Here is a 72,089-nt window from a genome sequence, read left to right as displayed (position 1 = left end):
TCAGAAAGCATTCACCTCAGATGCAATTCTCTAAAACCAGATTGGTAGCTAGGGTCATTGATTCTCTGAATGTCAATTAAGAGTCTCCTGTTGGTGACTTCAGTGCTGGCTCAATGGGCCAATAAATAGAGTTGTCACTGTGGTAGAAATGGAGGCCATGCACTAGTCAACAGCAAGGGATCTGTCTTACCAAGGTTGATCTAGCTACACCCACTGCTAGCAGGAGAGACAAATACTGAGCCCTGTGCTGTGCAGCGCTTAGCTGCTCAGTCATGTCCGACTCTTTGTGACCCCACGTACTGTAACCCACCAGGCTCCTCTGTCCATGGGGATTCTCCAGGCAAGAATACTGGAGTGGCTTGCCATGCCCTTCTGCAGGGAATCTTCCCAACCCAGGGATCAAACCTGCATCTCTTATGTCTCCTGCATTGGCAGGCAGGTTCTTTACCACTAGCGCCATGTGCTAAAGAAGTATAATTACTAAAATTTCTCACTTGGTGAACTGAAATGAAGTCGCTCAGTCGTGTCCGACTCTTTGTGACCCCATGGACTATAACCCACCAGGCTCCTCTGTCCATGGGGATTCTCCAGGCAAGAATACTGGAGTGGCTTGCCATGCCCTTCTGCAGGGAATCTTCCCAACCCAGGGATCAAACCTGCATCTCTTATGTCTCCTGCATTGGCAGGCAGGTTCTTTACCACTAGCGCCATGTGCTAAAGAAGTATAATTACTAAAATTTCTCACTTGGTGAACTGAAATGAAGTCGCTCAGTCGTGTCCGACTCTTTGTGACCCCATGGACTATAACCCACCAGGCTCCTCTGTCCATGGGGATTCTCCAGGCAAGAATACTGGAGTGGCTTGCCATGCCCTTCTGCAGGGAATTTTCCCAACCCAGGGATCAAACCTGCATCTCTTATGTCTCCTGCATTGGCAGGCAGGTTCTTTACCACTAGCGCCACATGCTAAAGAAGTATAATTACTAAAATTTCTCACTTGGTGAACTGAAGTGAGGTCGCTCAGTCATGTCCGACTCTTTGCGACCCCATGGACTGTAGCCTACCAGGCTCCTCTCTCCATGGGATTTTCCAGGCAATAGTACTGGAGTGGATTGCCATTTCCTTCTCCAGGGGATCTTCCCAACCCAGGGATCGAACCCGGGTTTCCTGCATGGTAGACAGACACTTTGCCATCTGAGCCACCAGGTGAACTGAAAAGTGATGCAAATGGAAAGGGGTAAATATCCCAGTCATTTGAGAAGCAGGAAGAAAGAATCTTTATAAAGACTACAGCTATCTCTGAGCATAATTTATGCTGTTAATAGAGTAAACAAATTAGCGGCCTACATAAGGCAAAGTATGAGCAAATATTTTCTTTGGTGGTATTTGAAGAATCTCTCATTTCCTCAAGCCAGATGACAGAGCTAAAGATTGGACACATAATTAATTGCAAGAGTATTTGAACTTAAGAGGAGGCTAATTTGGGGGGGGCAATATTAAGTCTTCTATACCAAAGTCAGGGACTTGCTAGTGTAACTGGGCTATCTGGGTAGACTTAAGTTCCCCGAAGTCTCCAATTATACCAAACTCTGGTGTAATTTCAGAAGTGGTCCACTTACTTTGTGATGTGATAGTAGCTTCTGGTTTGATTAAAACCTTCACAGATGATTTATAAGGCAATGCTTTTCTCTCTCAGCATCTGCTCCAATCTTTTCTACTAGCCACCAGCCAATTAAATAAAATCATATCTAAATGTGACCCATCTGGAAAGCAATAGTACTTCCAAGAGAGTTGAAAGATCATACACCAAAAGTTCTGCAGCATTTGACTAACATGCAAAACTGGCAAGAACTGGGAAAGTTTGCATGGGAATAAATCTCTGATGGTGCAGAATGTAGATGGACAAAATATAAAGCTGGGTTAGGGGGATTTTATCAGTATGGGGGAATTCTAAATATCACCTAAAACCTCCCTCAAGTGTCTTGTTAAGGGCCCTGGGAAACTGTTCTAACATCCTTCTGGGATGATGGATTGTAAAAGACTACAAACCTGATTAAGTCGGTATGGATACCAAAGCTTCCATGGTAAAACATGAACATTTGGAACAAGGGCCTGAAGAAATAGACATGCTGAAATGGACTTACTGTATAAAACCAATGTACCAGAAATGGAGGTTGCTCTTCAAGAGGGCTGGGGGACAGTTTTGTTTGCAGAGTGATAAGGAATATGCTGATAACTGTGAGTACTAGTACTTTTGAGAAATCCAGTACTGGCTGTCCTCCATAATCAATTGTATTTAACCTCTTCCCCTTTTGAATTGCAATAGCATTTGATTATGTATTGTTTATGGAAACTTAACTAAATCAAGCATATTATTATCTGTGTGTTTTTGTTTTTGTTTTTCCTTTACTTATCCTCCCATTTCCTCCTGTTTGATTCTGAGCATGTAGCACTATGCCTGTTACATGCTTGGGTGCATGCATACTAAATCGCTTCAGTCACCTCCGACTCTTTGTAACCCTATGGACCCTAGACCCCAGGCTCCTCTCTCCATGGGATTCTCTAGGCAGAAATACTGGAGTGGGTTGCCATGCTCTCCTCCAAGGGATCTTTCTGACTCAGGGATCGAACCCTCATCTCTTAGGTCTTGTACATTGGCAGGTGGGTTCTTTACCACTAGTGCTACCTGGGAAGCCCACCTGTTAGATAGTAATTATTACAGGGGAACCTGGCAGGGCTACTGTCCATAGGGTCACAAAGAGTTGGACATGACTGAAGCAACTGGGCATGAGCACATTAAACATATTCTGGTTAAATTTTCAACATGAAGTCAGTTTGTATCACCTAAAACACCAAACATAGAATCTTCCTAGAAGTCCATCAGCAGATGGATGGATAAGAAAGCTGTGGTACATATACACAATGGAGTATTATTCAGCCATTAAAAAGAATACATTTGAATCAGTTCTAATGAGGTGGATGAAACTGGAGCCTGTTATACAGAGTGAAGTAAGCCAGAAAGAAAAACACCAATACAGTATACTAACACATATATATGGAATTTAGAAAGATGGTAACAATAACCCTGTATACGAAACAGCAAAAGAGACACTGATGTATAGAACAGTCTTTTGGACTCTGTGGGAGAGGGAGAGGGTGGGATGATTTGGGAGAATGGCATTGAAACATGTATAATATCATATATGAAACGAGTCACCAGTTCAGGTTCGATGCACGATACTGGATGCTTGGGGCTGGTGCACTGGGAAGACCCAGAGGGATGGTATGGTGAGGGAGGAGGGAGGAGGGTTCAGGATGGGGAGCACATGTATACCTGTGGTGGATTCATTTTGCTATATGGCAAAACCAATACAATATTGTAAAGTTAAAAAATAAAATAAAATTTTAAAAAAGAACAATAAATGTGAGAGGACACAAAAAAATAAAGTAAAATAAAATATCGAAAAAAAAAGAAAATAGTAAACACTCAGTAAATCATCGTTAGAATAAACAGAGGTTGCACTACCAAATTAATTGTCCTAAAATATTATTATCATAATATTAGTGCTCTATACAATTGTGTAGAACAGTTTCTATTAAGTTGGAGAATAAAATTAAACTCTCTTGTTTCATAATCAGAGCTTTCAAACATCTGTTCTTAACTTTTGTATCTGTTCCCAAACATATCTAGGCTTTTAATTTTTTTTTTTACTTCTACTCCAAATTAACCTTGTGCTTGAACGAGACAGTTTTTTCACTCTACCCTCAAACATTCTCTGAATATTCTCTGCACTTTTTCCTGTCTTACATTTTGTGCATACTTTTGTGCATACCTTTATAACTGGTATCCAACCAGCTTAAAAAAAATTGGCAGGGGATAAATAATTAACACAATACTTACTTTATGCCTTGCAGCAAGTAAATTCATCCCTGTGATTCTCCAGCATGTGTGTGTGTGTGTGTGTGTGTGTTCCAAAGAGCAGGGGATGAGGGCATGGTCAATAATTCTCATAGCATTTTACAGACATCAACTTTTTTCTTCCTTTTATTTCTTCTTGCTTTCTTGAACTTGAGCTGCCAAAATGCTCCCCTGCTTCACTGTTCCATCATTGGTTAAAATACACAAGAGCCACTAAAGACCTGACATGCTCTGTCTCCATCATCTGTACTTTTATTTACTGGCATTCATTGCCCAAGTAAAGCTCTCTGATTCTAATGTTCTGCATGGAAACAATCAACTTTAAAATTCATAAATTAGAAAATAGAATTAAAGGATAAAAAAAAGTATTATTTCTGCTGGATATCTATATAATGAAGACATCATGTGATTTAAGAAACTTGTCCTGATCATCATCCTTAAAAAATAAGCAGTGGGTTTGTTAGAGCAGTTAATTTCAATAAAGCTTAATACATTAGACAAATAATGTCACACAAAACTATAATTCAGAACTAGAAGCTCTATGGGGGCCCAGTCCAATCACTAGGGTTTTTTAATCTAAATACATTTAGTCTCATACTTTTATCAGGAACTCATCATCTTCCTTTCCTGTTGCTACCTCCCATCCATCTGGCTGTTTGTCATTTCCAATAATAGTTTTGGCTGATCTTTGGTAACTGCTGTTGCAGTGACCTTGCTTCCAATCATCCATCATGATACAGCCTAAGTCCAATATCTTCAGGTATTATTTATCTAACTTGCAAATAACATTGACAAAGGGCTTCACCTTGACCAAATTTTAGCCACACTTGTCTGAATCCTCTCCTCAATTGGGCCTCAACATTTTTACTCCCTCGTTCATATTTGCATTGTCCAATTTTAGCCAGAATCTGGTTAAATTGGTTTTAGTCAAACTTCCCCATCTTCAGTATCTGCTAACCCTTGATATCCAACCAATTCCTTCATCATTCCACAGACAATATCTGATTACTCTGGTGTGCCTTCCTCAAGAATTATGTTAGGTCACCTCAGTAAAGAAATACTTTTTAGTAATTTTTCATTTACTGACCTCTGCTCCTTGGTTATAAATCCCCAATTTTCTTGTATTCAGAATTGAGCCTATTATGTACTGAGGTCTGTTTTCCCTCTTGCAAATCCTGAATAAAATCCATTTTTGCCTCCTTAACTACTACTATTCAGCTCTGGTTTTCTTCGACAGAATGTACTGTCTGAAGTTCTGAAATCTGGTACTAGCAATCATCTTTTCTCATCTTCTATTTTTTTTTTTTTTCCTTTTCAAGTGCATCCTTGAGTCCTCTTAAAAGTGGATTGTATGCCTTAACACAAGTAAGCGATAATTAATAATTTTCCCATTGATTGGTTGGTGAAGGTTCTCCATTTCTTCTAAAACCAACATATCTCTCAGGAGAATTGACTGCCAATTATTGTGCCTTTGGTTTTCAAACATCTTTGTAAAGGCCTTCAAGAGCTTCCTTCTACTATCAGTATTACTGCTGTTGTTAACAATAGCTGTATTATTAATTATACCAGAATTTAATAGTGGCAAAGTAAATATCAGCACTATACTAAGAACTCTACATGTTTTTTTTTTCCTTTAATATTCCAATAACTCTATTAGTTTGCTATTCTTATGCCATTTACAGTACACTGCTTTATAATAACTGTGCAATATGGAGACAGGGAGGAAGGGAGAGAGACAGAGATATTTGCATTAAAATAGCCCTGTTGACTACATGTTCATGTTTTTATTTTCTATTTTATTAGCATAAAGCTACACTATCCTAATTGTTTATTTCCTTGCATGTATATTCTGCATTGTGTTTAGAGGAGAAATAAATCACTTCTCATAACAAAAACTATAGGAGCTATTTTTTTTTTTTTCCTTTCTTCATGCCTTCCTTTCCTCCTTCCTCCCACACTCCCTCCTTTCATACTTCCTCTCTTCCTTCTTTGTTTTCCTGCTTTTGGGGGGAAAACATATCACCCCATTACTCAGGGGGAAAAAAAAAGATTACTTGAGTCAAATTTGAAGATTATATAATTTTTCAGGATTATTTTTAATCACAGTCAGTTGAGACTTTTTTTTCTGTTTTATTTGGCATAAAACTCTACACAGGAACTTTAAAAAAAAAAAAAAAAAAACAGTGTAACAAAAAGCTCATGAGAATTTACATTATTTTTTTCAGATGCGACATCCAAAAACCTATTTCCTACATTCTTGACAAGTTAGTTTGCACATATCCAATTTTAGATATTGTTCATCAGCCAGTTTAGTATGAGAGGAGGCTGAGATACTTACATGCAATAAAAAATATTTTTGCCAGATGTGCCCTGATTGACCAAAAAAGTAACATTACATTTGAAAAAATATATATGATAGACTATATTCAAAGATTTGGAATCCTCACCCATATTTCTCTTAGAAAAATATATCGCTACTAATTATTATTCTTTAATGTAGAAGTCTAGAGTTATGACACCATTTCCTATAATTTGCAGAACTAATATACAGTTATATCACATGAGGACATAATCCATGTATTAAAATTAGAAACAATTTACTATTCATGGGAAATTATCTAATAATAGTAAGAGAAATAAGTCTCAGTTCCATGCTTTATTGATATGGAAATGTATTTAACATGCAAACAAATAAAAATGAGAAATTGAAATAAGGAGTATATTATAATAAGGAAAACATAATACTGCATTACCATTTTTTCTGCCTACAATTCAATTTATTCTATTTAAACTTATAAAATGAAAGAATAAATAATTCATCACAGTATTAATCATCAGTGATTTCATCAAGTACATTGACTTTGAGGCAGAAACTGAGAAAACCTATAGCTCAAAAGACAAATAACACATTAAATGTAATTTCTTTCTTTTTTTTTTAATTTAATACCCATTGGTGGAGTAAGTGTAAGAATAAAAATACAAACACACACACACACAGTTTGGAGTAATGTCTGGCTTCTAATCAGCATTTTGCCTCTCTTAGGCTCATTTCTCTATAATCAGGCCATAAACCTCCAAAATCCAATTACTCCAAACATCACATGAGGAGGTACCTGCCATGTACCAAAAGGTTTTGACACTGAGTGGGATAACTGTTGTGAAATATTTGATATCTTTGTAAGAAAAATGGTGTAAATCACGATGAAAATATTAATGACTAATGCTTATGAGATTTTTCCTAGATACAATAGAACAAAATTCTGTATGCTTATTTATATATGCTCACCCAATTGTCACAATAAACTCATGAGGTAATTACTAAGATTATTTTTTCCATTTTAAAAATGATATAACTTAGTCCTGGAGAAGTTAAGTAACTTTCCCAAAATCACATATAAATAAGAGAGTCTGAAATCTAAACCCTGGCAGTCAACCTTTAAAGCCTATTCTTTTAAATTATGGAACACTGTCCCTTAATAACTATAATTGGCTAAAGTATTCATAAATGTAATATGAAATTACCATCTCCAAATAAATTTTGTTTAAAATAAAATTTAAAACACATTTAAAAACAAAAATTTAAAATATATTATTGCCAAACAAATATCATTAGTTTATATGCTCAAAGGTTGAAGCAAATATCATAGTCTGTCAGAGCCCAGTTATCAATTTATAAGAAAATCAGACAAAATTATCTAACTATACCTGCTGCTTGGTAATGGAGTTACATTCAATATTAGCCTAGCCCTAATTTATGTGAAGTAAGTTATGACCCATCCATAGTGTAATTACATACGCAGACACACACACACACACATAAATACACATGGTGAAATTCAGCTATTAAAATCTTGCTCTGAGCATTATCATCACCTTCCTTGGATGTAGTAAATTTAAATCTGGCCTATGAACCAATCATTCATTATTATACAAACACTTTTAGGAAATAAAATAAACAACAATCCCTAACATAATTTTTTAAAGTTGCTCTGGGTTGTATACCAAAACCAGATAGGTATAGTACAAGAAAAGGAATATTAAAGATCAAAGAATATTATAGGTAAATATGGATACAAAAAGTCTAATTAGCTATTAGCAAACCACATCAATGTGTTAAGATGTAAATATGAACTTTACTTCATTCTTAAGTAAAGTTTATCCTAATAAAACAAATGTAATTTATCTTAGAATAATATTTGTGTGTCTGTAATTTATTATTAAGGGGTGAAAAAAGCAACATAATTAATGCACAAAATAATTTTATTTATCACCCATTTGTTATAAAATTCTTAGCACACTAAGAATAAACCCTATATTCTTAACCTCATAAAGGGCATCTAATAAAAATTTGCTGAAAAGACTATTCTAAATAAAAATAATAATAAAAATTAAGTTTTTGTGCTGGTTTTAAGAAATTATCATAAACTGAGGTTACTTAGAGCAACAGATATCTATTCTCTCACAGCTCTGGCAGCCAGAAGTCTGAAATCTTTATTTCTAGACTGAAATCATGGTTTCAAAAAGACCATGCTTCCTCCAGAGGCACTTACCTCTTCTAACTTTTCAAGGCTGTTGCCATTCCCTTACTTGTGGAAGCTTCATCAATCACTTTGCCTTCTCCTCATCAGTGTGTCAAATTCCTCTCTCCCTCTTTTGTAGAAGGAAATGTATTTATGGCCCACATTGATAATATAGGATTATCTCTCCATCTCAATGTCCATAATTTAATCATATTTGCAAAGAGCATCTTTTGCCATATAACTCACAGTATACTAACACATATATATGGAATTTAGAAAGTTGGTAACATTAACCCGGTGTACGAGACAGCAAAAGAGACACTGATGTATAGAACAGTCTTATGGACTCTGTGGGAGAGGGAGAGGGTGGGAAGATTTGGGAGAATGGCATTGAAACATGTAAAATATCATGTAAGAAATGAGTTGCCAGTCCAGGTTCGACGCACGATACTGCATGCTTGGGGCTAGTGCACTGGAATGACCCAGAAGGATGGTATGGGGAGGGAGGAGGGAGGAGGGTTCAGGATGGGGAACACATGTATACCTGTGGTGGATTCATTTTGATATTTGGCAAAACTAATACAATTATGTAAAGTTTAAAAATAAAATAAAATTAAAAATAAAATAAAAATATGAATCTAAAGACATATATTTTTTAGATTGAGTTTTATTAAATGTTTGGATTAAGAAAAATATGCAAAAAGCAATTACAAATTTCAAGACAAGAATTGAGCAGTTAAAAAATAATAATAACAACAACAATATACTCCCTAATCTTCCCAATAGCTCTCTTCTGTTCTCTGGGGAAAGATGACCTTGCCTGACAATATATTATTTTCTTGTCATGTCCCTATTCTGTCTATAAACATCTTCCATATTGTACAACCTGTTGCAGCTCTTATCTATTTGCTAGGTGGAATGCTGTTTGATTCATAAATCAATGAACAAAGTCAAAAAGATATTTTAATCTGCTCCATCAAATGTTGATTTGACGATAGTGGTGGGAACAAAGGAAACTTCCGGCATTTCAGAAATGAGAAATGCAGGTATGTACTTGAAAACCTTTTTAATTTCCCTTAATTGACAAATTATCAATACAGAGATTGAAACAGACAACAAAAACTGCCCCCCAAAACAAAGCTTGTGCCATAGAGCTTCATAGGTGATTTCTACCAAACATTAAAAGACTATATGATACTTATTCTTAAACTATTCTAAAAAATTGAAGAGAAGGGAACTCAGTCTAATTTTATAAGGCCAAGATCACCCTGATACCGAAACCAGACAAAGACAACACACAAAAAAATAAATTTACAGGCCAATGTACCTGGTGAATATAGATGCAAAAAATATCAAAATATTAGCTAGGCAATTACAAAAATACATTAAAAAGGTCATACACCATGAAGAGGTGAGACTTACTGCAGGGATGCAAAGATGGTTTAATATCTACAAATTGATCAGTGTGATACACAGCATTGACAAGATGAAAGCAAAAAATTATATAGTTATCTCAATACATGCTGAAAAAAGCATTTCACAAGGTTCAATATCTATTTATAATAATCATTCTTAGTAAAATGGATAGAGAAAAAACATACTTCAGAATAATAAAGATCATATATGACACACAGTATACTTAACATTGAAAAACTTGAGGCTACCCCTGTAAGATTAGGAACAAGACTAAGGTGCCCACACTCATCACTCATTTAACCTAATATGGGAAGTTCTAGGCAGAACAGGTAGGTCAGAAAAAAGACATCCAAATTGGAAAGGAAGAACTAAACTGTTACTACTGCACACGACCTGATTTTATACATAGAAAATCCTAGACTTCACCAAAAATACTATTAAAAATAAATACAGTAAAGTGGCAGGATACCAAATCATCACATAAAAATCTGTAGTGTTTCTACATGCTAACAATGAGCTAGCAGAAAGAGAAATTAAGAAAACAATTCCATTCACAATCACAACAAAAAGAACAAAAATACACAGTAATAAATTTAATCAAAGGAATGAAGTACTTGTGCACTGAAAACTATGACATTCATTCTTAAAAGGAATGGAACAGGCTTGTGGGCACAGTGGGGGAAAGACAGGATGGGATGAATTAAGAGAGTAGCACTGAAATGTATACACTACCATATGTAAAATAGATAGCTAGTAGATAAGGCAGTGGCACCCCACTCCAGTACTCTTGCCTGGAAAAGGCAGTGGCACCCCACTCCAGTACTCTTGCCTGGAAAATCCCATGGACGGAGGAGCCTGGTAGGCTGCAGTCCATATGTCGCTAAGAGTTAGACACAACTGAATGACTTCACTTTCACGTTTCACTTTCATGCATTGGAGAAGGAAATGGCAACCCACTCCAGTGTTCTTGCCTGGAGAATCCCAGGGATGGCGGAGCCTGGTGGGCCGCCGTCTGTGGGGTGGCACAGAGTTGGACATGACTGAAGAGACTTAGCAGCAGCAGCAGGAAGTCACTGTATAACACAGGAAGCTCAACCTGGTGCTCTGTGACAACCTAGAGGAGTAGGATGGGGATAGGGTGGGAGAGAGGTTCAAGAGGGAGGGGATATATGTATAATTGTGGCTGATTCACAGGTTTCCTTGATAGCTCAGTGTTAAAGAATCTGGCCTCCAATGCAGGCGAAAGGGGCTCCATCCCTGGGTCAGGAAGATCCCCTTGAGAAGGAAATGCCAACTCACTCCAGAATTTTCTCCTGGGAAATTCCAAGGACAGAGGAGCCTGATGGTTTATAATCCATGGAGTCACAGAAGAGTTGGACATGGCTTCGTGCTTAAACAGCAGCAACAACATGGCTGATTCACACTGTTGTAAGGCAGAAACCAAAAACAAAATTGTAAAGCAATATTTCTCCAACTAAAGGAAATAATAAAAAAAAAAATAAAAAGACATGTAAGAAGACATATTTAAATGAAAAGTTAGTCCATGATAACAGATGGAAAGAATTAACATTGTTACAATGTCCATATTAGGTAAATCAATACACAAATTCAATGCAATCCCTGTTTAAATCCCAAGTCCAGTTTTCACAGAAAGAGAACAAGAAATTCTAAAATTTTAAGAAATCCCAAAAGATACCAAGTGGCCAAAGAAATCCTGAGAGAAAAGAATATAGCTAGAAGCATCATATTCCCTGATGTCAAACTACTTTACAAAGTTATAGTAATTAAAAAGGTCATAGTATTGGAAGGAAAACAAATACATAGATCAAAGGAAAAGAATCAAGAGCCCATAAGTAAAGCCACAAATACATGAACAAATATTTTACAGAAAAGAATCAAAATACATATAGTGGGGAATGAATAGTCTCTTCAATAAAGGGCATTGGAAAACCCAGAGGAAGCTCATGCAGAAAAATCAAATTAGATCACAATCTCATATCATACATAAAAATAATCTCAATGTGGAAAGTCAGACTTGAAGCCATTAAACTCCTAGAAGATAACAGAGGCAGTATGTTCTTTGGTATTGGTCTTACCAATATCTTTCTAGACATGCTCCTCAAGCAGGAGAAATAAAAGCAAAAATAAACAAATAGGAGTACATCAGATTAAATGCTTCTACACAGCAAAAGAAAGCAGAAGCAAAATGAAAAGATACCCTACTAAATGGGAGAAAATGTTTGCAAATCATGTATCTGACAAGGTGTTAAAATTCAAAATATAGAAAGAATGCATACAACTCAACAAAAGAAATAAACAACTTGATTAAAAATTGGACAGAGGAGCTGAGTAGATATTTTTCCAAACACATACGGATAGCCAATAGGCACATGAAAAGATTATTACTATTAAACATTAATGATTATTAAAAAAATATATAAATCAAAACCAAAATGAGGTATCAGCTCACATCTCTTAGAATGGCTATTATCAAAAGGTCAAGAAATAACAAGTTTTAGAAAAAAAGAAAAGAGATTGTCTTTTCTCCATTGTATATTCTTATCTCCTTTGTCAAAGATAAGGTGTCCATAGGTGGGTGGATCTATCTCTGGGCTTTCTATTTTGTTCCATTGATCTATATTTCTGTCTTTGTGCCAATACCATACTGTCTTGATGACTGTGACTTTGTACTAGAGCCTGAAGTCAGGCAGGTTGATTTCTCCAGTTCCATTCTTCTTTCTCAAGATTGCTTTGGCTATTCAAGGGTTTTTTGTATTTCCATACAAATTGTGAAATTATTTGTTCTAGCTCTGTGAAAAATACCATTGGTAGCTTGATAGGGATTGCATCGAATCTATAGATTGCTTTGGGCAGAATACTCATTTTCACTATATTGATTCTTTCAATCCATGAACAAGGTATATTTCTCCGTCTATTATTGTCCTCTTTGATTTCCTTCATGAGTGTTTTATAGTGTTCTATATATAGGTCTTTTATTTCTTTAGGTAGACATATTCCTAAGTATTTTATTCTTTTCATTGCAATGGTGAATGGAATTTTTTCCTTAATTTCTCTTTCTATTTTCTCATTATTAATGCATAGGAATGCAAGGGATTCCTGTGTGTTGATTTTGTATCCTGCAACTTTACTATGTTCATTGATTAGCTGTAGTAATTTTCTGATGGAGTCTCTTTAACAAGCGGTGCTGGGAAAACTGGTCAACCACTTGTAAAAGAATGAAACTAGAACACTTTCTAACATCATACACAAAAATAAACTCAAAATGGATTATAGATCCATTCTGGTCTAAATGTAAGACCAGAAACTATAAAACTCCTAGAGGAGAACATAGGCAAAACACTTTCCGACATAAATCACAGCAGGATCCTCTATGACCACCTCCCAGAATATTGGAAATAAGAGCAAAAATAAACAAATGGGACCTAAGTAAAATTAAAAGCTTCTGCACAACAAAGGAAACTATAAGCAAGGTGAAAAGACAGCCTTAAGAATGGGAGAAAATAATAGCAAATGAACGTGAACGTGAAGTTGCTCAGTTGTGTCTGACTCTTTGCGACCCCATGGACTGTAGACTCTCAGGCTCCTCTGTCCATGGGATTTTCCAGGCAATAGTACTGGAGTGGATTGCCATTTCCTTCTCCAAGGGATCTTCCCAACTCAGGGATCAAGTCCGGGTTTCCCGCATTGTAGACAGACGTTTTACTGTCTTAGCCACCAAGCAACTGACAAAGGATTAATCAAAAATACACAAGCAACTCCTGCAGCTCAATTCCAGAAAAATAAATGACCCAATCAAAAAATGAGCCAAAGAATTAAACAGAAATTTCTCCAAAGAAGACATACAGATGGCTAACAAACACATGAAAAGATGCTCAACATCATTCATTATCAGAGAAATGCAAATCAAAACCACAATGAGGTACCATTTCACGCCAGTCAGAATGGCTGCGATCCAAAAGTCTACAAGCAATAAATGCTGGAAAGGGTGTGGAGAAAAGGGAACCCTCTTACACTGTTGGTGGGAATGCAAACTAGTACAGCCACTATGGAGAACAGTGTGGAGATTCCTTAAAAACCTAGAAATAGAACTGCCTTATGATCCAGCAACCCCACTGCTGGGCATACACACTGAGGAAACCAGAATTGAAAGAGACACGAGTACTCCCATGTTCATCGCAGCACTGTTTATAATAGCCAGGACATGGAAGCAACCTAGATGTCTATCAGCAGACGAATGGATAAGACAGCTGTGGTACATATACACAATGGAGTATTACTCGGCCATTAAAAAGACTACATTTGAATCAGTTCTAATGAGGTGGATGAAACTGGAGCCTATTATACAGAATGAATTAAGCCAGAAAGAAAACACCAATATAGTATACTAACACAATTATATGGAATTTAGAAAGATGGTAATGATAACACTGTATGCAAGACAGCAAAAGAGACACAGATGTATAGAACAGTCTTTTGGACTCCATGGGAGATGGAGAGGGTGGGATGATTTGGGAGAATGGCATTGAAATATGTATAATATCTTATGTGAAATGAATCGCCAGTCCAGGTTCGATGCATGATGCAGGATGCTCGGGGCTGGTGCACTGGGATGACCCAGAGGGATGGTATGGAGAGAGAGGTGGGAGCGGGATTCAGGATGGGGAACACATGTACACCCGTGGTGGATTCATGTTGATATATAGCAAAACCAATACAATATTGTAAAGTAATTAGCCTCCAATTAAAATAAATAAATTTATATTAAAAAAGAAAAAAAGAAAAATCTCATGTACTGTTTGTGGGAATGTAAACTGGTGTAGCCATTATGAAAAATAGCATGCAGATGTGGAGATTTCCCCCCAAATTAAGAATAGATCTACCATATGATTCAGCTATTCCATTTCTGTGTATTTCTCCAAATAATACAAAAACATTAATTTGAAGAAATATATGCACCTCTATCTTTCCTGAAATATTATTTATAATAGCCGAAATATGGAAAAAACTGAAGTGCCCATCAGGCTTCCCTGGTGGCTCAGATATTAAAGAATCTGCCTGCAATGTGGGAGACCTGAGTTTGATCCCTGGTTTGGGAAGTTTCCCTGGAGGAGGGCATGGCAACCCACTCTAGCATTTTTGCCTGGAGAATGCCCATGAGCAGAGGAGCCTGGTGTGCTATGTACAGTCCATAGGGTCACAAAGAGTTGGACACAACAAAGTGACTAAGCATAGCATTGTAAGTGCCCATTAATCAATGAATAAATGGGTATAGAAGATTCAGTATATGTTTATATATATGTAATATATATATATATGTAATATATATCTATATACACACACACACACAAGCATATGCATGTACATATACAATGAGCAGTACATAATGCACAGGAGTAAAAAAGAAGATGAAATTTTGCCATTTAAACAGCTTGGATGGACTAGGAATATTTGAGTGAGACAGAGGAGGACAAATATGATTTTATTTATACATGCTATATATATATATATATAAAACCAAAATCAAATCAAACAAAAGCAAATCAACAGACACAAAGACAAAGCAGTGGTTATCAGAGGGAAAGGGGCAGAGGGAGAGGTAAAATGGATAAAAGAGATGAAGTGTATGGTAATAAATGGAAAGCAAATTTTTTATGGTAAGCATTCTGTAGTGTACACAGAGACAGAAATGCAGTATTATGCATATGAAATATGTAGTTTTTAATCCATTGTAAAAGAATGAAACTGGACCACTTTCTAACACCATACACAAAAATAAACTCAAAATGGATTAAAGATCTAAACGTAAGACCAGAAACTATAAAACTCCTAGAGGAGAACATAGGCAAAACACTCTCCGACATACATCACAGCAGGATCCTCTATGACCCACCTCCCAGAATATTGGAAATAAAAGCAAAAATAAACAAATGGGACCTAATTAACTTTAAAAGCTTCTGCACATCAAAGGAAACTATTAGCAAGGTGAAAAGACAGCCTTCAGAATGGGAGAAAATAATAGCAAATGAAGCAACCGACAAACAACTAATCTCAAAAATATACAAGCAACTCCTACAGCTCAACTCCAGAAAAATAAACGACCCAATCAAAAAATGGGCCAAAGAACTAAATAGACATTTCTCCAAAAAAGACATACAGATGGCTAACAAACACATGAAAAGATGCTCAACATCACTCATTATCAGAGAAATGCAAATCAAAACCACTATGAGGTACCATTTCACACCAGTCAGAATGGCTGCGATCCAAAAGTCTACAAATAATAAATGCTGGAGAGGGTGTGGAGAAAAGGGAACCCTCTTACACTGTTGGTGGGAATGCAAACTAGTACAGCCACTATGGAGAACAGTGTGGAGATTCCTTAAAAAACTGGAAATAGAACTGCCTTATGATCCAGCAACCCCACTGCTGGGCATACACACTGAGGAAACCAGAAGGGAAAGAGACACGTGTACCCCAATGTTCATCGCAGCACTGTTTATAATAGCCAAGACATGGAAGCAACCTAGATGTCCATCAGCAGATGAATGGATAAGAAAGCAGTGGTACATATACACAATGGAGTATTACTCAGCCATTAAAAAGAATACATTTGAATCAGTTCTAATGAGGTGGATGAAACTGGAGCCTATTATACAGAGTGAAGTAAGCCAGAAGGAAAAACATAAATACAGTATACTAACGCATATATATGGAATTTAGAAAGATGGTAACAATAACCCGGTGTACTAGACAGCAAAAGAGACACTGATGTATAGAACAGTCTTATGGACTCTGTGGGAGAGGGAGAGGGTGGGAAGATTTGGGAGAATGGCAATGAAACATGTAAAATATCATGTAGGAAACAAGTTGCCAGTCCAGGTTCGATGCACGATGCTGGATGCTTGGGGCTGGTGCACTGGGACGGCCCAGAGGGATGGTATGGGGAGGGAGGAGGGAGGAGGGAGGAGGGTTCGGGATGGGGAACACATGTATACCTGTGGCGGATTCATTTTGATATTTGGCAAAACTAATACAATTATGTAAAGTTTAAAAATAAAATAAAATTGGAAGAATAAAAAAAAATAAGAAATATGTAGTTTTATAAATCAATGTTACCTCAAAAAAATAAATTAAAAACGAAAGAAAAGTAAGTGTCAGTAAAGATTTTATACAATTAAGATTCTACTGCTAGCACAGAATCTTTTGAACGTTATATAACAATAACCTATTTATTTAATAGAATTTAAAGATTCTAATCTTTGTTAACCTTGTTTTACATTTAATATTCCAATGAACAAATGATAGGAGAAATAATTCAGGAAATTTAACTTGGTCAACACATATTTATTGAGCATGTACTATGTCCAAAACACTCTGCTTACCTTTAGGTTCAGTTCAGTTCAGTTCAGTCGCTCAGTCCTCTCCGACTCTGTGACTCCATGGACTGCAGCATGCCAAGCTTCCCTGTCCATCGCCAACTCCCGGAGCTTACTCAAACTCATGTCCATTGAGTCAGTGATGCCATCCAACCATCTCATCCTCCATTATCCCCATCTCCTTCCACCTTCAATCTTTCCAAGCAATAGAGTCTTTTCCAACAAGTCAGTTCTTCACATCAGGTGGCCAAAGTTTTGGAGTTTCAGCATCAGTCTTTCCAATGAATAATTAGGACTGATTTCCTTTAGGATGGACTGGTTGGATCTCCTTGCTGTCCAAGGGACTCTCAAGAGTCTTCTCCAACACCACAGTTCAAAAGCATCAATTCGTTGGCATTCAGCTTTCTTTATAGTCCAGTTCTCAATCTATACATGACTACAGAAAAAACCATAGCTTTGACTGTACTGACCTTTGTTGGCAAAGTAATGTCTCTGCTTTTTAATATGCTGTCTAGGTTGGTCATAACTTTTCTTCCAAGGAGCAAGCGTCTTTTAATTTCATGCCTGCAATCACAATCTGTAATGATTTTGGAGCCCCCCAAAATAAAGTTAACCTCTAGGTATTCAATAGCAAAATAGATGACCCTGCCTTCAAACTGCTAGATCATTAAGCTGTGTTTCAAAGACTGACAGAATATCATTCCTCTTGTTAGGTCATTAACCACCGAAGCAGAATTGCTCCCTAAAAGGCACTTTTGAGCTGTTTGCCTGAAACATTTCAAAGAAGACTTCACAAGGGAGCTCTCTAAGCTGCCTTGAGAGCTTATTTTATACCTGGGTAGATCTCACAGTAAGGATGCTTTCAAGATGCTGAGTCTAACCTTCTGTATACCAGCTCTTCTGAAGAGATTACTATCTAAAGAAGTTGCATTGAAATGCACATATGTTACATTATTATAGCAATCAATCGCTACTTTAATGTTGGTTTTATGTATTGAAAAATGTTAACATTTAAAGCAATAAATGAAATACAAACTCTACAATCAGCTTTATTTATTTTGGTTAACGCTGTGCCTAGAAAAGTACCTAGCTTGATAAATATCTATTGAAGGAATGAAATAAGGACAGAAAAATACTGCCCAACTTATTACAATAGAAGCTATTAAAAACAAATAAAAGTGAATTATGTATATTAAGGCCACATGAATAACATTGAAAATACAGAATGACCTCTGGTATGTGGAAGTAAGGGGGAAAAAAAAGAATCATTGGAGAGATTGGACTGGAACTGATTCTAGAGGAGCCTGTTAGATTGAAACTGTTAGTGGAAAGGCATTTCAACAAGAAAAAAATAGCATGAGAAATGATGAAAAAGAAGTAAAGCAAAGACTTATTCAAGAATAGATAATTTAGTCTGCAGAGGTAGAGGCTTCATCAAAGTAATCATGAGAAAGTAACATTGACAAGAAAGGTAAAGAGTAATAAGCAAGATGGTAAGTATGTTAGGATTTTGAAGAGTTCCTGAAAAAATTAGATTTTACATTAAAAACCTTATAGCCAATATCCTGAGCACCTGATTTCCATTTAATAAGTATGTGACTTGTCTTATCAATTTAAATTGTAAATTTTTCTGTTCTTTTTTTTAAAAGCAAGTCTATATACCCCATGCACTTTAGAGGTGATAATTTCACATTGATATCCTGACTTTTTGGATCCAGTGTTCATGAAATCATCATTCATTTACTTATTTATTAACCAAATATTTACTGAAAGACTGCACTGTGCCTGGAACCACTCTAAAATCTAGAACATTTTCACCAAATAAAGATAGTTACTAAGGGACTGTAAGTGGTCTTGGACCATGGCCAAATTTGTACAACTTACACAAGGTTTAGATGCTCTAAAGACAGATGACTGGTCAAAGAAGCTAATATTTTAGCCCTAATAACATCTTAATAACATCACAACTCCACAATTAATCCAAAAGAGGCAATATTGAATAGTTTACTATTTAAATTAAATATTTGATAATGTGCTTATAATGAAACATTTGAATAAAAAGAGGAATTTATACCTCATATGATTGATAAGCTATAAACAGCTACTAGATTTTTGACTGTTTATAGCCTATCATTTTAGGTCTAAATTCCTCTTCTTCATCAAGCTTTTCAATCTAGTATAACCTAATATTAATTATCTCTCCAACAAGATTAGTTTTAAGTTATTTCCATAGAAGTCAGGGAACACAAATCATGTCATAAACTTGTGAGTGCTGAAGATGGGGGCTGCCCTAGGAAATCTAGGGCACTAAGTCCTTAGATGATAGGCTATACAAACCATCCAGCCACTTCTCAGCTCAGCACCCTCTGAGGCAGAAAGAAGTTGGCTCCACTTAAATAAGTTAAAAATAGACTAACCAGCAGTTAAAATTTTCAAGACAGCAAAATGCAGTGAGCACAAGGTTTATTCTTTGAACTTCAAAACTTTGCTTCATTGAGTCTGATAATGATGCATGACATGAAGAACGTTAGCTATACTCTAGTCTCACATTACCTGGGTTTTACTTAGTCATCAGTGTAATTTATCTAAGGGCAACTTGCCACTATTTAAAAAAAAAAAATCTCAGCTTGAATCCTTCTAGCTTACACAGCAGGAGTCTTCTAGAAATTTTGCCACTGGTAAGGAAATGCTTATTTATGGAATCAGGGATCCTTGTTAACATTTGACTACAGTTGCTTGTATGCAGGAAACTTTTATTTTATAATTTCTGTTGCCAGGCTCATGTATTTTGCAGGAGGCTAAAATATTTGCTGAATCTAGTTTTGTCCCTAAATCCAGGGACTGGACTAAATCAGAACGAAATAATTTTATTTTAAATAAAATTCATTTCTCATTGATTTAAAAGTACTAGGTGCTTTGTGTGTGTGTAAGAGGGATTTGTAAGTAACAGTTATAACTAAACCCTATTACAATGAGTTCTCTAAGGAATACGGTTTATGAGGATGCCCATGATGGAACAGGGGAAGCCTGTTAATCATATTCAAGTAAATTTCAGGCTGTCTAGATTTTTTTTTCTTACTAAATTGACAAGCAAGAGTATATAAACACATACTATGAGTAATAATACTTATTTGTAACTACATATGAATAAAAAGTAAAGCAAATTCAAGTATCAACTAATAGCATCTCTATTTAAAACTCCATGACCAGCACTATGTGGATTACTCTCATATATTTGTAATAAGTGTTCCAGATTTTCCATAATTCATGATGGATAAGGATAGACAAGAAATAGATTGAGCTGCCCCCACTTCATAATAGATGCACAGAAAACAGCAGCCTTGATCAGTGAAGAACAGAAAGTAAAGGTAGAGGATATATCACTGTTACTGTTGTTTAGTCGCTAAGTAATGTTTGATTCTTTTCCGATCCCATGGACTGTAGCCTACCAGCTCCTTTCTCCACGGGATTTCCGAGGCAAGAATACTGGAATGGATTGGCATTCGTTCTCCAGGGGATCTTCCCAACCCATGGATCAAACCCACGTATCCTCTATTGGCAGGAGGATTATCATTGAGCCACCAGGAAACCCCAAGGATGTATTAGCAACAGTTATACAAGAGTTGTAAATATAAGAGAACTGGACTGAGAATAGACCAATTCACTGCTTCTAAGTTTATTATCCCCCCCTTTTTTATACATCCATAATCCATTCATTCATCAATTAAGTTTTAAGTATTAAAAGTTTTGAACCAAATACTATTTCTAACAAAGGAGCTCACAATTTAGTAAAACACAAAATTATCTAAACAGATAAATCACAACATAACTCAGGAGTTACTATTATAATTTTAACAGAAATATAGTGTTTTGGAAGTTAGAGAGAGCCTCTCTGTAGATGGGCTTATAGCATGGGATTTATAGCATGCCAGAGATGGACTTCAGAGAAGGCAATGGCACCCCACTCCAGTACTCTTGCCTGGAAAATCCCATAGACAGAGGAGCCTGGTAGGCTGTGGTCCATTGGGCCGCGAAGAGTTGGACATGACTGAGCGATTTCACTTTCACTTTTCACTTTAATGCATTGAAGAAAGAAATGGCAACCCACTCCAGTGTTCTTGCCTGGAGAATCCCAGGGACGATGGAGCCTGGTGGGCTGCCATCTATGGGGTCGCACAGAGTCGGACATGACTGAAGTGACTTAGCAGCAACATTAGTTTTCCAGGATAAGAAGAAAGGAAAGACATTCTAGGTAATCGTGTATCTGTGTTCAGTCGCTTTAGTCGCACCCAACCCTTTGTGACCCTATGAACTGTAGCCCACCAGGCTCTTCTGTCCATGGGATTCTCCAAGCAAGAATACTGGAATGAGTTTTCATGCCATTTTCCAGGGGATTCCAGGAATCAAACTTGCATCTGCTGTGTCCTGCATTGCAGGCAGACTCTACCCATTGATCCACCTAGAAAGCCCCTAGGTGATCATAGCAACATATCAAAAGGCTCAAAGTTGCAAATTTAAAACAACAATATCTCTGATTATTCATGTAAAGATGAAAAGGTAAAGAGGAAGTTAGATGCCTAGAGAGCATTGATAAGAGATACTTATGGCTGAATTTTGTGTACCTGAAAATACATATGTAAAGGATGTCATAGGTGAAGAGTCAATAAGCCTGAAATTTTACATGAGTTACTCTCCATTGAAAGGCCTGAAATTTTTTATGCTTGTGAGTATAATATTCCTGCATGGTGCAGCATCCAGTACACAGTGATCAGCTTAACTTGGAAATCACACTCACTGAAATAAAATTATCTTCAATCAATTGCTGCTCCATATTGATGCATGCTCACCATGGCCAATGAATGGACTTTTCTTTCAAATAATTCTTAGAACCTCTAAAAATTTACCATTGAATACCTAGGACCATTTTGTCAAGATTGTTATTTCCATGGTCTCCATCTCTTCTCCATTTGATTTGTATAGCCTTCTGGAGTGTTTCTTTCTTTCTTTTTTTTTTATTTTTTTTATTTTTAAACTTTACATAATTGTATTAGTTTTGCCAAATATCAAAATGAATCCATCACAGGTATACATGTGCTCCCCATCCTGAACCCTCCTTCTTCTTTTTTTTTTCACCTTAATTGCTATCAATAATATGAGCCATACTGAGGACAGGACAATTCCACACCAAAATTCTGACTCAAGTATGAAGCAAAAACCCCTGTTTCTTTAGTTCACTATAGTTAATACACCTGAGATATGCTAAACCAAAACAAAATAGAAACATAAAACTATATAAAAAAAAAAAAACTATAAAAATGAAAAAAAAAATAGTATTACTATCTAATTTTTTTTCACTGTCAATTTCTAATAGTGTATTCTTCAATTATTGCCTCTAATTATTCACTTCCCAACAGTATACAAACAAGTTTGATTAAATAAGTCATTTCTCTTAATGAACTTTTCTTTAAAAAATTCAATGGTTACTGCTCAGTCCTCTTTCAAATGAAGCTTGGTATCACTGAATACTGGGGAAGATTTCATTTTTTATTATCTTTTCCCTCATCTTCATTATGTTCAGCAGGAAATCTCAAACTGAGTGATGAGTTTTATAATCTATTGTGTATTTGTTTTTGTTTTTTTTTTTTAAATAAATTCAGGTCCCCAAAATGTTAACCAATTTACTCATTTGTTCAACCCTACAACACATGAACAGCATGAAAAGACAAAAAGATATGACACAGAAAGATGAACTCCTCAGGTCAGTAGATACCCAATATGCTACTGGAGAAGAGCGGACAAATAATTCCAGAAAGAATGAAGAGGTGGAGCTAAAGCAAAAATAACACACCAGTTGTGGATGTGACTGTGATAGAAGTTAAGTCCAATGCTGTAAAAGGAATAATGCATAGGAACCTAGAATGTTAGGTCCATGTATCAAGGCAAATTAAAAGTGGTCAGACAGGAGATGGTAAGAGTGAACATTGACATTTTAGCAATCAGTGAACTAAAATGCACTGGAATGGGCATATTTAATTCAGATGACCAGAATGTCTACTACTGTGGGCAAGAATCCCTTAGAAAAAATGGAGGCGTGCTCATAGCCAACAAAAGAGTCCAAAGTGAAATACTTGAGTGCAATCTCAGAAATGACAGATGATCATCAGATGTTCATTTCTGAGGCAAATCATTCAATATCACAGTAATCCAAGCCTATGCCCAAACTAGTAATGCTGAAAAAGCTGAAATTGAACAGATGTATGAAGGTGTACAAGACCTTCTAGAACTAACATCCAAAAAAGGTGTCCTCTTCATTATAGGGGACCACAATGCAAATGTAGGAAATCAAGAGATATCTGGAGTAAAAGGCAAATTTGGCCTTGTAGTACAAAATGAAGCAAGACAAAGGCTAACAGAGTTTTGCCAAGAGAATGCACAGATCATAGCAAACACCCTCTTCCACAATGCTAAAGACAAATCTACACACCCACATCACCAGGTGGTCAATGCTGAAATCAGATTGACTATATTCTTTGCAGCTGAAGATGGAGAAGCTCTAAACAATCAGCAAAAAAAAAAAAAAAAGACTGGGAACAGACTGTGGCTCATATCATGAACTCCTTATTGCTAAATTCAGACTTGAAGAAAGTAGGGAAAACCACTAGTTCATTCAGGTGTGACATAAATCAAATCCCTTATGATTACACAGTGGAAGTGACAAATATATTCAAGGGATTAGATCTGATGTCAGAGTGCCTGAAAAACTATGGATGGGGGTTCATCACATTGTACAGAAGCCAGTGATCAAGACCATTCTCAAGAGAAAGAAATGCAAAAGGGCAAAATGTTTGTTTGAGAAGGCCTTACAAATAGCTGAGAAATGAAGAAAAGAGAAAGGCAAGGGAGAAAATGAAAGATATGCCCCTTTGAATGCACAGTTAGAAAGAAGAGCAAGGAGAGATAAGAAAATCTTCCTCAGTGATGTAGAGGAAAACAATAAAATGAGAAAGGCTAGAGATCTCTTCCGGAGAAGGCGATGGCACCCCATTCCAGTACTCTTGCCTGGAAAATCCCATGGATGGAGGAGCCTGGTGGGCTGCAGTCCGTGGGGTAGTGAAGAGTCAGACATGACTGAGCGACTTTCCTTTCACTTTTCACTTTCATGCATTGGAGAAAGAAATGGCAACCCACTCCAGTGTTCTTGCCTGGAGAATCCCAGGGATGGGATCACACAGAGTCAGACATGACTGAAGTGACTTAGCAGCAGCAACAGCAGCAGAGATCTCTTCAAGAAGATTAGAGATACCAAGGGAACATTTCATGCAAAAATGGGCACAATAAAAGACAGATATGGTAAGGACCTAACAGAAGCAGAAGATATTAAGAAGAGATGGTACACAATAGAGTATTACTCAGCCATTAAAAAACAAACAAACAAACAAACAAACATTTGAATCGGTTCTAATGAAGTGGATGAAACTGGAGCCTATTATACAGAGTGAAGTAAGCCAGAAAGAAAAACACCAATACAGCATACTAACGCACATATATGGAATTTAGAAAGATGGTAACGATAACCCTGTATGTGAGACAGCAAAAGAGACACAGATGTATAGAACAGTCTTTTGGACTCTGTGGGAGAGGGTGAGGGTGGGGTGATTTGGGAGAATGGCATTGAAACATGTATAATATCATATGTGAAAGGAATCGCCAGTCCAGGTTAGATGAGTGATACAGGGTGCTCGGGGCTGGTGCACTGGGATGACCCAGAGGGATAAGATGGGGATGGAGGTGAGAGAGGGGTTCAGGATGGGGGACATGTGTACACCTGTGGCAGATTCATGTTGATGTATGGCAAAACCAATATAATATTGTAAAGTAATTATCCTCCAATTAAAATAAATAAATTTATTTTTTAAAAGAAGAAGAGATGGCAAGAATACCCCCAAAGAACTATACAAAAAAGAACTTCATGATCTAGATAACCATGATAGTGTGATCACTCACATAGAGCTAGATATCCTGGAATGCAAAGTCAAGTGTGCTTAGAAAGCATCACTGTGAACAAATCTAGTGGAGGTGATGAAATTCCAGTTGAGCTATTTCAAATGCTAAAAGATGATGCTGTCAAAGTGCTGCACCCAATATGCCAGCAAATCTGGAAAACTCAGCAGTGGTCACAGGAATGGAAAAGGTCAGTTTTCATTTCAATCCTAAAGAGGGGAAATGCCAAAGAATGTTCAACCTGCCACAAGACAGCATTCATCTCACACACTAGCAAGGTAATGCTCAAAATTCTCCAAGCCAAGCTTCAACAGCATCTGAACCATGAACTTGCAGATGTTCAAAAAGGATTTAGAAATGGCAGAAGAACTAGAGATCAAATTGCCAAAATCCACTGAATCATAGAAAAAGCAGGAGAATTCCAGACAAACATATACTTCTGATCTATTGATTATGCCAAAGCCTTGACTGTGTGGATCACAACAAACTGCGGAAAATTCTCAAAGCGATGGGATTACCATATCACCTTACCTGCCTCCTGAGAAATCTGTATGCAGGTCAGAAGTAACAGTTAGAACTAAAGAAGGAACAACAGACTGTTCCAAATTGTGAAAGGAGTACGTCAAGGCTGCATAATGTCACCATGCTTATTTAGCTTATATGCAAAGTACATCATGAGAAACGCTGGGCTGGATGAAGCACAAGCTGGAATCAAGACTGCCAGAGAAATATCAATAACCTCAGATATGCAGATAACACCACCCTTATGACAGAAAATGAAGAGGAACTAAAAGGAACCTCTTGATGAAAGTGAAAGAGGAGAGTGAAAAAGCTGGCTTAAAACTCAACATTCAAACAATTAAGATCACGGCATCCAGTCTCATCACTCCAGGGGAAATAGATGGAGAATAATGGACACAGTGACAGACTTTATTTTCTTGGGCTTCAAAATTACCACAGATGGTGACTGTAGCCATGAAATTAAAAGACACTTGCTTCTTGGAAGAAAAGCTATGACCAACCTGGACAGCATATTAAAAAGAAGAGACATTACTTTGCCAGCAAAGGTCCATCTAGTCAAAGCTGTGGGTCTTCCAGTAGTCATGTATGGATGCTAAATTTGGACCATAAAGCTGAGTACCAAAGAATTGATACTTTTGAACTGTGGTGTTGGAGAAGACTCTTGAGAATCCTTTGGACAGCAAGGAGATTGAACCAGTCAGTTCTAAAGGAAATCAGTCCTGAATATTCAATGGAAGAATGATTGCTAAAGCTGAAGCTCCAATATTTTGGCCACCTGATGTGAAGAACTGACTCATTGGAAAAGACCATGATGCTGGGAAAGATTGAAGGCAGGAGGAGATTGGGACTACAGAGGATGAGATGGTTGGATGGCATCACCAACTCGATGGACATGAGTTTGAGCAAGCTCCAGGAGTTGGAGATGGACAGGGAAACCTGGCATGCTGCAGTCCATGGGGTCTCAAAGAGTCGGACAGGACTTAGTGACTGAACTGAACTGAACAGACAGTAAAAACTTTTAGGTAAAAGGAAATTCCTAAAAGAGTCTTTATTTTATACATTCTTTGATATATACATAATGATCTTTTTCAATTTTGGTAAGGTAATACACTGATAGTAGTGGTTTATTCACAGTGACTTTTAATATTTTATTATTTTGTCTGCTGTTCAGTTGCTCAGTTTTGTCCAGCTTTTTGTGACCCTATGGACTGCAGCATGCCAGGCATCCCTGCCCTCCACTACCTCCTGGAACTTTCTCAAACTCATGTCCATTCATTTGGTGAAGTCATCCAACCATCTCTTCCTCTGTCACCCCCTTATATACCTGCCTTCAAATTTTCCAGCATCAGGGTCTTTTCCAATGAATCAGCTCTTCCCATCAGGTAGCCAAAGTATAGGAGCTTCAGCTTCAGTATCAGTCCTTCCAGTGAATATTCAGGATTGATTTCCTTTAGGATTGACTGGTTTGATCTTGTTGTAGTCCAAGGGACTCTCAGGAGTCTTCTCCAACACCACAGTTTGAAGGCATCAATTCTTCAGCTCACATCCATATGTGAGTACTGGAAAAACCATAGCTCTGGCTATTCCAACATTCATCAGCAAAGTAATATCTCTGCTTTTTAATATGCTGTCTAGATTTATCATAGCTTTTATTGCAAGGAGCAAGCATCTTTTAATTTCATGGCTGCAGTCACCGTCTGCAGTGATTTTGGAGCCCAAGAATGTAAAACTTGTCATTATTTCCATTGTTTCCTCATCTATTTGCCATGAAGTGATGGGACTGGATGCCATGATCTTAATTTTCTGAATGCTGAGTTTTAAGCCAGCTTTTTCATTCTCCTCTTTCACCTTCATCAAGAGTCTCTCTAGTACTGAAAGATGTTTTCTGACTCCTATGCATTACCCGTTCAGCAGTCAATGATTTGACTAAAAGTCATTTTACTTGACAGAATAATTTCATTTGACATTTCATTTGACAGAATTATTTGACTGAAAGTCATATCCCTTTCTCTCTCCCTTCTCTGATTTTTCTTTTTCTTTTTTTTCTATTTGTCAAACCTTATAATGTTTACATGATATTAGGTTACCTATGTTACTATCTTAAATTGAGTCTTGCTTCTACTTTTTAAAATAATAAAAGATCCAACAGTCCATTTTTTTTTTTCAGCTTCTACTGGCATCTATGTTTAGAAGATACACAACCCACTGGAATCCACAGTAATAGCATGCTTGCAAAGAATACTCTGGAGTTATTGAATGTTGCAAACAGATTTTCTATGTCTTTAATATTTGCCAGACAGCTTGACTTGATATAAAATCCCTGGCTCTTCTTTTCTGTCTTTAAATTTCTTGAATGTTGCTTTACTAGTGCTTAATTCATACTCTTTTTAGAGAAAAGTAAGCCTCTTTCTTTGTAAGTGAATTGATCTTATTATCTGGAGATCCTAAGACATTTTTTTTAAATATTCTAATTTTAATAGTTTAATCAAGGTGTTTCTCAGACTTATTTATTCTTATCAATAATACCAGGTTCTATCAAGCCTTATCAAGGTATGCTTTCAGATCTCTTATTACTAGAAAGTATCCTTGGATTACTTTAATACTTTCCATTGTCCTGGATAATTAGTCTAGTTCTGATTGTCTCTTTAAGCACTTGGGCTTCCCTGATAGCTCAGTTGGTAAAGAATTAACCTGCAATGCAAAAGACCCTGGTTTGATTCCTGAATCAGGAAGATCCACTGGAAAAGGATAGGCTATGCACTCCAGTATTCTTGGGCTTCCTTTGTGGCTCAGCTGGTAAAGAATCTGCCTGCAATGCGGAAGACTGGGTTCGAACCTTGGGTTAGGAAGATCCCCTGGTGAAGGGAAAAGTTCCCCACTACATAATTCTGGCCTGGAGAATTCCATTGACTGTATATAGTCCATGGGGTCGCACAGAGTCGAACACAACTGAGCGACTTTCACTTAGTGAAAGTGAAGTCGCTCAGTCGTGCCTGACTCTTTGTGACACCGTGGACTGTAGCCTACCAGGCTCCTCTGTCCATGGGATTCTCCAGGCAAGAATACTGGAGTGGGTTGCCATTTCCTTCTCCAGGGGATCTTCCTGACCCAGGGATCGAACCCAGATCTCCCACACTGCAGGCAGACGCTTTAACCTCTGAGCCACCAGGGATGCTCTAACTTTCAGTTAAGCACTCCAATATTCATGTGTTAGATCTCCTTTCTGTGCTCTTATTTACTCTACTTTTTTCTTGAATTAGTTTTATTCAGTTCAGTTCAGTCACTCAGTCATGTCCGACTCTTTGCAACCCCATGAACCACAATATGCCAGGTCTCCCTGTCCATCACCAACTGCCAGAGTCCACCCAAAGCCATGTCCATCAAGGCGGTGATGCCATCCAACCACCTCATCCTCTGTCGTCCCCTTCTTCTCCTGCCCTCAATCTTTGCCGGCATCAGGGTCTTTTCAAATGAGTAAGCTCTTCTCATCAGGTGGGCAAAATATTGGAGTTTCAGCTTTAGCATCAGTCCCTCCAATGAACACCCAGACTGATCTCCTTTAGGATGGACTGGGTGGATCTCCTTGCAGTCCAAGGGACTCTCAAGTGTCTTCTCCAACACCACAGTTCAAAAGCATCAATTCTTTGCACTCAGCCTTCTTTATAGTCCAACTCTCGCATCCATACATGACCACTGGAAAAACAATAGCCTTGACTAGATCGACCTTTGTTGGCAAAGTAATGTCTCCACTTTTTAATACGCTATCTAGGTTGATCATAACTTTCCTTCCAAGGAGTAAGCGTCTTTTAATTTCATGGCTGCAGTCACCATCTGCAGTGATTTTGGAGCCTAGAAAAATAAAGTCAGGCATTGTGTATACTGTTTCCCCGTCTATTTGCCATGAAGTGATGGGACCAGATGCCATGATCTGCGTTTTCTGAATGTTGAGCTTTAAGCCAACCTTTTCACTCTCCTCTTTCACCTTCATCAAGAGGCGCTTTAGTTGTTCTTCATTTTCTGCCATAAGGGTGGTGTCATCTGCATATCTGAGGTTATTCATATTTCTCCCAGCAATCTTGATTCCAGCTTATGCTTCCCCCAGCCCAGCGTTTCTCATGATGTACTCTTCATATAAGTTAAATAAGCAGGGTGACAATATACAGCCTTGATGTACTCTTTTTCCTATTTAGAACCAGTCTGTTGTTCCATGTCCAGTTCTAACTGCTGCTTCCTGACCTGCACACATGTAAAATAGATGGCCAATGGGAATTTGCTGTATGGATCAGGAAACTCAAACAGGGCTTTGTATCAACCTAGAGGGGTGGGATAGGGAGGAAGATGAGAGGAATTTTCAAAAGGGAGGGGATATATGTGTACTTATGGCTGACTCATGTTGCAGTTTAACAAAAAAACAACAGAATTCTGTAAAGCAATTAACCTTCAATACAAAAATAAATAACTTAAAAAATCCAAATTTTCTTTAATATTTTTATTAAATTTTCATACAAAGTACATTCCTCCTGGAACATATTGTAATATAATCTTTATTTATGGTACAATTTTGTCTTTCTTATATTTCTTTCCTGAGTTTAATCAGTTACCATTAATTTCTTCATAGTTTTGTCCACTACTGTTTTAATTTTTAGATTTCTAGCTTGTGGTATATTTTCAGACATAGAAAGGCTTTGCTGACTAAATGTAAGTTCATTTGAAGTATTGTAAATATCAATAATCTCAGATATGCAGATGACACCACCCTTATGGCAGAAAGTGAAGAGGAACTAAAAAGACTCTTGATGAAAGTGAAAGAGGAGAGTGAAAAAGTTGGCTTAAAGCTCAACATTCAGAAAACGCAGATCATGGCATCTGGTCCGATCACTTCATGGGAAATAGATGGGGAAACAGTGGAAACAGTGTCAGACTCTATTTTTCTGGGCTCCAAAATCACTGCAGATGGTGACTGCAGCCATGAAATTAAAAGACGCTTACTCCTTGGAAGGAAAGTTATGACCAACCTAGATAGCATATTGAAAAGCAGAGACATTACTTTGCCAACAAAGGTCCGTCTAGTCAAGGCTATGGTTTTTCCTGTTGTCATGTATGGATGTGAGAGTTGGACTGTGAAGAAAGCTTAGCCCTGAAGAATTGATGCTTTTGAACTGTGGTGTTGGAGAAGACTCTTGAGAGTCCCTTGGACTGCAAGGAGATCCAACCAGTTCATTCTGAAGGAGATCAGCCCTGGGATTTCTTTGGAAGGAATGATGCTAAAGCTGAAACTCCAGTACTTTGGCTACCTCATGCGAAGAGTGGACTCATTGGAAAAGGCTTGGTGCTGGGAGAGATTGGGGGCAAGAGGAGAAGGGGATGACAGAGGATGAGATGGCTGGATGGCATCACTGACTCGATGGACGTGAGTCTTAGTGAACTCCGGGGGTTGGTGTTGGACAGGGAGGCCTGGCATGCTGTGATTCGTGGGGTCACAAAGAGTCGGACACGACTGTGCGACTGATCTGATCTGATCTGATTATTACTTTATTCTTATTAATATTTATTTTTGAGGAAACAATGACCAACTGTAATATTGTGATTCACATTTTATTTTTTTTTTCCCTTGAAGTAGCTTTGTAGGACACTCATTTGCATTTTATCTGTTATATTTAGCTATTCATAGTTTACAAGTGCCCTCTCCTCTTGATAAAGGAAGTAGATTTTCTTTAATTGAAGATATTTGGTGGGAGAAGGGGAGTTAATCATATTTCCTTTTTATCTCTTCAGAATTTTTACTTTTACCCTTTTATCCCTGTCCTTCCCTTCAATATGTTGTCTCCAAATTAATCTCACCTTTTTTATTTTATTATACCCAAAGTCCAGGCTTTGTCAAAGGCGATGTTTCTACTCTCCTTCAACTTTTATTATTTTTATAATTTTTTTTTTTTACTTTACAATATTGTATTGGTTTTGCCATACATCAACATGAATCCACCACGGGTGTACACAACTTTAAACTATTTCTTACTAGATATAAACATGCACTCATTTGTTTTGTACTAACTATTTGATTTTCTTCTACTGTCACTGACTATGTCTGTGTTCTGTCTAATGTCCCCAAACTTTTCATAGAGTCTCTAATGTGAAGTTTGATTGAGAACTCTGTTGAAAAGAGTTGTGTGTTTTTTTTTTTTTTTTTCCCCGAACTTGCAGGTATTTTAAAAGTTAGATTCTTAGGGTTGCAAAAATATGGTCCATGTATTTTTATTTGTTATTCCCACAGATTTGTTTATTATTACAGGAATTTAAAATAAGACAGCTTCCACTATTCTCCATACTCCTCCTCAAATATGTTTAAAGACATTTGTTCAGATAAAGACAAAACCAAAATAATATTCTGAAGTGAAGACATTCTGTCATGGTTGAACTGAAATATTGTAGATAATATTATAAAAGGTTCTTGAACTTTTGCAACTTGGCATCTAACACTATTTGATAGGATTGAAGGCTAAGACTAAGAGGTAAAGAAAAAATTATTTTATGTTTTAGTTTAAAGAAACAGATGGAACACATGTATACCTGTGGTGGATTCATTTTGATATTTGGCAAAACTAATACAATTATGTAAAGTTTAAAAAAAAAAAAAAGAAGAAGCAGATGGGACTCTGGACAACAACTACAGGCAGAGGAAATAAATACATGACCCTAGTTTGTGGCCCTGAAATATGATGGCAGACTGGATTAATGAGAGAAGAATAATTCACATATGTAAATGCTAGAATTCCTTAATAGAGCATCTTATTCTATGTTTCTTTTCTCTTTCTACATGGCAATTTACTTGTATTTTTCAAGGTTTCAGAATAATTTGTCTAAAGATAGAGTATTGTTTAATATATTAAATAAATCAAGGAAAAATGTTTAAGGGATGAAAGTCAAGATAATATTAGCACTATAGTAGGTAAATGAGTTATAAGTCATAAGATATGACTTGCAAGGCTCTGAAACCATGCTATTCCAAATCAGAATGACTATCTAATGTGATAAATGACAACAAGGATAGATTTGTGACACGTGTAAACATTCACTAATTACTAGCAGTGGCCTAATATGAAAAAAAAAAAAAAAAGCTTGCTTTGAACACTCATTAGAAATTATAAAAAAGTTACTCTTATTTTTGGGTTAAAATGAAGCTTAATGCTTGAGTTCTTGATAATTTTGAGCATTAGATATACATATTGATCAGTCATGACCCTCAGTTTCAAATTAAAAACTGTAGAAAATATTGTCTTTCAGAAGGGTAAGTGTTATCCTGGCTTTAGTTACATTCTAGGAATACATAATTCATATAGATCAACCACACAGTTATATAGAGAATAGATTTTAAGATGATTCATTGAATATTGATTATAAAATGTTTAGTGCAATAGTTACACATGCTAAGCACTCAATTATTAAGTAATTTTATAGTTAATATTAATTTGTTTATATAGGGTTAATAACATATATACAGGTAATATATGCTTATTTCCTGAATTCAAAAATATAAAAGTAATTAAGTGAAAGAAAATAGCTCATTTTGAGTGTATATGTGCATGCTATGTAAGGATAGAGTATGTATTTATGTATGTACTTAATCGCTGAAGAAGCTGCTTGAATGGTTATATGAAGACCTACAAGACCTTTTAGAACTAACACCCATAAACATGTCCTTTTCATTATAGGGGACTGGAATGCAAAAGTAGGAAGTCAAGAAACACCTGGAGTAACACGCAAATTTGGCCTTGGAATACAGAATGAAGCAGGGCAAAGACTAATAGAGCTTTGCCAAGAAAATGCCCTGGTCATAGCAAACACCCTCTTCCAACAACACAAGACAAGACTCTACACATGGACATCACCAGATGGTCAACACTGAAATCAGATTGATTATATTCTTTGCAGCCAAAGATGGAGAAGCTCTATACAGTCAGCAAAAACAAGACCAGGAGCTGACTGTGGCTCAGATCATGAACTCCTTATTGCCAAATTCAGACTTAAATTGAAGAAAGTAGGGAAAACCACTGGATCACCCAGGTATGACCTAAATCAAATCCCTTATGATTATACAGTGGAAGTGAGAAATAGATTTAAGGGACTAGATATGACAGATAGAGTGCCTGATGAACAATGTATGGAGGTTCATGACATTGTACAGGAGACAGGGATCAAGACCATCCCCATGGAAAAGAAATGCAAAAAAGCAAAATGGCTGTCTGGGGAGGCCTTACAAATAGCTGTGGAAAGAAGAGAAGTGAAAAGCAAATGAGAAAAGGAAAGATACAAGCATCTGAATGCAGAGTTCCAAAGAATAGCAAGAAAAGATAAAGTCTTCCTCAGCGATCAATGCAAAGAAATAGAGGAAAACAACAGAATGGGAAAGACTAGAAATCTCTTCAAGAAAATTAGAGGTACCAAGGGAACATTTCATGCAAAGATGGGCTCGATAAAGGACAGAAATGGTATGGACCTAACAGAAGCAGAAGATATAAGAAGAGGTGGCAAGAATACACAGAAGAACTGTACAAAAGAGATCTTCACGACCAAGATAATCACGATGGTGTGATCACTCACCTAGAGCCAGACATCCTGGAATGTGAAGTCAAGTGGGCCTTAGAAAGCATCACTATGAACAAAGCTAGTGGAGGTGATGGAATTCCAGTTGAGCTCTTTCAAATCCTGAAAGATGATGTTGTGAAAGTGCTGCACTCAATATGCCAGCAAATTTGGAAAACTCAGCAGTGGCCACAGGACTGGAAAAGGTCAGTTTTCATTCCAATCCCAAAGAAAGGCAATGCCAAAGAATGCTCAAACTACCACACAATTGCACTCATCTCACACACTAGTAAAGTAATGCTCAAAATTCTCCAAGCCAGGCTTCAGCAATACGTGAGCTGTGAACTTCCAGATGTTCAGGCTGGTTTTAGAAAAGGCAGAGAAACCAGAGATCAAATTGCCAATATCTGCTGTATCATGGAAAAAGCAAGAGAGTTCCAGAAAAACATTTATTTCTGCTTTATTGACCATGCCAAAGCCTTTGACTGTGTGGATCACAATCAACTGTGCAAAATGCTGAAAGAGATGGGAATACCAGACCACCTGATCTGCCTCCTGATAAATCTGTATGCAGGTCAGGAAGCAACAGTTAGAACTGGACATGGAACAACAGACTGGTTCCAAATAGGAAAAGGAGTACGTCAAGGCTGTATATTGTCACCCTCCTTATTTAACTTATATGCAGAGTACATCATGAGAAACCCTGGGCTAGAAGAAGCACAAGCTGGAATCAAGATTGCCGGGAGAAATATGAATAACCTCAGATATGCAGAGGACACCACCCTTATGGCAGAAAGTGAAGAGTAACTAAAGAGCCTCTTGATGAAAGTGAAAGAGGAGAGTGAAAAAGTTGGCTTAAAGCTCAACATTCAGAAAATGAAGATCATGGCATCTGGTCCCACCACTTCATGGGAAATAGATGGGGAAACAGTGGAAACAGTGTCAGACTTTATTTTTGGGGCTCCAAAATCATAGCAGATGGTGATTTCAGCCATGAAATTAAAAGGCGCTTACTGCTTGGAAGGAAAGTTGTGACCAACCTAGATAGCATATTCAAAAGCAGAGACATTACTTTGCCAACAAAGATCCGTCTAGTCAAGGCTATGGTTTTTCCAGTGATCATGTATGAATGTGAGAGTTGGACTGTGAAGAAGGCTGAGTGCCGAAGAATTGATGCTTTTGAACTGTGGTGTTGGAGAAGACTCTTGAGAGTCCCTTGGACTGCAAGGAGATCCAACCAGTCCATTCTAAAGAAGATCAGCCCTGGGTGTTCTTTGGAAGGAATGATGCTAAAGCTGAAACTCCAGTACTTTGGCCACCTCATGCAAAGAGTTGACTCACTGTAAAATACTCTGATGCTGGGAGGGATTGGTTGCTGGAGGAAAAGGGGACGACAGAGTATGAGATCGCTGGATAGCATCACCGACTCAATGGACATGAGTTTGAGTTAACTCTGGGAGATGGTGATGGACAGGGAGGCCTGGCATGCTGCTATTCATGGGGTTGCAAAGAGTCGGACATGACTGAGCAACTGAACTAAACTGATTCTTTTTTACCTCCGAAAACTATTTCAGTCACTCAAAAATTGCATATAGTGAAGATACCTTAACTTTTTGCACAATATACCAAAAAACTAAACATTTTCATTAACTCAGATAATTATGTAAGAACTGTACGGAACTTGCACCATGACCTTCTACCCGTGCTTGCCCATTCCCAGCTTAATGTAACAGAAATTGTTTATAGTTAGGAGTAGGCAAGAACACAGTTCTAATGCCAGTTTCATATGGAGGGATATAGTATCTTCTTGGGAAGGGCAGGACATTCGGATTTATAATCTCTAATGACTCATAAAGAAGCAGAAATCACAGATTGATAACATATAAATTATTGAATTAGTAATTAGGAAAACAAACAAACTACCCACAAAGAAAGCCAAAGCTCAAGCTCAGATTGCTTCACTAATGTTTCTACCAAACATTTAAGGAATCAAACTCTTCATTTTTCTTCACTAACTCTTCCAAAAAATAAATAAATAAATAAAAGAGAAAGAAACATCTCCCAATTATTTTTCCAAGCCCAGTAGTACCCTGATTCAAAAGCAAATGAAGATATCATAGGAAATGAAAACTGCAGAAAAAAATGTAGATCCTCTAAAAGTAGAAGCAAAATGGCTTAACAAAAGTTAGCACATCAGATCCCATAACATATAAAACTAACATGATGTTGACTGGTGAAAAAACATTATGCTTTCCCCTAAAATCAGGGGAAAAAAAAGTATATTTTCTCTCATCACTTCTATTCGATTTTATATTGAACATTCTAATAAAGACAATAGAGCAAGAAAGATAAATAAATGGCATTCAGATTGAAACAGAAGAAGTAAAGCTATCTAGTTTTCCAAAGGTTATGATCTTGCATATAAAACCTACAAAGATCCACTATAATACCATTAGAACTAGTAAACAATTTCAGCAAGGTTATAGCATGTAAGATTGATATATACAAAATTTTCTGTTTTTCCACACTATCAGGGAACAATCTAATATTACAGAAACCACTCAATGTACAATAGTAGCAAAAATAATGAAATATTCAGTGATAAATTAAAGAATTCAAAAAATAATACTCAAAAATAAAACATTGTTGAAAAATTAATGAAAGTCTAATATATAAATAGAAACACACTTCATGATCATGGATTGGATGACTTATTCAGTATCAATATGACAATAGTACCCAGATTCAGTGAAATAACTGTCAAAATCCCAGGTTCCTATTTTGTAGATTTATAAAGAGGATCTTATAATTTCTGCAGAAATTCAAAGGATTTAGAATTGACAAAATAATAATGAAAAAGAACAATGCTATAGCATTCACATTTCTTTATTTCAAAACTTAGTACAAAGCTACCCATAAGTAATATGTATCAAGACATGAGACACAGGTCAAACAATAGATGTATAGATGAATGGAATAGATTTGAGGGTTCCAAAATAAACCTCTTAATTGATTTTTGACAAGGGTTCTAAACAACTCATATGAATAAAAACTTTTATTCAACAAATAAGGTTGTTCTAATTGGTTATCTACATGCAAAAGAATGAAGTTGGACTTGTGTTTCAAAGTGGATAAAATCCAAAATATAACAGCTAAAAATAGAAAATTCAGAAAAAACATAAATATTTGTGACCTTGGGCAAGAAAATGGTTTCTTCACTGTAACACAAAAAGCATAGGCAACAAATGAAAAATATATAAGTTGGGCTTCTTCAACATAAAATTAAAGCCATGGCTAGAATATATCTAGAATACACATTTTATAATATATAAAATATATATAACACACATTATATATACATATATAATATGTATACATAAAAAACACATCTAGAATACATAAGAACACTTACAACTCAATAATAAGGCCACAATGAACAGCCAAAACAGAAAAATCTTCTCCAACATCACGGAAATTTCTTCAAAGGAAAAAAGCAAAAAAACAACCAATAATCATATGAAAAGATGCTCAACAACATTAGCCATTAGGGAAAGAGAAATAAAACTCATAAGAGGTACTATTATAAGATGGCTATTTACACAAAAGCAAGTAATGTCAAATATTGATAACTATACAGAGAAATTAGAAATCTCATATTCTGGTAATAAGAATAGTGCAGTCACTGTAGTAAACAGTCTGACAATAACTCAAGGGTTTAAATGGAGCTATCTCAATCCCAATATAAATGGAAACACAAAAACTTTTACATGAATGTTCATAGCAGCATTATTCATAAAAGCTAAAATGTAGCAAAAAACTCAAATGCTATTAACTGATAAATGGATTTTTCAAAATGCAGTGTATATATTGTTGCTTAGTCGCTCAGTCCTGTCCAGCTCTGTGACGCCAAGGACTGTAGCATGCCAGGCTTCCCTGTTCTTCACCATCTCCCAGAACTTGCTCAAATTCATGTCCATGGAGTCGGTGATGGCATCCAACGATCTCATTCTCTGTCATTGACTTCTCCTCCTGCCTTCAATCTTTCCAGGCATCAGAGTCTTTTCCAGTGAGTCACCTCTTTGCATCAGGAGGCCAAAATATTGGAGCTTCAGCATCAGTCTTTCCAATGAATATTCAGGACTGATTTCCTTTAGGATTGGATGGCTTGATCTCCTTGCAGTCCAAGGGAATTTCAAGAGTCTTCTCCAACACCACAGTTCAAAAGCATCTATTCTACAGTACTCACCCTTCTTTATGGTCCAATTCTCACATCCATTCATGACTACTGGAAAAACCATATCTTTGACTCTATAGACCTTTGTGGGCAAATAATGTCTCTGTTTCTTAATATGCTGTGTATGTTTGTCATAGCTTTTCTTCCAAGGATCAAGTGTCTTTTAATTTCACGGTTGCAGTCAAAGTCTGCAGTGATTTTGGGGTCCAAGAAAATAAAGTCTATCACTGTTTTCATTGTTTCTCCATCTATTTGCCATGAAGTGATGGGACTGGATGTCATGATCTTTGTTTTTTGAATGTAGAGTTTTAAGCCAGCTTTTTCACTCTCCTCTTTAAATTTCATCAAGAGGCTCTTTAGTTCCTCTTCACTTTCTGTCAAAAGGGTGGCATCATCTGCAAATCTGAGGTTATTGATATATCTCGCTGAAAACTTGATTCCAGCTTGTTCTTCATCCATCCAATCATTTCACATGATGTACCCTGCATAGAAGTTAAATAAGCAGGGTGACAATATGTAATCTCGATATACTCCTTTCCCAACTTAAAACCATTCCATTGTTCCATGTCTGGTTCCACTGTTGCTTTTTGACCAGCATTCAGATTTCTCAGGAGGCAGGCCAGGTGGTTGCATATTTCCATATTTTCAAGAATTTTCAGTTTGTTGTGATCCACACAGTCAAAGCCTTTAGCATTGTCAATGAAGCAGAAGTAGATGTTATTCTGGAATTCTCTTACTTTTTCTATGATCTAACAGAAGCTGGCAATTTGATCTCTGATTCCTCTGCCTTTTAAAAATCCAACTTGAACATCCAGAAGTTCTCAGTTCAAGTACTGTTGAAACCTAGGTTGGATAATTTTTAGCATTACCTTGCGAGCCTGTGAAATGAGAGCAATTGTGCAGTAGTTTGAACATTTTTTGGCATTGCCTTTCTTTGGGACTGAAATGAAAACTTAACTTTTCCAGGCTTGAGGCTACTGCTGAGTTTTCCAAATTTGCTTCATGTTGAGGGCAGCACTTTCACAGCATCATCTTTTAGGATTTGAAATAGTTCACCTCGAATTCCATCACCTCCATTATTTTTGTGTGTATTGATGCTTCATAAGGTCCACTTGACTTTGGAGTCCAGAATGTCTGACTCTAGGTAGATGATCATACCCTTGTAGTTATCTGGGTCATCAAGATCTTTTTTACATATTTATTCTGTGTATTCTTGCCACTTCTTCTTAATAACTTCTGTTTCTGTTAAGTTCATTTTTTTTTTTTTTTTGTGCTTTACTGGCAGAAAGAGGATGGAACTTAAAAATAACTCCAGAGGAAATGAATAGGTTGAGCCAAAGTGGAAACTGTTTGGAAACATCCTAGTTTGGATGTGCCTAGTGATGAAAGTAAAATCTTATGCTGTAAAGAACAATTTTGCATAGGAACTTGGAATATTAGGTCCATAAATCAAGGTAAATTGGAAGTGGTCAAACAGGAGATGGCAAGAGTGAACATCGACATGCAAAGAGTTGACTCATTGGAAAACACTGATGCTGGGAGGGATTGGGGGCAGGAGGAAAAGGGGACGACAGAGGATAAGATGGCTGGATGGCATCACCGACTCAATGGAAGTGAGTTTGAGTGAACTCCGGGAGTTGGTGATGGACAGGGAGGCCTGGTGTGCTGTGATTCATGGGGTCACAAAGAGTCAGACACGACTGAGCGACTGAATTGAACTGAACTGAACAAAAATGACTGGAATGGGTGAATCTAATTCTGCCTACTAATGTGGGCAAGAATCCCTTAGAAGAAATGAGGTAATCCTTATAGTCAACAAGAATCCAAAATGCAGTACTTGGGTGCGATTTTTCAAAAACAACACAATGAACTCCTTTTCTAAGGCAAACCTTTCAATATCACAGTAATCCAAGTATATACCCCAACCATTAATGCTGAAGAAGCTGAAGTTGAGTGGTTCTATTTAAACTTACAAGACCTTTTATAACTAATTCCCAAAAAAAGATGTCCTTTTCATCATAGGGGATGGGAATGAAAAAGTAGGAAATCAAGAGATTCCCAGATTAACAGGCAAGTTTGACCTTGGAGAACAAAATGAAGCAGGTAAAGGATAACAGAGTTTTACTAGGAGAACACAGTGGTCATAGAAAACATCCTTTTCCACAACACAAGAAACAACTCTACACGCACATCACCAGGTGGTCAATACCGAACTCAGATTGATTATATTCTTTGCAGCCGAAGATGGAGAAGCTCTATACAGTCAGCAAAAACAAGACCAGGAAGTGACTGTGGCTCAGATCATGAACTTCTCATTGCCAAATTCAGACTTAAATTGAAAAAAAAAAAAAAAAAAACATAGGAAAAACTAAAAGGCCGTTCAGATATGAGCTAAATAAAATCCCTACACTTATACGGTAGACGTGACAAATATATTCAAGGGATTAGATTTGATAGAACTCTTGTTGGAGGTTCATAACATTGTACAGGATGTGATGATCAAACTCATATCCATGAAAAAGAAATGAAAAAAGGCAAAATCTTGTCTGAGGACGTCTTACAAATAGCTGAGAAAAAAAGATAGGTGAAAGGCAAAGGTGAAAACTAACAATATACCTATCTAAATGCAGAGCTCCAAAGAACGACAAGGAGAGATAAGAAAGCCATCCTAAGTGATCAGTGTAAAGAAATAGAGGAAAACAATAGAATGGGAAAGACTAGAGATCTCTTCAAGAAAATTATAGTATATATATATTTTTTTCATTAAAAAATCAGCCATAATCATATACATATCCCCTCCAATGGAAGCTCCCTCCCCTCCCGACATCACACCCCTTTAAGTCATCACACAGCGCAGAACCAGGCTGTGTCATATAGCAACTTCTCACAAGCTATCATTTTCCACATGGTTGTGCATATATGTTGATGCTACTTTATGCATCTGTCCCACTCTACCCATCCCCCACTGTGTCCACAAGTTTGTTCTCTATGTCTTTGTCTCATTCTTTCCCTGCAAATAGGTTCATCATTACAATTTTTCTAGATTCCATATATAGGTTAATATACATTGATTGTTTTTTCTCTTTCTGACTTACTTCACTCTGTACATAACAGCCTCTAGGTTCATCCACCTCATTACACACTGACTCAAATTCATGCTCTTATATGGCTAAGTAATATCTCATTATATATGTATGTGTGTAGATATAGACATATACACATCTTCTTTATCCCTCCATTTGTTGTTGGATATCTAGGTCTCTTCCTTGTCTTGGCTATTATAAATAGTGCTGCAATAAACACTGGGGTGAATTGAGCAGGAATTTTTATTAATTTCCTGCCCACACAAGAAATTGGAGAAACCAATCAATCAAATCTCACATGAGGTCAGAAATAGTAACTAAATTGAGTGCCCCAGAGACTGGAAAGTTTTTTCAAAAATTTGAAGATGCTGTGAGCTTCTTCAAAGTTTGTTAAGAATATTAAGTGGTTTGAGAATCCAGGTTTATCTTGTCATGCCATTTGTGATGGAATTTACTTTAGTACCCAGAGTTTTCGTTCTTTCTTTTCATTCTTTATTTCTTTTCTTATCTTTCTTTCCTTTTCAGTCCATTTTCTATGTGCCTATCATTGTTTTTTAATTGCAATTATTTAAATTGCACTCTTCTCACACAGTAGTAAAGAAATGCTCAAAATTCTCCAAGCCAGGCTTCAGCAATACATGAACTGTGAACTTCCAGATGTCCAAGCTGGTTTTAGAAAAGGCAGAAGATCCAGATATCAAATTTCCAACATCTGCTGGATCATGGAAAAAGCAAGAGAGTTCCAGAAAAACATATATTTCTGCTTTATCGACTATGCCAAAGCCTTTGACTGTGTGCATCACAAGAAACTGTGGAAAATTCTGAATGAGATGGGAATACCGGACTACCTGACCTCCCTCTTGAGAAACCTATATGCAGGTCAGGAGGCAACAGGTAGAAATGGACATGGAAAAACAGACTGGTTCCAAATAAGAAAAGGAGTACGTTAAGGCTGTATATCGTCACCCTGCTTATTTAACTTCTATGCAGAGTACATCATGAGAAACGCTGGGCTGGAAGAAGCACAAGCTGGAATCAAGATTGCCGGGAGAAATATCAATAATCTCAGATATGCAGATGATGCCATCCTTATAGCAGAAAGTAAAGAGGAACTAAAAAGCCTCTTGATGAAAGTGAAAGAGGAGAGTGAAAAAGTTGGCTTTAGCTCAGTCAGAAAATGAAGATCATGGCATTTGGTCTCATCACTTCATGGGAAATAGATGGGGAAGCAGTGGAAACAGTGTCAGACTTTATTATTTGGGGCTCCAAAATCACTGCAGATGGTGACTGCAGCCATGAAATTAAAAGACGCTTACTCCTTAGAAGGAAAGTTATGACCAACCTAGATAGCATACTGAAAAGCAGAGACATTACTTTGCCAACAAAGGTCCGTCTAGTCAAGGCTATGGTTTTTCCAGTGGTCATGTATGGATGTGAGAGTTGGATTGTGACGAAAGCTGAGTGCCGAAGAATTGATGCTTTTGAACTGTGGTGTTGGAGAAGACTCTGGAGAGTCCTTGGACAGCAAGGAGATCCAACCAGTCCATTCTAAAGAAGATCAGCCCTGGGTATTCTTTGGAAGGAATGATGCTAAAGCTGAAACTCCAGTACTTTAGCCACCTCACGTGAAAACTGACTCATTGGAAAAGACTCTGATGCTGGGAGGGATTGGGGGCAGGAGGAGAAGGGGAGGACAGAGGATGAGATGGCTGGATGGCATCACCGACTCGATGGATGTGAATTTGAGTGAACTCCGGGAGTTGGTGATAGACAGGCCTGGCGTGCTGCGATTCAGGGAGTCGCAAAGAGTCGAACATGACTGAGCGACCAAACTGCACTGAACTGATGTCTCATTCTCTGGATCTCTCTTTCAAATTATAGATAAAATAAATCTGATTGAATTTCAATTTAGTCACAAGCATTTTTGCTGGCCTAATCCTTCGAATGCAATTTTCATGAGTTAACATGAAGCTCTGTAGCTCTGTATTTTATGGGGAGGAAAGACCCATTAGTAAAAATGAACACATATTTATCATAGTCATGTAAAATATTGTATATCAGTTGAGTTAAAACTGTTCAACACAACACATTACAAACAGAAGTTAAGAAAAAAAAATTTAATAATATTCAACAGAACCAGTTTTTTTTTTTTTTTTTCCTTATCAGAGGAATTTTACCAACTAGTATTTTAACATTCAAAAAAAAAAAAAACACAAATATATATATATATCAGTTAAGCAAACACTAAGTCTTATTATCAGGATCTGTCTTGATTCTGGAGATAAAGTATGAATAGGATACAGTCACTTTTTCAGAATTTAAAACTAGATAAAGAAGCATCCACTATAAATGTGTGTGAGGAATTATCTTTCCAACTGTCTTGTAAAGTCAAACCCTTCCACAGTTTTTGATCTATCACTAGCTTTTTAAAGTAGTCATTTAAGTTAAGGTCAATGCCATCATACCTACTGGTAGCACAATATTTTTCTATCATGGCAAATATCTCCAGTGTTATTATTCTAGAAGTATAATTAGAGATTATTTGAAGTCATCAATGTGGTCATTAGTGTTTCTGGCCCTTATTTTCAATGTACTGAAACTCAATTTCTGTTTTGAATACAAGTCTAAAATATCCATATTGTGTCATTGAAACAGCAGATGTCAATTTAAAAAAAAAAAAAAAAACTTTTTATTCCATCAAAGAACTCTGCCTAGGGTAACCATAAAGTCAAATATGACTGCCTTGATTTCTTGGAGATGAGGCTTTCAGGGCCGTTTAAAAATATGATGCCATGTCATAAACTATCTTTAAAATGGTCTGCCTTCCAGTTTTCTGACTTCTAAGAGAAATTGCTTAGTACCTTGAGGGGATGGGTAATAAAATAGACATTCAAAAGATAATTTACTTTTGAAAGGAGGGTATGTGATGACAGTACAAGAAGATACAAAGATCAGTGTTAACTAAAATGATACAGTTTCAGACATATGTTTCTTGTGAGCCAGAAGTTCCTTGGAGTCACAGCAATGATAATAAGAGCTCATCCTTTCAATTACAAAGCCATAGCTTCAAATCTTATAAATGCTGTCAGCCTCCTCAACATTTAATTATTTGTATGACAGCACTCCAGCCACTCACAGAAAAAGGAGGCAAATATCAGTGATTACTTGGATTTTCATACTGACCAGAACTAACTGAATTTTTATTACCAGTATTTTAACATTCAGTGCTTGAATTACTTTGAAAATGGATCAAATCAAATCATGTTAAATAGCTGGCATGATAAGAGGAAAAAGTGGTCAATGAAAATACTCATTATTTCTTTACAACAGCACTGTCTAGGAGCAGACTAAGATGCATTTTAACTCGGCAAAATATTTTTTGAGTGCTTGTTTTTGTTATTGTTCAGGCACCAAGTCGTGTTCAACTCTTTGGGACCCCATGAACTGCAACATGCCAGGCTTTCCTCTCCTTCACTATCTCTCAGAATTTGCTCAGATGCATGTCCATTGAGTCAGTGATGCTATCTAAGCATCTCATCCTCTACCCAACTCTTCTCTTTTTGCCTTCACCCTTTCCCATCACTTACTATGTACTCAACATGCAAAAGAGACTTCCCTGGTGACTCAGATGGTAAAAGTGTCTGCCTGCCGAGGTCCAGCCCCGGCTGATCCAGGGTATTCGAAGGGGAGACGGCTTCGGCGAATACACTGGCTTTAATTAGATATTAATTAGAGATGTAAAGAGTAATAGAATGAGGATAGCTCAGCAGGAAAATTCAGTGGAGAAAAGAGGCTGAGTAGCTTGGTTTACGCGGGAAACCAATAAAACTTCAAGACAAGAAGCTTGCAGCACTTACATAGGCCGCAGATGTCCTTCCATTCTCCCGAAGGAGAGGAGACACTGAGGCCTCCCCAGTCGGATCGTAGAAGCCCAGGCATAATTAGTAAGCATGGCGGGCTCCACGCTCCAGATGGAGACTCAGCCAGAGTTTGAGAGAGAGAGAGAGACATGGGGAGACCAGTCTTTCGAGGAACTGATCCCAATTCTTTATTTTCCATGGTCTACTTTTATACACTGATATGTTATGCAAAAGTCACGCAGGGTCAGCAGTCCTGACTTTTATCAAAGTCAGGTGCTTCATACAAATGTATACAGAGGTCTTAGGGATGTTACATCATCTTCTGGCCAGGGGGGCCTGCTGACAATTTATGACCCTCTCCTTGTGACAGCAGTCAGTCAACCAGGACACTTATTTCTCCAGGGGTGATTATTTTTGAAACAGACGCCACCTTCCGAAGGTACCAGATAAAGTTACATTCCTATAGGGTGAGGGTGTAGTGGGTTTTAATTAAGGAAAGAATTTACTTAGCCTAAGGTCCAACATGATTAATATCAAAGGTTAATACTTATTTTTTCTATACATTCATTAATGTGTATAAGGGCAGGGGATGTGGCAACTTAGCAGTAAACATTGGCTCAACAAATGAAAAACTCTTCACCAATACAATTTCTAATCAGCCCACTATACTTATACTAATAGTTTTTTAACTTCTCTAAAGAACCTGTTTTTAGAAGGTTTAAAGCATCTCGTGCCTCTCACGGTTGGGAGGCTGTGAGCAATCACATGTGGCGGGACAAGCCTGTCAGGCAGGCTAGAGAACCTTCAGAGGAGTTTGTAGGTTGAAACACTCCTATCACGCCCAGGAATTATTATTAACTGGAGCTCTAAGTTAACTCCTTCTCCGAAAGAGGTGGTGGGGGACAGCCCCCTGTAAAGTCAGAGGTGTAGGTGAGAACACAAAGTAGTAAAGTAGGCAGGCTCTGGTTATGGGGGTATGCTCAAGGATTTCCAGGGGGACTTCTGAGGCTCGATCCTGCCTTTGCGTATGTCGAGCCTCCTTCCTCATGACCTTTGCCACAGGCGGAGTGCCTTACTCTGGCTGCCAACATCTGCCTATAATGCAGGAGACCTTGATTCGATCCTTGGGTTGGGAAGATCCCCTGGAGAAGGAAATGGCAACCCACTCCAGTAGTCTTGCCTGGAAAAGCCCACGGACAGAGAAGCCTGGTAGGCTAGAGTCCATGGGGTCGCAGAGTCGGACATGACTGAGCGACTTCAATTTCAACATGCCCAAAAAAAAATTTTTTTTTAATACTAACTAAAAGAAAACATATTGACAAAAGTGAAAAGTCGGACTGTAAAATACATCAGTGAGAAAAAAATAAAACATAGAAAGTTACACAAATAAGCAAAAAAAAAAGAGTCTTTTGATACTATTTTGCCTGTAGTATTAATAAATAGAAAGAACTAGAGGACATCAATTATAGAACTTTATGTCAAGTCATGTATTAAAATAATTGCATGTCATTAAAATATTTTAAAAGTTCCATTTAGTGTTTTAGAAGGTAAAGAATAGTGACATAGTTTGAAGAGAGTTTTAAAAAAAACATTTAAATATTTATATATTAAAAACTTTAATTTCTTTGAAATTCTTACATAAACAATGTCTGTAGTGCTGCAAAACTAATGAGATGTTACTGTGTATGTCTCTGGGTGTGCATGAACACATTACTTACGCAGTAAAGTTTTACTTAAACATGAACAAAGAAAACCATGCTCTATTCTCACAGATTTATTTGGTGAGTTCTGACATAAAGAGGTGGCTTGCTTGTATGGTTTCTTGAAATAAATGATAGTATGGGCAAACCCAAAAATACTTCTCACATCTTCAGCTGCAGTATGGCCTTCATGGAAGTAAATACAAATCAAAATACCCTGCTTTGCTCAGCCAGCCATGATTTTTGCCTGAATGCCTACCCTGTTTTCAAGCTTGTGTATAACTAGAGTCAGCATCACATTATACAGTCAACTATAAAACAAAACTTGAGGGTAGATGGAGAGTTTAGAAGGCCTTAAAATATCACCCCTATTGCCAATGACAAAATTAGTTCCTTTTCATATTAATTTTTTTGGGGGTTAAAATGGCTAGTCTAAAAAGACACTCCTTGTTAGAAAGAAAATACTCAAGGGATTTAAGTATTTCATAAGTTGCTATCAGTGTCCTCATTAATGGTGTTTAATTGACAGCTGGCAGAGAAGCCTGAGGGAAGACAGGGTCTGGCAGGCAGGGCACCACCAATGAGCAAACTTGGAGTCATAGTTTGGGCCCAGTGCTGTCCTTAATAGTTCTATACTTTGAATAACATGAAGACTTCTCCTCTTTATTTTATTTGACTGGTTTAGGTTACTGGTCTCACTTTTTGGTCATTGACTTTTACATTTCTTAGAGACCAACCATGATATATTTGAGTGTACCAATATAAATTGAAATCAACTGGCTTTTCTTCTAATACTTTATAGTATATTTAGCTCCTGGTAAGCTTGGTTTATATAGAAGCTTGAAGCAGGAAAAAAATACTTTAAAATAAACTACTTTCATGTATTCACTTTATTATTATTTTTATTTTTAGAAGTAATACTTTTATAGAACTTAAAAACTTACTTAGTATAAGGCATATTATAGAAAATAGTAAATCTCTAGATCAGGAAGATCCCCTGAATAAGGATTCGTCAACCCATTTCAGAGTTCTTACCTGGTAAATCCCATGGGCAGAGAAGCCTGGTGGGCTACAGTCCAAGGGGTCACAAAAGAGTCAGACATGACTTAGCAACTAAACAACAACAACGATACCTTAATACTACCGTTTCCTCCCTAGCCCGGCTCTGAGAGTAAATCAGCTCAATATTTTAACTCTTTAACTGTTTCTTCTTGTATTTGCCTACACATTTTTGACCAATACCACCCTTAAAACAGTCAAACAGGAATCTAGTTTCAGGAAAACGACCAAACATCAGATTACTCCTGCTGGATAATGCAACTATTTTTTTCTTGAGATCTAGTGAGACCGAACTATCAAGATGGTGCTGACTTGCTAATTTGGGGTGACTCGTTTATGTCAGACCTAGGACAAGTTCAGATCCGGGACTACTAATGATCCACTGTTGACCCTTGGCCTGTGCAACGGATTTCACCCATCCGTGTCCCAATCATCCTATCACTTCAGGCCTACAGCACCTAAATGTGTGCTCTGTGGCTGTGGTGGTGCTACAGGAATTCTTTACACTGAATGTTCCTTTGCCAATTGACACTGATCTTGGTTAGGCAGTTCAGCAAGAGTGGCTGTGCTGTTTCCTCCAAAAGTCTTTAAGACTCTTGCTACACAATACCAATAGGCTTTTCTCATCTATTTCCTCTAATTGTATTCAATGGATGAGGATATGTGCTCCCATGACCATCTTCAACTATGCTAGACAAAAGGTAGATAGTCCTGTGAATAGGAATACACTTCTTCTGTTCAACTCCCCTATTTAACTTCCACTGGTGAAGGCAGAGGTATAACCAAGATCAAAGAGACTACATGCTAGGAATGTGGGCATTATAGTTTAAAGCATTCCAGAAAACACATAGTTATAAGGCGTTGCAAAACTTTTATACTATAAAATTCTAAATTGGAAATTTAACAAAACTAGAAAACTAATGCCGTATACTAATTTGTATTCTCGGTAAGACTTGCATTTGTGTTCACAATCAGTGTAACTCACTAGCAGCTTTTCAGAGTAATTACAAAGTTAATATTCACAGAAGTAATGATGTAACCAGCATTAAAAAGTGGAATTAGGGAAATGTACAGTAAGATCTATATTGTCTCAATATAGACCGGTTCTAAGGAAACATTGTATTATGAGTAATAACAATATTACTATCTTTTTTTCTCTTATAAGAGTGGAGTACCATTAACCATGAATGGTACTTTTGACAATAAATAACACAATACTATGGTTCTCAGACCTGAATAGGAAGAGGTGATGCATTGACACTATGACATATAAATATTTAAATACTTCTTCTCTACATCTGCAATAAATCAAATTGACCTATCTTACATGAACCCATGAACTTTATCATAAATTCCTGGTCAACTTGTTGATGTGAAAAAGGACACTGTCAAAGTATTACCCTGTGTCACATAAACCCAGGAGAGGGCCTACTTATCACTTAAAATTCTGATATTTCTTCATTCCATTTCACAATTTAAGGCTTTATCTAATAATCTTCTTCTATTGAAGATTAGAAATGATATTTTTTATTCTCAGATATCATGTTTTGTCTCCACATGGAAATACTTTCCTTATCTCCATCCTAGGAATTATATAATTTTTAGCAAAATAAATATTTCATACATGTTTTTTATGATTTTTTAAATATTATTCATGGTTAAACCACATATTGCTGCAAAATTGCATTTTATTTATTTTACAACATTTGTTTTGCCTAGAAATTGCTCATTAATAAAATGACAATAATAAAATTGCCAAATTTATAAGGTTGCTATTATGTTTAGCAAATTAATATATATAAAATAATGGTTAGCTGGTACAAGTTAGCACTCCAGAAATACTTTCACCCTTAGATTAATACTTAGTCATAATTTTTCTTTCTCCAAATTATCTGAAAAACTGAATCTGGTCAGATGATCAAGCAATTATAGATTCCCACCCACTTAATTGTAACTCTCTTAAAGCTTTCCATCTTCATGAATTTATCTCTAATGGGGACTTCCTATACTACTACAGTCATAATCTTGTTATTTCCATGTAAACCCTTTGCTTATTAGAATTTTATTTGTTAAATTACATGATTTCTATTTCTTAATTTACACTATCATGGTTGGAAGAATATACCAAAAGAAACTATAAAAAATGTGCATCAGTTGAGTACAATTCAGTCACTCAGTCATGTCCGACTCTTTGTGACCCCGTGGATTGCAGCACACCAGGCCTCCCTGCCCATCACTAACTGCTGGAATTTACTCAAACTCATGCCCATTGAGTCAGTGATGCCATCCAACCATCTCATCCTCTGTCGTCCCCTTTTCCTCCTGCCCTCAATCTTTCCCAGCATCAGGGTCTTTTCAAGTGAGTCAGCTCTTCGCATAAGGTGGACAAAATATTGGAGTTTCAGCTTCAACATTAGTCCTTCCAATGAACATTCAAGACTGATCTCCTTTAGGATGGACTGGTTGGATCTCCTTTCAGTCCAAGGGACTCACAAGAGTCTTGTCCAACACCACAGTTCACAAGCATCAATTCTTCAGCTCTCAGCTTTCTTTATAGTCCAACTCTCACAGCCATACATGACTACTGGAAAAAAAACATAGCCTTGTCTAAATGGACACTTGTTGGAAAAGTAATGTCTCTACATTTTAATATGCTGTCTAGGTTAGTCATAACGTTTTTTCCAGGAGCAAGAATCTTTTAATTTCATGGCTGCAGTCACCATCTGAGTGATTTTGGAGCCAAGGAAATAAAGTCTGACACTTTATCCACTGTTTCTCCATCTATTTGCCATGAAGTGATGGGACCGGATGCCATGATCTTTGTTTTCTCAATGTTGAGCTTTAAGCCAACTTTTTCACTCTCCTCTTTCACTTTCATCAAGAGGCTCTTTAGTTCTTTACTTTCTGCCATAGGGGTGGTATCATCTGCATATCTGAGGTTATTGACATTTCTCTCAGAAACCTTGATTCAAGCTTGTGTTTCATCCAGCCCAGCATTTCACATATATACTCTCCATGTAAGTTAAATAAGCCTGATGACAATATACAGCCTTGACATACTACTTTTCCTATTTGGAACCAGTCTGTTGTTCTATGTCCAGTTCTAGATGTTGATTCCTGACATGCATGCAGATTTCTCAGAAGCAGGGTGGGGGGTGATCTGGTATTCCCATCTCTTTAAGAATTTTCCACAGTTTATTCTGATCCACATAGTCAAAGGCTTTTGCAGAGTCAGCAAAGTAGAAATATACCTTTTTTTTTTTTTTTTTCCTGGAACTCTCTTGTGTTTTTGATGCTCGAGCGGATGTTGGCAATTTGATCTCTGGTTCTTCTATCTTTCCTAAAACGAGCTGGAACATCTGGAAGTTCCCGGTTCATGTATTGTTGAAGCCTAGCATGGAGAATTTTGAACATTACTTTGCTAGCGTGTGAGATGAGTGCAATTGTGCAGTAATTTGAGCATTCTTTGGCATGCCTTTCTTTGGGATTGGGATGAAAACTGACCTTTTCCAGTCCTGTGGCCACTGCTGAGTTTTCCAAATTTGATGGCATATTGAGTGCAGCACTTTCACAGCATCACCTTTTAGGATTTGAAATAGCTCCACTGGAATTCCATAACCTCCACTAGCTTTGTTCATAGGGATGCTTCCTAAGGCCCACTTGACTTCACATTCCAGGATGTCTGGCTCTAGGTGAGTGATCACACTATCATGATTATCTGAGTTGTGAAGATCTTTTTTGTACAGTTCTTCTGTATATTCTAGCCACCTCTTCTTAATATCTTCTGCTTCTGTTAGTTAAATCCATACCATTTTTGTCCTTTATTGAGTCCATTTTGTATGATATGTTCCCTTGGTATCTCTGATTTTCTTGAAGAGATCTCTAGTCTTTCTCATTCTATTATTTTCCTCTATTTCTTTGCACTGATTAGTAAGGAAGCCTATTTTATTTCTCCTTGCAATTCTTTGTAATTCTGCATTCAAATGGGTATATCTTTCTTTTTCTCCTTTGCTTTTCATTTCTCTTCTTTTCAAAGCTATGTGTAAGGCCTCTTCAGACAGCCATTTCGCTTTTTTGCATTTCCTTTTCTTGGAGATGGTCTTGATCCCTGTCTCCTGTCATGAACCTCTGTCTATAGTTCATCAGGCACTCTGTCTATCAGATCTAGTTCCTTAAATCTATTTCTCACTTCCACAGTATAATTGGAAGGGATTTGATTTAGATCATACCTGAAGGGTCTAGTGTTTTTCCCAACTCTTTTCAATTTAACTCTGAATTTTTCAATAAGGAGTTCAAGATCTGAGCCACAGTCAGCTTCCAGTCTTGGTTTTGCTGACTGTATAGAGCTTCTCCATCTTTGGCTGCAAAGAATATAATCAATTTGATTGCAGTATTGACCATCTGGTGATGTCCATGTATAGAGTCTTCTCTTGTGTTGTTGGAAGAGGGTGTTTTCTATGACCAGTGCATTCTCTTGGCAGATTTCTATTAGGCTTTGCCTTGCTTCATTCTGTACTCCAAGGACAAATTTGTCTGTTCATCCAGGTGTTTCTTAACTTTCTACTTTTCCATTCCAGTCCCCGATAATGAAAAGGACATCTTTTTTGGATGTTAATTCTAGAAGGTCTTGTAGGTCTTCATAAAACCACTCAACTTCAGCTTCTTCAGCACTACTGCTAGTGGCATAGACTTGGATTACCATGATATTGAATTGTTTGCCTTGGAAACAAACAGAGATCAATCTGTCATTTTTGAGATTGCATCCAAGTACTGTATTTCAGACTCTTTTGTTGACTATGATGGCTACTCCATTTCTTCTAAGGGATTCTTGCCCACAGTAGTAGAAACAATGGTCATCTGAGTTAAATTCATCCATTCCAGTCCATTTTAGTTTGCCGATTCCTAAAATATTGACGTTCACTTTTGCCATCTCCTGTTTGACCATTTCCAATTTGCCTTGATTCATGGACCTAACATCCCAGGTTCCTATGCAATATTGCTCTTTACAGCATTGGACCTTGCTTCCATCACCAGTCACATCCAAAACTGGGCATTGTTTTTGCTTTGGCTCTGTCTCTTCATTCTTTCTGGAGTTATTTCTCCACTGATCTCCAGTAGCATATTGGGCACCTACCAACCTGCAGAGTTCATATTTCAGTGTCCTATCTTTTTACCTTTTCATACTCTTCATGGGGTTCTCAAGCAATGAATACTGAAGTGGTTTGCCATTCCCTTCTCCAGTGGACCACATTTTGTCAGAACTCTCCACCATGACCCATCTGTCTTGGGTGACCCTACATGGCATGGCTCATAGTTTCATTGAGTTAGACAAGGCTGTGTCCATGTGATTAGATTGGTTAGTTTTCTATGATTGTGATTTTCAGTCTCTCTGCCCTCTGATGGAGAAGGATAAGAGGTTTATGAAAGCTTCCTGATGGGATAGAGTGACTGAGGGGGATACTGGGTATTGTTCTGATGGGAGGAGGGGAGTGCATGCTCAGTAAATCTTTAATACAATTTTCTGTTGATGAGTTGAGCTGTGTTCCCTCCCTGCTGTTTACCTGGGGCCAAACTATGGTGGAGGTAATGAAGATAATGGTGACGTCCCTCAAAAGATCCCATGCATGTACTACTACAGTCCTTGCCCCCAACCCTGCAGCAGGCCACTTCCAACCCACGCCTTCAGCAGAGACTCTTGGACACCCACAGGCAAGTCTCCTGTGGGGTCACTGTTCCTTTCTCTTGGGTCCTGGTGCATAAGGTTCTGCTGTGTCCTCCAAGAGTCTGTTTCCCATCCTATGTAAGTTCTGGCAGCTCTACGGTGGGGTTAATGGTGACCTCCTCCAAGGACTTATGCAATACTCACACCCAGAGCCCCTGACCCTGTGGCAGACCACTGCCAACCCATATCTCTGCAGGAGACACTCAAGCACAGTTATGTCTCACTCTCTGTGGGGTCCCTGGGTTCTGGTATGCACAAGGTTTGTTTGAGTCCTCTGAGTGTCTCTGGTGGGAATGGGGTTTGATTCTAAACGTGAATTCGCCCTCCTGCAATCTTGCTGGGGCTTCTCCTTTGCCCTTGAATGTGGGGTATCTCCTCACAGCCCTTCCAGTGCCTACCATCTTACTGGGATTTCTCTGACCTTGGACATGGGGTATCTATTCACAGCTGCTCCATAGGAGGTTAAAAATTACATTTTCATATATCTGAAAATATCTTCATTCTACATTCCTCAGGTAATTTGTCTCAATGTAAAATTTTGTGGGGAAAATGTGGAGGGGAAATAGTGCCGTACCATTCTCATTCCCAAATACTTTGATGTGATTTTGATGACACATTGATAGGTAGCTAGATGATTGAGAGATAGATACTTGTAGGTATAGATAATCTTCTCCAAACACATCTTGGAGAGTTTAAAAATTGCACTTTGCTTTGAATCACTTCTTATTAATTTATTTAGGGCCTCAGTGAGTAGTCTTTTCAATCAGGAATATCATGTCACTGCTATTTAGGGAAAGTCTATTATTTTTAATTGAAGTATAATGGATTTACAATGTAAGTTTCATCTGTACAAAATAAAATTTGAAATTTATATAGATACATAATGATTACCATGGTAAGTCTAGTTACCATTTGTCACCATACAAATTTATTACAATATTATTGATGATATTCCCTTTGTGATACAACATATCCTAATGACTCATTTATTTCATAACTGGAAGCTTGTACCTCCTAATCTCCCTCATGAATTTCACTTATCTTCCTTTCCCATTCTCTTCTGGGTTTGCACTCTATCTATGAGTCTGTTTTGGTGATATTTGTTCACTTGTTTTGTTTTCCAGATACCACACGTAAGTTAATTCAAAAGGTATATATCTTTGTCTAATTTATCTTATTTAGGATAATACTAGGTCCATCCATGTTGTCATAAATGGGAACATTTTACTCCTTTTTATAGTTGAGTAATATTCCATTGTGCATGTAGCTATTTTACACCTTTTTAATCTATTTATCCATGGACAATTAGTTTGTTTTTATAGCTGAGTAATATTCTATTGTGTGTATAGCTATTTCACATCTTCTTTATCCATTTATCCAAGGACAATTAATCTGCTTCCATATCTTGGCTATTGCACATATGCCACAATGAACATTAGAATGCATGCATCTTTCATCCTTTCAAAATAATGTTTTTGTTTTCTTCAGGAAAATATCCAGAATTGAAATCACTGGATTATGGAGCAGTTTTATTTTTAATTTTATGAGGAGCTTCCATAATGTTTCCTTAATAACTGCATCAATTTACAATCCTACTAACAGTGCATTAGAGTTTCCATTTTACCACCTTCTTAAAACACTTGTGACTTGTCTTTTCGAAAATTGCCATTCTGACAAGTATGGGGTAATATCTCATTGTGGTTTTGATATACATTTCTTTGATGGTTAACAATGGTGAGCTTTGTTTCATGTGCCTGTTGATCATCTGTACATCTTTGGAAAAGTATATATTCAGGTACTCTGCCAAATCTTTGTCTTTTTCAATGTTGAAATGTATGATTTCCTTATATATTTTAAAAATATTGACACTTTATCAGATACATCATTTGCAAATTTGAATTTCCATTCCATAGGCAATCTTTTCAGTTTGTTGAGTTTTCTGTTTCATGGAAAGATTCTTTAGTAAATATAGTCCCACTTTTTTTTTAAATTTAGTTTGTTTCCATTGCCTGAGGAGACATATTCACCAAAACTCCAAAAAGACCATTGCAAAAGGGTGTGCTGCCTAGGTTTTCATCTAGTTTTTATGGTTGAAGTTCTTATATTTGTCTTTAATCCATTTTGAGTTTATTTTTTATAGATGGTATGAGAATGCAGTTCAGTGTTGTTGTTGTTGTTTTCTTCTTTTTCAAGTAACTGTCCAATTTTCCCAATATCATTTGTTGAAGAGGCTGTCTTTTCTCCATTGTATATTCTTACCTATTCTGTCATAGATTAATTAACCATGCAAGTTTGTGTTCATTTCTAGGCTCTCTATTCTGTTACATTGATCTTTGATTCTGTTTTTGTGCCAGTGACATACTATTGTTATTACTGAAAATTTGTGGGTATAGTCTGAAGACAGGGATCATAATACCTCATTTTGTTCTTTCTCAAAAATCTTTTGACTATTCTAGGTCTTTCATGTTTCCAAACAAACCTTAGAATTATTTGTTCCAGTTCTGTGAAAAGGTGTCACTGGTTTTAGAAGGAATTGCTTTGAATCTGTTGATTGCTTTGTGGAATACTAGTATTTTAACACCATTAATACTTCCAATCTGGGAGCATGTTATATGTTTCCATTTGTTTGTGTCATTATGAATTTCATTAATAGGCCTTAGTTTTCTTAGTATAGCTCACTTCCTTCATTTGTCAGATTTATTCCAAGGTATTTTATACTTTTTGATGCAATCTTAAGTGGGATTGTTTTTAAATTATTCTTTCTAATAATTTATTTTTGTATATAGAAGCATAAAAAATCTCCATATTTTAAATTGTATTCTGCAAATTTACAGAATTCAATAATGAGTTTTAATCATTATTGTGTATTTTTTTAGGATTTTCTCTATATAGCAACATGCAAACAGTAACAGTTTTACATCTTCTATTCCAACTTGGATTCACTTTATTTCTTTATCTTGCCTGATTGCTCTGACTGAGACTTCCAATACTATGTTGAATAAAATTAGCAAGAGTGGGCAGCCTCATTTCATTCCTGATATAGAGGAAATATTTTTTTCTTTTCACCATTGAGCATAATATATTGGCTGTGGGTTTGTCACACAAAACTATTATTATGTTGAGGTTTGTCCCCTTTAATTGCACTTTATTGAAAGCTTTTATCATAAATATCTGTCGAATATGTCAAAAGCTTTTCTGCATCTATTGAGATGGCTATATGATTTTTATTATAAAATTTGTTAATGTAATGTATCACATAGATTGATATGTGGATATTGAAACAACTTTGCCTCCTTGGTATACATCTTACATGAATATGGTATATGATTATTTTAATGTCTTATTAAATCTTGTTTGCTAATATTTGTTGAGCATTTGTACATCTGCGTTTGTCACATATATTGGCCTATAAGTTTCTTTTTGTGTGGTGTCTCTGGTTTTGATACCAAGATGATGCTGACCTCATAGTATGAGTTCAGAAGAATTCTTTTCTCTTCCACCTTTGGAATAATTTGAAAGGGCTAGATTTTAACTCTTCTTTTAACTTTTGGAAGTATTCATCTGTGAAGGAATCTAGCTCTAGAATTTTACCTGTTGGAAGCTTTTAAACTACTGATTCATTTAAATTATTGGTCTGTTCATATTTTATCTTTCCTCCTGATTCAGTCTCAAGTGATGGTAATCTTCTGGGAACTTACTCATTTTTTCTATGTTGTCTGTTTTATTGGTGTATAATGTGTATAGTCAGTGAAGGCAATGGCACCCCACTCCAGTACTCTTGCCTGGAAAATCCCATGGACAGAGGAGCCTGGTAGGCTGCAGTCCACGGGGTCGCTGAGGGTCTAGCAGGACTGAGCGACTTCACTTTCACTTTTCACTTTCATGCATTGGAGAAGGAAATGGCAACCCACTCCAGTGTTCTTGCCTGGAGAATCCCAGGGACGGGGGAGGCTGGTGGGCTGCCGTCTCTGGGGTCGCACAGAGTTGGACACGACTGAAATGACTCAGCAGCAGCAATGTGTATGGTAATCTCTTGTGATCCTTTGTGTATTTCTTGTGTCAGTCATAACTTTTTCTTTTTTTTTTTTAATTTATTTGGACCTCTCTCCTAGGTTCTCAATGAATTTGGCTACAGGTTTCTCAATTATATTCTGATTTTCAAACTGTCAGTGCTTCAGTCAGTTCAGTTGCACAGTCGTGTTCAACTCTTTGGGACCCCATTGACTGCAGATCGTCAGACTTCAATGTCCAGCACCAACTCCCGGAGCTTGCTCAAACTCATGTCCATCGAGTCATTTATGCCATCCAACCTTCTCATCCTCTGTCATCCCTTTTTCCTCCTGCCTTCAATCTTTCCCAGCATCAGAGTCTTTTCCAATGTGTCAGTTCTCATCAGGTGGCCTAAGTATTAAAGTTTCAGCTTCAGCATCAGTTCTTCCAATAACCAGTCAGGACTGATTTCCTTTAGGACTTACTGGTTTCACCTCCTTGCTGTCCAAGGGATTCTCAAGAGTCTTCTCCAACACCACAGTTCAAAAGCATCAATTCTTAGATGTTCAGCTTTCTTTACAGTCCAACTCTCACATCCATACATGACTACTGGAAAAAACATAGCTTTGAGTAGATGGACCTCTGTCAGCAAATGATGTCTCTGCTTTTTAATATGCTATTCAGCTGGGTCATAGCTTTTCTTCCAAGGAGCAAGTGTCTTTTAATTTCATGGCTGCAGTCACCATCCACAGTGATGCTGGAGCTCCCCAAAATAAAGTCTCTCACTGTTCCCATTGTTTCCCCATCTATTTGCCATGAAGTGATGGAACCAGAAGCCATGATCTTAGTTTTTTTAATGTTGAGTTTTAAGCCACCTTTTTACTCTCCTCTTTCATTTTCATCAAGAGTCTCTATAGTTCTTTGCCTTCAGACATAAAAGTGGTGTCATCTGTGTCATTTGGAGAAATGTCTATTTAGTTCTTTGGCCCATTTTTTGATTGGGTCATTTATTTTTCTGGAATTGAGCTTTAGGAGTTGCTTGTATATTTTTGAGATTAGTTGTTTGTCAGTTGCTTCATTTGCTATTATTTTCTCCCATTCTGAAGGCTGTCTTTTCACCTTGCTTATAGTTTCCTTTGTTGTGCAGAAGCTTTTAAGTTTAATTAGGTCCCATTTGTTTATTTTTGCTTTTATTTCCAATATTCTGGGAGGTGAGTCATAGAGGATCCTGCTGTGATGTATGTCGGAGAGTGTTTTGCCTATGTTCTCCTCTAGGAGTTTTATAGTTTCTGGTCTTACGTTTAGATCTGTAATCCATTTTGAGTTTATTTTTGTGTATGGTGTTAGAAAGTGCTCTAGTTTCATTCTTTTACAAGTGGTTGACCAGATTTCCCAGCACTACTTTTTAAAGAGGTTGTCTTTAATCCATTGTATATTCTTGCCTCCTTTGTCAAAGATAAGGTGTCAATATGTGCGTAGATTTATCTCTGGGCTTTCTATTTTGTTCCATTGATCTATATTTCTGTCTTTGTGCCAGTACCATACTGTCTTGATGACTGTGGCTTTGTAGTAGAGCCTAAAGTCAGGTAGATTGATTCCTCCAGTTCCATTCTTCTTTCTCAAGAAAGCTTTGGCTATTCGAGGTTTTTTGTATTTCCATACAAATTGTGAAATTATTTGTTCTAGCTCTGTGAAGAATACCGTTGGTAGCTTGATAGGGATTGCATTGAATCTATAAATTGCTTTGGGTAGTATATTCATTTTCACTATACTGATTCTTTCAATCCATGAACATGGTATATTTCTCCATCTATTAGTGTCCTCTTTGATTTCTTTCACCAGTGTTTTATAGTTTTCTATATATAGGTCTTTAGTTTCTTTAGGTAGATATATTCCTAAGTATTTTATTCTTTCTGTTGCAATGGTGAATGGAATTGTTTCCTTAATTTCTCTTTCTGTTTTCTCATTATTAGTGTATAGGAATGCAAGGGATTTCTGTGTGTTGATTTTATATCCTGCAACTTTACTATAATCATTGATTAGTTCTAGTAATTTTCTGGTGGAGTCTTTAGGGTTTTCTATGTAGAGGATCATGTCATCTGGAAACAGTGAGGGTTTTACTCCTTCTTTTCCAATTTGGATTCCTTTCTCCAAAGAAGACATATGGATGGCTAACAAACACATGAAAAGATCCTCAACATCACTCATTATCAGAGAAATGCAAATCAAAACCACTACGAGGTACCATTTCATGCCAGTCAGAATGGCTGCAATTCAAAAGTCTACAAGCAATAAATGCTGGAAAGGGTGTGGAGAAAAGGGAACCCTCTTACACTGTTGGTGGGAATACAAACTAGTACAGCGACTATGGAGAACAGTGTGGAGATTCCTTAAAAAACTGGAAATAGAACTGCTTTATGATCCAGCAATCCCACTGCTGGGCATACACACTGAGGAAACCAGAATTGAAAGAGACACGTGTTCCAATGTTCATCGCAGCACTGTTTATAATAGCCAGGACATGGAAGCAACCTAGATGTCCATCAGCAGATGAATGGATAAGAAAGCTGTGGTACATATACACAATGGAGTATTACTCAGCCATTAAAAAGAATACACTTGAATCAGTTCTAATGAGGTGGATGAAACTGGAGCCTATTATAAAGAGTGAAGTAAGCCAGAAACAAAAACACCAATATAGTATACTAACACATATATATGGAATTTAGAAAGATGGTAACAATAACCCTGTATACGAGACAGCAAAAAAGACACTGATGTATAGAACAGTCTTTTGGACTCTGTGGGAGAGGGAAAGGGTGGGATGATTTGGGAGAATGGCATTTAAATACGTATAGTTTCATATATGGAATGAGTCTCCAGTCCAGGTTCGATGCACGATACTGGATGTTTGGGGCTGGTGCACTGGGACGACCCAGAGGGATGGTATGGGGAGGGAGGAGGGAGGAGGCTTCAGGATGGGGAACACATGTATACCTGTGGTGGATTCATTTTGATATTTGGCAAAACCAATACAATATTTTAAAATTTAAAAATAAAATAAATTTTTTTTTAAAAAAGTGGTGTCATTCATGTATGTGAGGTTATTGATATTTCTCCTGGCAATCTTGATTCCAGCTTGTGCTTCATCCAGTCTGGCATTTTGCATGATGCAATCTGTATATAAGTTAAATATACAGGGTGACAATATACAACATTGATGCACTCCTTTCCTTATTTGGAACGTGTGTTCCACATTCGATTTTAACTCTTGCTACTTGACCAGCATACAGATTTCTCAGGAGTCAGGTAAAATGGTCTGCAATTCGCATCTCTTTAAGAACTTTCCAGCAGTCAAAGGCTTTGGCATAATCAATAAAGCAGAAATAGACATTTTTCTTGACATGCTTTTATGATGATCCAACAGATGTTGGCAATTTGATCTCTGGTTCCTCTGCCTTTTCTAAATCCACCTTGAACATCTGGAAGTTCAAGGTTCACATACTGTTGAAGTCTGGCTTGAAGAATTTTGAGCATTACTTTGTTAGTATGTTTAGTTCAGTTCAGTCGCTCAGTCGTGTCTGACTCTTTGTGACCCCATGAATCACAGCACGCCAGGCCTCCCTGTCCATCACCATCTCCCGGAGTTCACTCAGACTCAGAGTCCATTGAGTCAGTGATGCCATCCAGCCATCTCATCCTCTGTCATCCCCTTCTCCTCCTCCCTCAATCCCTCCCAGAATCAGAGTCTTTTCCAATGAGTCAACTCTTTGCATGAGGTGGCCAAAGTACTGGAGTTTCAGCTTTAGCATCATTCCTTCCAAAGAAATCCCAGGGCTAACCTCCTTCAGAATGGACTGGTCAGATCTCCTTGCAGTCCAAGGGACTCTCAAGTGTCTTCTCCAACACCACAGTTCAAAAGCATCAATTCTTCAGTGCTCAGCCTTCTTCACAGTCCAACTCTCACATCCATACATGACCACAGGGAAAACCATAGCCTTGACTAGACGGATCTTTGTTGGCAAAGTAGTGTCTCTGCTTTTGAATATGCTATCTAGGCTGGTCAAAACTTTCCTTCCAATGAGTAAGTGTCTTTTAATTTCATGGCTGCAGTCACCATCTACAGTTTTTTTGGAGACCCAAAAAATAGTCTGACACTGTTTCCACTGTTTCCCCATCTATTTCCCATGAAGTGGTGGGACCGGATGCCATGATCTTCGTTTTCTGAATGTTGAGCTAAAGCCAACTTTTTCACTCTCCTCTATCACTTTCATCAAGAGGCTTTTGAGTTCCTCTTCACTGTCTGCCATAAGGGTGGTGTCCTCTGCGTATCTGAGGTTATTGATATTTCTCCTGGCCGTCTTGATTCCAGCTTGTGCTTCTTCCAGTCCAGCATTTCTCATGATGTACTCTGCATATAAGTTAAATAAGCAGGGTGACAATATACAGCCTTGACGTACTCCTTTTCCTATTTGGAACCAGTCTGTTGTTCCATGTCCAGTTCTAACTGTTGCTTCCTGACCTGCATACAAATTTCTCAAGAGGCAGATCAGGTGGTCTGGTATTCCCATCTCTTTCAGAATTTTCCACAGTTGATTGTGATCCACACAGTCAAAGGCTTTGGTATAGTCAATAAAGCAGAAATAGATGTTTTTCTGGAACTCTCTTGCTTTTCCCATGATCCAGCGGATGTTGGCAATTTGATCTCTGGTTCCTCTGCCTCTTCTAAAACCAGCTTGAACATCATGAAGTTCACGGTTCACGTATTGCTGAAGCCTGGCTTGGAGAATTTTGAGCATTACTTTACTAGTGTGTGAGTTGAGTGCAATTGTGCAGTAGTTTGAGCATTCTTTGGCATTGCCTTTCTTTGGGATTGGAATGAAAACTGACCTTTTCCAGTCCTGTGGCCACTGCTGAGTTTTCCAAATTTGAGTGAAATTGTGTAGTAGTTAAAACATTTTTTGGCATTGCATTTCTTTGGGATTGGAATGAAAACTGACATTTTTCAGTCCTTTGGCTACTGCTGCGTTTTCCAAATTTGCTGGCATATTGAGTGCAGTGCTTGCACAGCATCATTTTTTAGGATTTGAAATAGTTCAGGTGGAATTCCATTACCTCCCCTAGCTTTGTTCATAATGATGCTTCCTAAGGCCCCACTTGACTTCACATTCCAGGATTTCTGGCTCTAGGTGAGTGATCACACTACTGTGGTTATCTGGATGGTGAAGGTCCATTTTGTATAGTTCTTCTCTGTATTCTTGCCACCTCTTGTTATTATCCTCAACTTCTGTTAGGTCCATACCATTTCTGTCCTTTATTGTGCCCATCTTTGTGTCCATCTTCCATTTTTGTGCCCATCACCAGTGCTTAGTGTGTAGTATATTATCTTTTATATTGCCTTTTATAATCTAAAAGGAAAAAAATATATTTCATTTTTTTTCACTCTAATCTTTATTATTTCTTTCTTTCTACTAACTTAGGTTTTGAACTGCTTTCACTGAGTCCTATAGATTTTTTATATTTGTGTTAGCATTTTTATTTGTCAAAAGGTATTTTTATAATTTCCTTTTTTATTTTCTCAGTGAATTATTGGTTGTTGAAGAGCATATTATTTAGCCTTCTTGTGTTTGTGTTTTTGAGTTTTGTTTGTTTGTTTTCTCTTAGTTCATTTCTAGTCTGCTAGCATTGTAATTGTAAAAGATACTTAATATGATTTCAGTTTTCTTAAATTTAATGAGGCTTGTTTTGTGGCCTAGCCTGATAGTTCAGATGATAAAGACTCTGCCTGTCATGCAGGAGACATGGGTTCAGTCCCCGGCTTAGAAAGATACCCTTGAGAACGAAACAAAAATCCACTCCAGTATTCTTCCCTGGAGAATTCCATTGATCAAAGAGGTTCACTGGCTACAATCATGGGGTTGCAAAGAGTAGGGTACAACTGAACAAAAACACTTTCACTTTCATTTTCATGTGATCTATTCTGAAGAATGTTCCAAGTGCACTTGAAAAGAATGTGCTTTCTGCTGCTTTTAGATGGAATGCTATATTTATGTATATAAAGCTTATTTGGTCTTCAGTTCAGTTTAGTCACTCAGTCGTGTCTGACTACTTGTGACCCCATGAACAGCAGTACACCAGGCCTCCCTGTCCATCACTGACTCCTGGAGTACACCCAAACCCATGTCCATTGAGGTGATGTCATCGAACCATCTCATCTTCTGTCATCCCTTTCTCTTCCTGCCTTCAATCTTTCCCAGCATCAGGGTCTTTTCAAATCAGTCAGCTCTTCGCTTCAGCTGGCCAAGGTATCGGAGTTTCAGCCTCAACATCAGTCCTTCCAATGAACACCCAGGACTGATTTCCTATAGGATTGACTGGTTGGATCTTCCTGCATTCCAAGGGACTCTCAAGAATCTTCTCCAACACCACAGTTCAAAAGCATAAATTTTTCAGCACTCAGCTTTCTTTATAGTTCAACTCTCACATACAGACATGACTACTGAAAAAACCATAGCCTTGACTAGACGGACCTTTGTTGACAAAGTGATTCTCTGCCTTCTAATATGCTGTCTAGGTTGGTCATAACTTTCCTTCCAAGGAGTAAGCGTCTTTTAATTTCATGGCTGCAGTCACCATCTGCAGTGATTTTGGCGCCCAAAAAATAAAGTCTGACACTGTTTCTAATATGTCATTTAAGCCAGTATTTTCTCATTGATTTACTGTGTCTCGAAGATGAGTCCACTGATGTAAGTGTGATATTAAAATCCTCTAATATTATTTTATTACTATCAAATTCTCCCTTTAGGTCCATTAGTATTTGTTGGGTCAATATATATTTAAAAGTTTTATATCTTTGATCTCTTCATCATTATATATTTATTTTTGTATTGTTGCAATTTTTGTTTTTAAAAATCTATTTTGTCTTATGTAAGAATTGCAACCCCAGCTTTCTTTTTGTTTCATTTGCATGGAATAATTTTTTCCATCTCCTCACTTTTATTTGGTGTTTGTCTTCAACTCTGAAGTGAGTCTCTTGTTGGCAGTACATGTTAATATATGGATCTTGTTTCTGTATCCATTCAATCACTCTGTGTCCTTTTATTGGAGTGCTTATTCCATTTACATTTGAAGTGATTATCAATAGGAATGTACTTATTGTCATTTTGTTGTTCTTTTTTGTTCCTTTTATCTTGTTTGCTCTCCTCTTTTGGATTGATGTCTATCTCTAGTGTTATGCTTGGATTCTTTCTACTCTGTGTGTGTGTGTGTGTGTGTGTGTGTGTGTGTGTGTGTGTGTGTGTAGGTGTTGTAGGTTTTTGGTTTGATATATATATATATATATATATATGCACATATATTATATAAGTTGACAGTCTCTTAAATTCCATATTTTAATTTCTCTATTTCTATATTTAAATTTTACTTCTCTATTTCCATATTTAAAATTTCAATATCTGCCACAATTTACTGTGGTTTATAGATGATTTTACTACTTTTGCTTTTTAACCTTCATACTAGCTTTATAAGAGGTTGGCCTATTTGTATTATATGTTTACCTTTACCAATGAGATTTTTCCTTCCATAATTTTCTTATTTCTAGTTATAGCCATTTATTTTTCTATGTAAAGAAGTTCCTTTAAAATTTAATAGTGCTGAACTCTTTTAGCTTTTGTCTGTAAAAATTTTATCTCTCCTTCACATCTAAGTGATAGCCTTGCTGGTTAGAGTATACTTTAGTGTAGGTTTTTTGTTTTGTTTTGTTTTGTTTTTCCTTTCATCACTTTAAGTATGTCATGCCACTCTCCTGTTGTGTACAAACTTTGAGCTGCAAAGTCAACTGATGGTATTATGGGAGTTCGTTTGTATGGAATTAGTAGCTTTTCTCTTGTTTTTAAGATGCTCACTTTATCTTTAATTTCTGTCATTTTAATTATAATTTTTCTTGGTGTGGACCTCTTTGAGGTCACTTCTTTAGGACTGTCTTCACTTACTGGACTAGGATATCTATTTCCTTTTCCAGTTTAAGGAAATTTTCAGCTATTATTTCTTAAACACTTTCACTGCATCTTTCCTTCTCTTCTCCTTCTGGAACCCATATAATTCAAATGTTAATATACTTTATATTGCCCCAGAAATCTCTTAAACTGTCTTCATTTTCTTTTAGTTCCTTTTCCTTTGTTTGTTCAGCATGGTTAAGTTCCCCTATTCTGTCTTCCAATTCACTGATCATCTCTGTATCATCTAAATTACTGATCATTTTATCTAGTGTATATTTTTTAATTAATTTATTTATTTTAATAGGAGGCTAATTACTTTACAATTTTGTGGTGGTTTTGCCATACATTGACATGGATCACCCATGGGTGTACATGTATCCCACCATTCTGAACCCCCCTCTCAACTCCCTCCCCATCCCATCCCTCAGGGTCATCCCAGTGCACTGATACTAAGCACCCTGTCTCATGTATCAAATCTGGACTGGCAATCTATTTCACATATAGAAATATACATGTTTTAATTTTAGTTATTGTATTCTTACAGTCTATTTTGCTTTTCATATTTTATGGCTATTTGTTGAACTTCTTATTGTGTTCGTCTATTCTTCCGAATTCCTTAAACATCTTTATGATCATTAATTTGAACTCTTTCAGTTCAGTTCTGCTCAGTTGCTCAGTCGTGTCCAACTCTTTCTGACTCCATGAACCTCCACACACCAGGCCTCCCTGGCCATCACCAACCCCCAGAGTTTACCCAAACTCATGTACATTGAGTCAGTGATGCCATCCAACCATCTCATCCTCTGTTGTCCCCTTCTCCTACCCTCAATCTTTCCAAACATCAGGGTCTTTTCAAATGAGCCAGGTCTTTGCATCAGGTGGCCAAAATATTGAAGTTTCAGCTTCAACATCAGTCCTTCCAGTGAACACCCAGGATTGATTTCCTATAGGATGGACTGGTTGGATCTCCTTGCAATCCAAGGGACTCTCAAAAGTCTTCTCCAACACCACAGTTCAAAACCATCAACTCTTCAGCACTCAGCTTTCTTTATAGTCCAACTCTCACATCCATACATGACTACTGGTAAAACCAGTAGCCTTGACTAGATGGACCTTTGTTGGCAAAGTAGTGTCTCTGCTTTTGAATATGCTGTCTAGGTTGGTCGTAACTTTCCTTCCAAGGAGTAAGCATCTTTTAATTTCATGGCTGCAATCATCATCTACAGTGATTTTGGAGTCCCAAGAAATAAAGTCAGCCACTGTTTCCCCGTCTATTTACCATGAAGTGATGGGACAGAATGCCATGATCTTTGTTTTCTGAATGTTGAGCTTTAAGCCAACTTTTTCACTCTCCTCTTGCACTTTCATCAAGAGGCTCTTTAGTTCTTCTTCACTTTCTGCCATAAGGGTGATGTCATTTGCATGTCTGAGGTTATTGATATTTCTCCAACAATCTTGATTCCAGCTTGTGCTTCTTCCAGCCCAGCGTTTCTCATGGTGTACTCTGCATATAAGTTAAATAAGTAGGGTGACAATATACAGCCTTGACATACTCCTTTTCCTATTTGGAACCAGTCTGTTGTTCCATGTCCAGTTCTACTGTTGCTTCCTGACCTGCATATAGGTTTCTCAAGAGTCAGGTCAGGTGGTCTGGTATTCCCTTTTCCAGTCTAGTGGCCACTGTAGCACTTTCACAGCATCATCTTTTAGGATTTGAAATAGCTCAACTTGAATTCTTTAGGAAGTATATTTTGTATGTCCTATCTGGTTTTGTCTTGGTTAGTTCTTTCTCTATGGTTTTTGTCTTGTTCCTAATTTGGAACACATTTTTCTGTTTCGTCATTTGCCCAGTTTTCTGTTCATTTTTGTGTCTTATAAGTCAGTTGTGTTTGGAAATTTTGGAGAAGTGGCCTTATGCAGGAGGCATACTATTGGCCCCAGGAGTATACTCCTCTCTGGTCACCAAAGCTATGTAGACCACGTGGACTTTTGTTGAAGTGGGGCTGACCACTATGGTCACACTGCATGGTGGAACCGACATCTGACCCATTTGTCTGACAGACTCTGATTCACATGATTGTGCTGGCCCAACAGTGTGCAAGGGCAGGAGCCTACAAGCTGGCTGTGTGGTCTTAGGGCTAGTGTCAACCCACTCTTGCGTAAGGCTGGGTCACAGAATGGGTCATTGTGGGTGTCAAGAGAATCCTGCTACTGGTTCAGCTTGTTGATGGGCAACTAAGCCCCTAGAACTAATAAACTAGAGGGAAGATACCAGATGTCCCTTGCCAACACCAACACCCTTGTCAGGGAATAAACTCCCTAAAATGGCTGCCACTGGCATCTGTCCCTATGGGAATCTCATTTACCTCCTTCCTCTGAGGGACTCTCCAACATCAGCAAGTATATCTGAATCAGTCTCCATTCAAATCACTGACTCTGTACTGCAACTCAGTGTGTGATATTTCATGCACCCTTTAAGAGCTAGTTTGTTTCTTATAAGCATCTGACTTTTCTGTACGCAAGTGGGACTGGCCTTCAAAGCTATACATTCTGGGTGTTCTTCTTGGTTTATGGCCTCTAGACATGGGAGCCTGAAATGGGTCTCAGATCCCTCATGCCTTTTTAAGAATCTGTGCTGTTTTAATTATCCTTCAGTTTGTAAGTCAGTAGCCAAAGGCATTGATCTTGATGATACCATGCCTCTGCATCTCTTACCTATATTGCATATTCCTTTTGCCTGTCATCAAGTCTTCCTCACCAACAGTTACTCATAAGCAGTTATAATTTTGTTGTGCTCGTGTGAGGAGGTGAGCTTTTGATCTTCCTACCTCACTATCTTGCCCACATGTACTTTATTGTAATTTTTAAAATAATATCATTGATAATATCCCTGACCCATTTTGTCCTTTCTTATATTTTGAAACTGCTAGTTTAAATCTTGAATTTACTCAGCAGTATTTCTTTATTCTGTATTCTTCTACCGTTCAGATCATATATAAATAACTTGTCACATAAAATTCTACTTTTGCTAAAGTGCACTTTTTCACATTTTCAACACCAACATTTTAATTTCTGAATGGTTCGTCTTTTTAAAACATAGCATCCTGAACTTCCCTGGTGGTCCAGTGGTTAAGAACCCAACTGCCAATGCAGGGGACGTGGGTTTAGTCCCTGGTCTGGGAAGATTCCACATGCCATGGGGTGACCTAAGCCGTGTGCCACAACTACTGATCCTACCCTCTAGAGCCTGTGTTGCAACTACTGAAGCCTGAGCACCTTAGAGCCCATGCTCTGCAACAAGAGAAGACACCACAATGAGAAGCCCATGTATCACAACTAGAGAATAGCCCCTGATTGCCACAGCTAAAGAAAGACCATGCACAGCACAAAGACCCAGCACAGCCAAAAATAAAATATAAATAAATAAACAAATTCCATTGTATCCTATTCTTACATATCATGATGTTGTATCTTCTCTTGATATTCCTATTAATGCTTTCGTTTTAAACTTTCTTTTCTCTAAATGATTCATATTTCCTGGGTGTTTAGCTTTTGTTTTGCTTAGGTACGGTTTTCCCTTGAACAATGTGGATTTAAACTGTATGGGTCCACTTACCTCTAGATATTTTTCAATAATAAACATTATAGCACCACATGGTCCTTGGATGATTTAATCTGCAGATGTAGAGTAACTGTGGATATAAAGTGTTGACTATATGTACAGATTAACCCGTGCATTGTTCAAGGGTTAACTGCATATGCATATTTGCCATTATGCAAATGTGTCTGTCTTTAAATTTAGATAATGTCCTAAAATATGGTAGCTATCTGTTTCTTTTAAGATTTAAGAACTAAAAAATTATATGTGTTGTGAGAAAGGCTAAAATATGACTAGGTTTTATTGAAACATTTTTGGTGTGTGCTAATCTGTTTCATTTGATGATACATAATATCAACATGCATCATATTTTTTTGCATTGTCCTGGGTCAGATAGTTGCTTCTAATAGGTAGTATAAGCCTGGCTTCCTGAATTTTAGAAGCTGATAGACAAAGTAGGATGAGGTTTTAGAGTTTAAAAAGGAAACATTTATTTAATCCTCCTGTTTTAATATCTTCTCTTACCCTCAACCCCTATTAACTTGGCTCAATATTTTTAAATCTAGAGCTCACTACTTTTAACTTTCCATGGAGTAGACTTCCATTCCCTACCTTACCAGTGAAGGGGCAGTCACATCATTGTGTGGAATAAATAATGGAATGTTGAACAAAAAAGTAAGTGCTTTTAAACTGTTCAAAATATTATTTGTTTTTATTCCCATACCTCATCCATGCTTTCTTTGAGCTTGTGTCACCACTTGCTGAGAGCCTCTGTGGTTTTGCAGCATGAATAAGCCTCCTTAGTATTAGTTTCTAACTCTGCTTGCCAGATGTTTTGTCCTGTGCTAAATTAGCCACTACTATAAAATTAGCCACTACTATAAAACGTACTATCCAGTATGTTTTATACTCTCAGTATCAATTAACTTCCTGCAGTTTTTAAGTTGTTTGTCCATGTTTTTAGCAAGAACTGAAAACTTGTTGGCCTTATACCTCATCACCATTCTCTTCAGTTCTGTGCAACCTTATTTATCCCATAAGACGGAATAGTCTTTGAGTCTCTTTCTGCCTAGACTTCATCCAGACTAATTTCTAGTTCTCTCAGCCCATTTCCCACAAACCATACACTTAAATAGCATCATTCACTTGACCTGTTTGGCAAAAAATATGTTTAGAAATTGTTAGAAATTGCCATTCTGGAATTTGACATGAAGTAATGAGCACACCAAGCAAACAATTTTCAAAACACACACTCTGCCAGTCCAATCTATTTCAGACAAACAATGGGAGGCTTAAAATAGCTGCGGTGTCATGGTGCCCATTTTGAAATGAATAAAATGTTTTAGGTGACAAAGGGACATGTTTTCTCTCCTTCACAAGGTCACAGGGGAGACTGAACAAGTTTTTGTGATGTGCTATTGCCAATAGGGAAAAAAATAGCATGACCATGACTTCATGGATATGAAATCCTATTTCTATTTTCTAGAGGCTTTTGGTTGTTATTTTAACTAATGATACATTTCCTCACAGCTTAGCGACATAATTATTCCTCCTTTAAAAAATGTATCTCTTTCTGCAAGGTTATTACTTTGTGCGTCTCACTGTAAAATAAATCTAAATACTATATATGTTTGAAAGTGTACCCTATTTATCTATAGCATTATAAAGGATGGCATTTTAAAAACCAATAGTGTGGGACATAGAATTAATTAAATTGAGCCATATACATTTCTAAAACCTAATTATATTTAATATCCACACTGTATGGAAATTATCTCTTGCCTATGGAAACTTAAAATATAAGAGTCAAAATAAATTGTAAAGACATTTATATTGTCACAGTATTGGCGTGAATCAATGGCACACTTAAAGGATATACATGAACAGAACTTAATAAAGGGACTTTTCGTAGAGTTTGGGTGAATCAAAAATTCACAGTAGATGGTAAAGCTGGCAAAAATTGTTAACAGTGAGATGATATTACAACCGTCATCACCACTGGCCTGATGGACAAGAGGCTGAAGCTGGACCTGTGAAGGGTAGGAACCAGAGAAGACAGGATGGCCAACATGAGTCATGTCCATAGAGGCACACAGCCATTGCTTGGACTATGGCCAAAACCTGGAGATGCATGAGAGAGCAAAGATAAGGCATATTATACTTTGATCGATTTCTTATTTTACATATTTTCAATTACATTTAGTCTTTTCCCAGAAATGAAGGGAAAGAGGGGTTCTTATACTGTGGTCTGTAGAGGGCAGTTAACTTCTCTAGTCACAGAGCTAGAGAATATAAAGTATAAAACTTGTGGTACACCACTACTTTTGCTACTCAACATTCATCTGCCATGCACAGATAAATAATAAATAATATAAATAATCTTTATATTAATAAATGATTTAGAGGAAGACATTTCCATTTCCCCAAACAAGGAAATAAATATTTCATCAATCACCATACAGTAGCAGAGTATGGTTAAATCAGTAAAAAGG

The sequence above is a fragment of the Bos indicus x Bos taurus genome, chromosome 15 (assembly GCF_003369695.1).
Source record: "Bos indicus x Bos taurus breed Angus x Brahman F1 hybrid chromosome 15, Bos_hybrid_MaternalHap_v2.0, whole genome shotgun sequence".
In the NCBI taxonomy this organism is placed as follows: Eukaryota; Metazoa; Chordata; class Mammalia; order Artiodactyla; family Bovidae; genus Bos; species Bos indicus x Bos taurus.
Note: the sequence above shows the minus strand (reverse complement) of the source record.